Genomic DNA, 70,609 nt, shown 5'->3' with positions numbered 1-70,609 from the left:
AAACTTTTTATAGCGTCTGATCATATACATGATGAGACTAGGATTTAGATAAACTCATCACTATGAGCTTGTACAATCCATACATTCCTTTACCGTCTTATCATATACCTCTCGGTTATCCAGTGATGGATCATGATGTCGTAATTAATAGCATGCCCTTCACGTCAACAAATTCTTTTCAATCATTTTGTCATTCTGCAGTATGGGCAACAGTATTGGTGAATCACAGACAGGTTCCAATCAAGGTAAAAAAATAAGGGTTGGGCATATTAAACTGTTTATTATAAGGTGTGCTAAGGAATTCAATTTATTTACGGAATCACCTTAAATCTTTGTAGACATACATTGACACAATACTTGGTTGATGCGCAGACAGACAACAACGAATTATTAATCGCACATCATTTTACAACCTTGTACATCTGTATTACGTAGAACACTAGGCACTTTTGTGGTGCCTGCGGCACCACGGTAATTTGTTACATGAAATATAATATTATAAAGCAATCACGTTAAAATAACGTCCGGAGCGAGTGAATGTGCAGGTTAGATCCAACCATTTTTTGGTCTTGGTGATAAGCGGCTCAAGGTGCGAGTACGGCATGCCCCTTCCGTCAACGGTACAAATAGAAATATAAATTCAGCTCAAATGCTCAACGATGGTGACTTTAACACTTGCTCATGCGACCACCACTAACCTAACATTCATTCGCCATGCAACCTAATAAGCGTGCTTATCTACAATGCAAATTTAGAGCACGCAAATTTGTACATATTATCGCCTTATAAAAAAATGATTACATATGTATATACTTTTATAGCTTGAAAGTATATAGTTTATAATAAAAGATTAACACATTGTTATTGCATATGCCGTAGATTTACACGACTTTAGCTTGTGATATAGTAATGATAGTTAAGTATGCTTAATTGGGATTGACATGGAATTTGTGTGTGAGATTTTGGACATGAAATGTAATAAGTATGGAAATCGACACGGTTGCAGCCATTCGGCCACTAATTTACGAGTTTTACGAATTTTACACTCTAAATAGTTTTATTACCAGTGGTAACGATATCTGACTCTACTGGAAATAGTAGAAGTTCACTACTGCAGAGGTGGTGGCACTATTGTTATGGCTGCGATTATAAGTGCACTATCACAAAAGTAAACAAAATAGCGCCACCACCACTAAAATCTACCACCGCCACAGTGGTGGATTTCTACCATTTCTGGCAGAGTCAGATATCGTCACCGCAGGTAATAAAGAACTTCGCGAATTATTTAGTATGCAGTTTATATTATTCTGTATATTTCCGTTTTTTATGGTTGTGACCGGACCTCAAAACTGAAACGTGCGAACTTCGAAAAATTTCACAAGGTCATGCGATGATTCATTTTTTTCTTCTTTTCTTCAAATGCGTCAAGTTATTTGTGTATTTTGTCAAGAGATTAAAATTTGGAAAATTTAGGAAATTAATGTCCAATCCCCTTACATACTTGTATCATATTACACTTGTGCGTACTTACTTCTGAACTGTGACAGGACGAAGCTATTCCGCCTTCACTACCGGGACTTATGTCGACCCCAATCTCCCCATTGTTGACATCAATATACATAAAGTTACGAAAGTACAACAAATTATGAATATACAAAGAACTTAAAGGTTATGGAGCAAACTCGAATTGTTTTGAATTAAATTTGCTGTCAATGATTTTCCGTCGGCATTTGCAAGTTCAAGAACAAAACTATCCCCGGTAGGCTGGACATCTTCGTCTTGACTTTGGGACTGTGAGTCTAAAATAGAAATGTTTTTCAGCTAAATATTTTGATTTTATAATAAATAAGTGGCAATTCAATTCATACCTAATAATTTGGTAATATCATCGTCACTTAACAGTATCTTTGCCATCCTGATTACTTCGATTATTATTGACGATGAACAATTATTAGTTTAATTTCTCAAATTAATTTCTTAAGTCAGTAATTTATTTTTTTGGTGGAATTGGTGGAACTTTCAACTTCAGTGGTAAAGGTGGTAGTTATTCAAATGTGACGGCAACTCAAAATGCCCCAAAATTGAATAAATCCGTTTAAATCCATTAAATCCGTATAAATCCACTGGCCCGGATTTTATCAAAAAAGGTGGATTTAAAGAAACACTGCTCTCCTTCATTGGTGTCAATCAATATGAAATTGAACTAAATGGTGACAAACTTTCACCAAATCTGAGTTACATTTTGCACTGGTGTTAATATTTACACCAGTGGGGTGGTAATGCAACCAATCGGTGTAAACATATATGAAAAAATGATGAAAAATGATGAAAAAAATTTTACATGGCAAGTGTTGAATTAACACCTAATTATTTGCAGTGTATGCAACTATGGCTGGTGAAACGATTAAAATGAATGCCATCAGAATTTAACAAACAAAAAGAATTAACAATGCAATTTGCATAGCAAAATAAATTTCTTCATTGTAACCATGGATATCACTTATCTAAAGTTGTTGATACTTATTGAAACATGTCTGCTTTCCCAGATATCCGGGATAATCTACTTATATAATATACATAAATTTAAAAGATTCTCATTATAAATTTGTTTCATAATATTTTATACTTCGAATCTACTACTCCACAAGGATATACATAATTTGACAGACCTTTAATAAAAATAACTGACGTAAGTTGTAGTTTAACATGTGTTTTGACCACACAATTCCATTTAACTTCACCATTTTAATTTATTTTAAATAATGTATGTACCTGTGAATTTTGTCTTAAAATAATAACTTATTGTCCCAAAAAATAAAGACGTAATACCTTTTAATTTATTACAGGATCTCAACTATCCCAATTTAAAATTACTCTTAATCAACTGATACAAAAATAAATATGTTTGGCCGCAAATGTCCACAAATTATGTCACCCTGCCAATTTTTGCCATTTAGTAAAACCACAGACAAACAGATGTATACATACAAATTTTTGTAATGCGCTAATCGTTAATAAATTTTATCCCAGCTTTACTTTCAAGTTTAAAATTTTATATAAAAGTAAGCTCAATTTCTATCCCTGTCATCACCTCAGAACCTTCCAATCTCCCCAAAGCAGAAGCAACTAAAATACGTTCATCATGAAGACAATTATTGCCGTTGGACTTGCCATTTGTGTCCTTGCTCTTGTAGCAGACAGTTTCGCACACAGTGGAGAAGACGATGCGAAGGACGGACGTAATCCAATTCATTAAGAATTATTGATAAAACATTATTTTTTGTTTGTTTTTTATTCAGGACTCTGCAGAACTGCTGGGGAAACAATTCTAACTACCAAACCGGACGGATATTCGAAATCTTGCGTTTGCCAGGCCCCGACGACCACGACCACATCGGCTACCACCACCTCAACGACACGACCAACCCGAAGACCACGACCGGCGAAGAATACTTGGAAGTGTACCACCACTAAGGCTACAACAACCAGCACGACCACGACTGCTTTGCCTTGAGAAAATCCTGTTAAATTCTACCACATCTAGTTATAAATTTTAAGACAAAATCTAAATTTGAAATTTTACTCGTAATAAGTAATTCCAATTAGAGGTGTTGAACATAACATTAAATTTCAATTCCATACCGGATATAATCGACTTATTCAATTATTAATCGCTAAGGACAAAATGAACACAGTTTATTTTCCATTTTGATCTGTCGTCCTGCCTTGAGCTTTGGAGATTTTTAATCAAACACTAAAAATACCAAGAAATATCCATCCATAAGATTACTTTGATATTGGAAAATATCAAATTTTGTCGTCGTTATGCCGCACAAATTCTGTATAAAAATTTTTTTGTAAGCCAAAACTTTTGTTTATTTATTTATATCATATTCTTGGCATGCATGGAGTAATGACGAGCGGATTGTGAAATAGATTTGTTTAATAATTTAGAATTTATTCATCAATAAGTTACGCACACTTAAAAGCGACTGGATAGCATTAAATTTTTGTAGGTGCATATTTATATTGTGGGTTTTATGGAAAAAAAGAACGGAACTCATTTTTGACTATCATATTAAATTTAAACTGCAAAATACGATTGGAAGACCGGAAAAAAGTTTTGTTCTCCGATGAGACCAAAATTAGACAGGAGTTATTAGATTGTAGTATAGGTCACAAAATGGTTTAAAAAATTGACTTGGATTTGCGTCGTATTGTGGTGCACAAATACCACATTGGGAACTGTTGCTCAACTTCTTTGATATAGTACAAACTTTTAGTGCTTCATTTATTGGAATGTATAATTTAAATATTTATTGTTTTTGGGAAATTTATTTTACATATAAATTTTCCAACAAGAAATAATTTCTCAATATTTTCGAAATCAAGGAAATAAAGATTATAAGAAATTTTATTCACATATAATATTTTCGTTAGCTGAGGACACCTAAATAACTCCTAATTATTGGATAATTAAATATTTATAAAATGTGTTCCTAAACTTCCTAACGTATGTCAGCGTCGTTGTTTCAGTCTTCTGTCCTAAATCGGAGCGTTCCGACACCGATATTTTAGAAATTTCTCTTGCTAGCTGATGCTAATACTTGGGATTTATTTTTGAGAATGAATTTCACACAGTAGCTTCCTATAAGCTGGGAATACACAAATCAAAAAATTAGTTTTGATTAGCCAAGTGCCCCTAGATTATATGCATCTGGTGTGTCTTGGAATTATGAGAAAATTAATTTTCAGTTGGCTTCGTAGTCCTCTCCACAAGCGAATCAAATTAAGCTGCAGCAGTATTAATCAGATTAGTACAAATTTAAGAAATATATCTTTTTTTTACTCCGTCCGAATTTTGTAGAAAACCGAGATGCATAAGAGAAATTGACCATTACAAGGCAACGGAGCTGCGTCAATTTTTGCTATGCACAGGCCCGTATGCTTAAAAAATTTGTTGCCGTCAAACCTCTGTGACCATTTCATGCTCTTGCATTGTAGCAAGCGAATATTTTTGTCCAATCTTGCAAGTTCTATAGAATGGGTCGAATTTTCGAGAAAACTTCTAAGGGAATTTGTTTCTAAGATAATCACTTTATATGGCGAAGACTATTTAACATATAACATGCACTCTGTAATTCATATACCGGACGATGCTTTAATTTATGGACAACTTGACAATGTGAGTGCATTTCCCTTTGAAAATTACCTGCAAATTTTAAAGAGGCTATTACGGGCAAAAAATTTGCCATTAGAACAAGCTATCAATCGTATTGAAGAAAGAAACATTTTCGATTCTGCAAACGATGAGAATTTAAAATTGAAAAATATACGGGTTTTCGCTGGAAAACAGTTTTCCTTAAAAAAGGGTAATAATGTAGCATTTCTCTCATCTGGGGAAATTGTTGAAATTGAATGTTTTATGGAGAATAACAAGTTTTTGGGTAAAAGGTATTTAAAGAAGCGTGATGCTTATTTGTATCCGGTCAGTAGCCATAAGTTAAATTCGTTCATTGTTAACAATCTTAATATAATTTCTGGAGAATTTGAATGTAATTCTATCATTAGCAAGGGTTATTTAATGTTATTTAACAATGAGTATGTATGTATGCCATTATTATAAATAAAAGTGTAATTTCAATTTTAATGACAATTAAAAAAAATTATCAATCAAATTATAAAATAGTAATGTGTGGCACATCACTGTATTTGCATCAATGGTCCCTGCATGAAATTATAAGTTCGGCCCAAGTCAGGCTCATGTAAGCCCCTCCGATATGGTGCACCAGACTTGAACCATACTTGGAATCAACACAAGGGCCATGGCTGTTTGAGCTATGGACCCCAGTTAGTACAAGGTATGGCTCAAATCAGGGCCACGTCTGAACCATTGCAGGCTGAAGTCAGGATTGCAAGTACGCCACTGGTCATTCCCTCGATTTCAAAACTGTACTTGGGCCCGACTTTCGACGGAAGTGTGGCCCACACAAGGGCCAGACATAAAATGTTAATTGGGAAGCTTCTTCAAAACTTGTGGGATCTTATATGTATAAAATATTGTAAAAATTTAAAGAATTAAAGAGTAATATGAATTCTTCTATCGACTATTTTGTAAAGACTAAAATTTTCTCCACTTTTTGTGGAAAAAATAATCTTCCTTTGGTCCATTAAAAAGTGCCACATGGTAATCGGTCAAAAGTCGACCGAAAACCTTGTGTTTAAACTGTTTCACAAAGTCAAAGTCCCGTAAAATTGTTTAAAATATTAGTGTATATGGTGCAAATACCATAAAATACTAGGACATCTTGTGCGGGATCGCCAGAGCCACGTTGGACTGAACTTAACGTTCGGGCGTCCAACTTCAATTTTAAAATTTTAAAAATGTAATGCCACAATTGGCTAAAATGTTGGCACAACAAATAGTGAGAAACATTAATTTCTCTGGCCTCACAGAATGGGCAGTCTCTATCATGGTAGATCCCCATGGAAAATGCTAATTTTGGTGTCAGCCCTTTGTTATGCCAAATTTTGAAGATGACGTCCTTTTCAGGATTGGTAATTTCTGATGATTTTAAAATTTGCCAGGATTTCTGATTGAGGTAGTCCTCATCCAATAAGTCCCAGTCAATATTTTGGGTAACCGGGGTGCATGATACATATGCCGTTGCCTTGGGAAATGAGACAAACGTGGTATTATTACAGAACGAATAGTAAATCAAAGATTGTTGAAGGTCTGACGACACGTTCACCATGTCAAGGCGACCTTGAATAGCGCTGCATTCCACAAGCAAATGACGCCTAGAGGCTGGATGTACTGTATGAGATGCTTGTTTGTAATCTGTCGACAAAAATTTTCCTATCGTTTCAATACCCAGTCTCACAATATATGGGAAAGATGACTTTCTAAAAAATGTGCAGTTGGATAAATAAATGTCGTGAAAAATTTCTGGGGTTGTTTGATCTAAATGCAAGCCAATTTTTCCACAAACTTGCATAATGCTGTGTAATAAGGAGCATGTGAGGCACTTTTGTTGCGAGTTAAAATATGAATTATATTCTGATGAGAAAATTCATTAAAATATCCCAAATGCAGATCTAGCGACCTATTAACGAAGGTTAGCCGGAACGTGGCATGTTGAATTTTAGGGTGTAAGACTCCAAGACCACCTTTTATGATAGGTAGGTAGAGCAGATGACGCCCAACCCACCTTTTTCGACCATTCCATACAAAGCTCTCAATATGGCCACAGATAGTGGTGAAGAACGACTCTGGTGGGTCAAAAAATTTTAAGGATGTACCACAAGACCGGTGTCACAAAAGTATTAATTATTTTCCCCCTGGAAAAGATGCTGACTGCGGAAGTATTGGATGCATATAAGTTTAATTTTCTGATGAACTTTTGAATTATGGATTCAAAATTTTGATCCATATACTTCTGGGTCATTTGTTGACCAGCCTTCCAATCGAGTTTATTTGAGACCCATGGAACTTAACTATCCAAGACCCAATGACAGGCAAGGGAGAGTGGCGCAACCTCATAAATTCTTTATGCATCGACATCAAACGTTTCACCGGGTCTTCCTCCCCCACCAGAATTTTTGTCAGGGCGAAGGAGCTAGAAAAGTTAAGAAAGCAAAATAAACGTTTTTAATTCAAATTCCATTAGCTTACAAGTGGTTTTCGAAAGTAACACCATGCCCCGACATAGGAACCGGTATCATGGATGGAATGGTTTTCATGGGATGCAACTCCTCTCCGTTTGAGCAATTCTTCTTTTTTAGGAACCTATGTATTCCTCCAGACAACAAGGAGAACACTACAGAGCTAAACGTAACATTAAATTTCCTTTTAATTCGCAGAATGTTTTCAACCCTAATGGACTTTCGGAGTTTGTAGTTATAAATGCGGGACTTTTTCCCTTGTGGGATTTTCCACGTGAAGGAAGTCAAGCTGTTGTATACAAGTTCACCCACAATGCGTACTGTTTTAAGTGGGAATTTTAAAATGTATGGGATGCTGAAGGCAGCACGTTTTTGCTTGAATGGCGGGGAAGCTTCAAGTTCAGAGCCGAAAAGACGTTGGAACATGTATAGAATGGAGTATCCATCTGCTATTCCGTGGTGAATTCTAAAAAACATGGTAGTGAACGGTGCTCCCTGAATGGTTTCACGTACGAGGGTGAAATCCCATGGACTCTTCAGGGGAACAAATGGGCCGCAAAGTAGGCGCTTCCCAATCTCATGTGGTCCTGAATGACAAAAATGTGGAAAGTTATATATGGCTGGAATACATAGGATGCATCAAAAATCTGATTTTAGCTATGTGATAATGCTTCATTGGTTCTTTAAGAGTGTCAATTACCAGTTTTTCACTTTTTAACATTTACTTTTTACATTCCCACTCTGATTTCAGTGATAATTGATGATAGGCAATAGACAGCTGAATAGACTGTGAAGAACCTACCTTCTGCTCCGTCTGGAAAGTTAGGCTGGTCCTCTGTATAAATACGAATATGATCCCTGGCATCAAAGTTGTCGACCCATTTCCAAAACAATTTAAGACCCATGATACTGGTAAAAGATTGGCGAAACTCATGGTATCGATATTCCCCATTTGGATATTTATCGTCGAGTACGCGATCATGTAGTATTTTAAAAAACCTTGAGGACTCACTGCACCCTCGAATTGGATTTAAACAACGATGCAATTCTTTACGTGATCCGGATCATCCAACTGTGTGAAAATTGAGTCTGCCGGAGGAAGTAATTCTGCTAAATCTGAGCGTAAAATAAGACTGATTAGCTTAACGAGGGGGCGAAATATTATGAGCATAGTAATTAACAGGATCAAATACGGTATTCCTGCCACGAGCGAAAACGGTCCGATAAAGTGAAGCAATATTTCATGACAGAAGAGTTTAATTTGATAAAAGATGAAGGAATAAGTGTCCGACATTGTTAAGTAAGAAGTGTAAAATAGTATAATAGCACTGTGAGGACGATATGGATGTTGTAAACTTGTACTACATAATGATGCTGTTTATATAATGGAATTCGGTATAGTTGTTTCCCGTTCGTCTATTCCCGTGGAATAAGAAATACCGGTATGTCGAGTAATATAAGCATTCGTAAAACATCGTCTCTGTGGTATTTTCTTGGTTCTTTTATAAATTACTGATTAGACATGCCAACAAAATAATAATAAATCCCACATGACGCTAATTAATGGTAGCATCTTCCCATAATTCATGAATAAATAATACCAACCGATTTGTTTAGTTAGAGCAAACGACCATAATAATACATTGTGGAATCATCCCATGAATCAATCCTGGCGAAATGAGACTAATTGTCGTGCCGGTGTAAATCTGAGGAAAACAAATCAACTGGAACTTGTGTTCATTCTGGATATTAACATCCCATTGACAATACCTATTTAATAACGATGCTTAACATAAGTATATTGTATTTGACATCTATCAATGACAAATAGGTTGAACGAAATGCTCGTTGCAAATAAGAGTAAATAATTACAGTCCAATTACCAGTAATAACTGTGTCTGAACATTACGGAATTGATGGAGTATTTGGAATGAAATATAATGAACCCCTGTAATTATGCGTTTTGGGGAATGTATTATTAAGCACAGGCATAATCAATCAAACAATATATACTTACAACTAATTGAGTTGTTTACAATCCGCCCACGTCTCCACCGGATTACTTCATCACAAAATCCCCACCCTCTTCCCCACCCTTCAACTATTCCAATTACGAGTTTGAAGTAAAATCTGTAAAATCTCCGAATTTTCCTGAGAACGAAGTCAGAACAGACTTTGAAAGCTTAAATTTATCAATGTATGAATGTGTGTAATACTCTTCATTAATATTAACGTTTGTGGGGAATTTGATAAAGTCCAAGAAGCCACGCGCACATTCTGCACGAAAAAGCTTCAACTGTTCACCAAACTTTTCTTTCTTCTCTTTTCTGGATCGATTTTTCTAACTTGAAGTAGTAATTTATTTCTGATCTTTTTCCAATCTTGTACATAAAATATTGCTTCATTAAATTTGACAACAAATTCACCTACACCACCAGCCAAGTGATTTCTATACAGCCAGGGGCATTTCTTCTTCCGGTTTTATTTTAATTTATTTTTTGCTCCATTTTTATTTCAACGTTTCGCGCATTTACAATATTTACGGGGCTTATTTTTTTAAAATCTTTCAGCGTCAAAGGTTGATCTATCGGTTTTTAAAATTTTGGTTTATGTAAAAATAAATAAAGTTGTACATTTAAAAATGTGGGAGTCAGAGGTATGTGAAGTGGGGTTTATCCAATTTAATTATGGTACGCGGAGCAAAGCTAGGAAATTATTACTTGGTAGGCAACGGAGTGTTGCCAGCATATAAACTGGTATCCAACAATAATTTTTGGACATTAATTTGAGAGGCATGAGGTTAAATTCTTAAATTTTTAAACTATATATATATTTAGCAACATATTTAAACCATGTTTTTTGTAATTGTGTCACTAGAATTGTTTCTTGGTACGAATTCGCGATTTTTTAAATTATACTTGCAACATTGAAAGCAATAAACATACCGTTCGCACTAGCAACACGGTGTGAACAAGAGGACAAACATAATGGGCTACGTGCATACATGTTTGGGAGAATATTGCCATGCTCAATCCCCCTTGTGTTAATAAACAGTAAATATTAACTTTGCAAGATCTGACTTGCGAAAAATCTCTCTCTACAATCTTCTAAATAGCGTGGCAGTGTAGAATGATGTTTGACAAGTTTTACGGCAGCCAGCCCAAACACATGCGTGTCATTTAGGGCACAAACTCCCACCTAAATAAACTCCGATATAAATTCTGAGGCCGTGTAACTGTTGAAGTTTACTTCCACCGAGCATCACAAACCACTCAACCACTTTTGTCAAGTAATTGACAAAATTGGAATTTACTCAATAGCCTTGGCCCTCTCCCTACTTGGGTTAGGATTGAGCCCCCCCACCGAGGTCGGAGTTTTTAACGCCATAGTCCCAGGTGCTGGGATGACGACGGGGTAAGTAAAATAGGTTTCAATTTATTAGAGTATCACAAGTCTCAGTCTAATTTATTCCAGCTGGTTTCATAAACCTGGACCCACGGAATTCCGTAATATTTGGATTAATAGTCCTAAAGGTGGGTGAACAACTGGGTATTAAGATTATGGTTATTCCATTTAATAGAATGTTTTTCCCAATTTTTTAAAACTTGAGGTAATGGCGCTCCGAATGGCAGGCATATTTCCCTACCATCTGAACGATATCTGGAATGAAGGCTCGGGTTTCGGTTTTGACGAGTTGAAGAAAAGAATTGGACGGGATTTAACCCACAATTCCCTCATGGGTGAAATTGACGCAGTTGAGAGAATCCTACTGGTAGGTTGAACAAGTGGCGGGCTGGTCTCAAATTTTTCTAAATGGGCACGATTAGGGTTGTACAACTCCCTCGGAGTGATAATAAACTCCCGGAGTTTTGGGAATATTCCCAGGGCATATACTCAAAGGGAGTTTACTCCCCCATTGGGCTTATGGGGGAGTAAAAATAAACTCCGGGATTTTTGGGATTCTTGGGAGTTTTAAAACTCCCAGGGAGCGAGGAGCGGTACAACCCTAGTCACGATTACATAAGCCCCATTATCATAATTCCGGGTGTAATCATTTACCACTCGGAACCTTGATTTAATTTCGTTTTTTTGCATAAATATGAATTAATTCAGAACTCCAATACAGGGCTTAAGGCGAATCGATACCCATGACTGTTTCATACGCCATGTTTGCCAAATTAAGCAGAACCAGTTGGAAGGGAAGAGTTCAGAGTGGGAAGAAACGGTTCTAAAAATATTTGGGTAAATTTAATCTGCAAGTTTAGTAATGGAGAGATGACTAAATATTGTGCTCCCCAACAGGTTAAAAAAAGCTAGGAAATATGATACTGCGAAGATGTCAATCTGGGATACTTATGGCGACGCACTAGCACCAAGGAGGGAAAACTGTGACAAGAAATACAAATTGTGTCCACTAACGGAAGAGGATATTAGTGAAAAGAATATTCTTTCTGGCTTATTTTAGGCGTAATTCAGTCACGGAATTATTGAACGGCTAAATAATTGCTCTTTACTACCTCGATACATGTCGTGGCAGAATTAACACATTTAAGAATTTATGCCAATTAATGACAAGTTTAGTTAATTTAGTTGGTATAGTATCTTCAGTGGAATTTGTATATTACTTTCAATGTAATTTGTATGTGTTTTCAATGGATTTATATTTCAACGGTATTTATAAAGGTTCAGTTACTTTGTCTTAACAGTGTGTGATTCAACGGAATCAACGGAATGTTAGATTAAGTTATAACTGTGTAAATTAAGGGTGTAATTGATATAGCTCTAAAAATAATTTATTGAGATAGCTCTCGAAGTAATTAAGGCGTAAATGCTATTAGTTTTTCTATAAGTCGTAGCATAAAGAAAATAATTATCATGCCGTTGAAAAGGCGTGCTACGACGTCCGACCTCCACCCGCTTCGAGGACATCCGACCTCCAAGCTCCCATAGTGTATAAAATCGCGTGTCTCAAGCGCGACAGCATCAGTCGATCAGTAGACTTTAACAGAGTAACACCTTGTATTTTAAGGTCGTAAATTTGTAAAGTCTAAGTTTTTGTCGTGAATAAACTCTTCAATATTAGTAAATTAGACCATTTGTCAGTACGCCTGTGGCACCGTTCAACGGAATTCATTCAACGGAATAGGCATCTGGAAGTTTAGTAGTAGTCAAGTGACTGGATAGGCCAAAGGGACATTCCATTGTTGGGTAGTATTCAGCGGCATAACACCAAGTAAACGGAATTCCAAGTGGAATCAGTATTTAGTATAGCCCCTTGAGCTATCACGATTTGGTAGTTTCAGTGGTGAGAATTAGTTGAGTGACTAAAAGTGCCGCCACAATACAGATATGATATAACATTCCTAATGTACCACTGTACTCTGTCTGTCCAGTGACCTTATTACTCTATGCTGATCTTTTGCTAAGTAAGGTGTCAAGATTAACCGGATTTTTTTCAATGTTAAAATTAATATCGGATGTCAATAATTTCATATTTTATGTAACATTTAATCAGGATTCTACAACTGCAAACGGAATTTGATTATGTTTTTTTGTTAAAAAATGGGAGCCATAAATCCAGCTGGAGTCGCAAAGTCAGTTTGTCACTCGTTTTTACAACTTGTTTAATTATTTTTCCCATAACCTACCTAAATCCTCGCAAATTCTTGGGTCGAATCTTCCGCTGAGAGTATGCCTTCTTGATTAAGGCCCAAAACCGCTCGATTGAGCAAGATTGAGGCACATTCGGAGCGTTTCCTTTCTTTTCCACAAAATAGACTTTTAGCAACAGTTTAGTTTGCTGACCTTGTTTTGACATTTCCAATTATTTTATGCAGTTTTCTGTTTAAAGGGGTAAAGTAAATATTCTTGGGTTTCAAAGAATATATTACATTTCGATGTTCCTTCCCAATTGCTCACAATTCTATCTGAATGTTGTAAAAAAAATTCTGACCAAAAAATTTCAGAGTTTGGATCTTCAGGAGGACAAATAAAAAATATTTTTTTTTGTAATTAGCATTCTCGCCTTCATAATATTCCTAGACAACACGGAAGACTTGTTTCCGGCGCATTCCTCGAGGAATGAGGAGTACACGAGTATTTGTCCGATTTCGAAAAGGCGTTTTTCCGGTGTTTTCGGCAAACTAGCGTTGTTAAGTTTTTAACCAAAAAAGATAATCAAATTCCGTTTTTAGCCCGAGTCAGAGGGCTTATGTAGTCATCGTGTCCGTCCGTCCGTCTGTCAACACCATAAGTCTCTTTAAACTTCTCCGATCGACTTCAAATTTTGCACACACATAGAAAGGGTCAGAAGTAAGGCTAAGTTCGAAGATGAGCCAAATCGGTCAAGTGGTTGACCCGTTGGGGTCATATAGGTAGTGGGGGTATTGTGCACCAAATTTTCAAAATTGTCGTATAATGCTGAAATTTGGCGCAGAGGTCGTTAGTGGCTTCTGATGAAAGAATATGAAGTCAAACTTTACAATTTTCAAACAAAGGGAACGTAGGGGGCGACCCATACAGATTTTGGAAATTGGTCTCATTGAGCTGAAATTTTGCATAGTGGTTAATTACCACTCCCAAACAGTAACTGTGAAGTGAAATTGTCAAAATTTTATAAACATGTGGACTACCGGTGTTACGGCCGGGGCTTATCAGCTTCAGAAATTATCTTCTCGTGATAACTGGTTTTCTGGTGATCTGACCTCGTGCCGTAATGAACTTATGCGTAGACTTGACTTGGACTTATGCGTAGACTTATTGGACTTTAAACTGGACTTGGGCTTAAACTGGACTTATTTAAACTGGACTTGGACTTAAAACTGGCCTAAAACCTGCCAAAACGGCTTAAATCGTGCCAATTGGACTTTACTTAACTTAATGTAGAGTAGACGAAAATAAATAACTAAAAAACACGTGAATTAAACACTTCGTTTAATTAATTTTTTATTATTTATTCGAATACTTTTAAACTACAAAAGGTGAGCCTCTTACTTGCTCGACACCTACTACTTACTTCCTACGCACTCACACACACACTCTCACGACGACAAAGAAGACGCGTCCCCTCTCCCACTCAAACTTTTTAAAAATGACGTACGTAATTTATTTTTATTGATCAGAGTGTAAATTGTATCGCAGAGTATGTATATATTGTTACATTTCGTATTATAAAAAAAGCCTAAACGACCAGCGTTGTACACCAAAAATCCCTAACTGAAAAGCGTAGAAAATCGCGTAGAAAAAACGCAGAAAACACAGAAAAAAACGCATAAAAATCGTGGCACAAATTGAAGACAAAATTCCAGAAAAACATCGTTACAAAAAATACACCTCCTCCAACTCCTTTCCTGGAGGAAGTGTACCCAGGATCGACTCCACATTCCCTCGTTGCGCGGCGAGTGAAACTCGCTGGCGAAGAAAATTGCCAGCATTAGGCTGTCCGGTCGTGGAGGCAATCCTTTGCCCGATCTGTTCGATGAGGGCAAGTCCTTCCTGCCCCTAAACTCCAGTCGTTTCCATGGCAACCGGGACGAAAAGATACCGGTCCATGAGGAACGCGTACTTTTTATTCTTGGCGTCCTCCGCCTTGCTGGCTGCAGCGCCCTGATGGCGCAACGTGTCTGGCAGGTGGCTTGGGGCGAAAGTGTCCGCGCACGTAAAGTCCCACACGAGGGACCTCCCACTCGCCCAAGGCACAAGCGTCATCCCGTCGGGACGCTTGCCGTCTGTAGTGGAGCACCCTGCTGGCTCCCTGATACAGAGTACCTCCGCTGATCGGAGGGCCCTCGCGACGACGTCGTTGGCGGCCTCCTGGCGGGACCAACGACCTGCACTCCGACGACAAGAGAGACCGTGTAGGCCGCGGGAGGAAACTGGAGCCCCGCACGGACATTTGTGCGGCTGGCAAATGTCGCAGCCTAGGCGGAGAGCGACGGAGACACGGAAGGTCTCGTTGGGAAGGAGAGTGCCTAGTTGAGGAGATGGGAGGGCGTTGAGCCACACTCCTGCGTATTTGTTGCGGAGGGAGCGTAGTCGGGCAGTATCCTCCGGGATCACTGCCAAATCGGAGAGTTGGGACAGAGTCTTGTCCAGAATGGGGCGTTCCCACGCGGCTTGGACTCCTCTGACGGTTTCAGGTGGGAGGTCCGTCAGGCCGAGATCCGTCCATCTCTGAACCCCCTCAGCCATGGCGATGTCGTTGCCATGGAGATAGCCGGGAAGGAGACGTTCTACGTGGGGCAGGACGCTGTGGGCGGACGCAAGAAAACACGGTATCGCCACATCCACAGCGTGCCTGACCCCGAGGCCGCCTTCCTTCACGGGTAGGGAGGATTGCATCCATGCAGCCTCCGAGAGAGTACAGTTTAGGATCCCTTCGAGCGCGTCCTTAAGGGTGGCGTCGTAGTGGATGAGGTCATCCATCTTTCTCCATGACGGGGCGCAGCGGAGAAAGTAGATGAGCCTCGGGATGGAGATTGAGGCGCGCAGGAGGAAAAAGGCCGAGTGGGCCGAGAGGCCGAGGAGTCGTTGGGAGAAAGTTGCAAGTTGTTGGGTCTTCGTTGCCAGGACAACCTCAAGCGATTCATTGGTAAGCGGGGAGCCGAGCAACATCGCAGATTCGGGGGACATCAATTGGATACCGGGGGCAACTTGCTGAAATTGTAGGAGGATGTCGATGGCTTCCTCGCGCTCCGCCCCCAGGATCCCCACTTCACATTTCTCCGTGTTGAGGTGGAGGCCAACTTCGCCGCTCATCCTAGCAACCGTTGCTAGGGCGGCCAAAACTTTCTCCGGCGAGTCGCCCATGGCCCCATCGTCGAGGTACCACAAGTTAAGCTCCGTTTCCACCGCCTCGACGATGGGGTGGACCACGAGGGAGAAGAGGGCGGGGCCCAAAGGGTCCCCTTGTTGGCAACCGAGTAAGGACGGGATGGGGATTGTCCCGTAGAAAAGCGACGAGGGGCTGTCGTAGCACTGGGCCACGAAGGGAAAAATTGACGGGAACAGGTCGCGGACAACGTTGAGGAGCGTGTCCCGCCTAATTTCGTTGAAAGCGTTCCTGAAGTCAATTTTCAGGAACGCTTTTGGAGAGGTGTGGGCGTGGTTATAGTAGATGCGGGCTGCGTGGGCTCCAATCTCCGCCCCGCCTTTGATACCCACCCCTAGTTGGTGTGGGGAAAGGTGCTGGACCAACTGAGGGGTAATTCTTCCCACGACGATCTTCGCGGCTAGTCGCCGCCACGTATTCCCCACGGCAATGGGTCGAATCCCTCCCGACTTCTTCTTCAACGCCGTGAGAGAGGCTCCAAAAAAGAAGGGGCAAAAGGTAGATGGGACTCCACCGGCGAGAATCTTGTTGAGGAAAGCCCGTATGCCTGATGCGAGTTGGTCGCCCTCCTCGCCCTGAACACACCCCAAGAGGTCCTTCAAGATCTGGGGTCTCATCCCGTCTAGACCCCCGGCCGACCCTGGCGGAAACGAGGAAATAGCCTTGAGTAACTCCTCGTCGAGTACTGGGGCAATGACGGGATCCTCAAGTGGGGGTGGGAGATTGATCGGTTGTGGGTGCGCCGGGTGCTTGGCAAGTAGTGCGGCAAAGGGTTTCGTCGTCGGACGGCGCGATGGTGTCGTCGGAGCAGGCGGATTGCTCCCTTGATGTCGCCGTCGGCGAGTTTCGCCTCCACTTTCTTCGCCGTCATGTCGAGTGGAGGTTTGTTGGAAGGTGGGCGCGGTGGTAGGGACCGTGGGATGGAGAAGTCGCTCTTTCCCCACAATTCTGTATTGATCTTGACCCACGTGGTCAAATTCTTGACGCGATCCTCCTTCTGAGGGACGGGAAGTGCTGCATAAGGGAAAAGAAGCAGCTTTCCCCAACTTTCTTCGTCGCCTGACTCCGTAACTTGCTCCAGAATCTTGGTGAGGCACTGTGCCACAGGTCTCCTCGCACCTCGCGGGACTCTTCGCAAGGTGGGCGTGGTGGTCTTGAGGCGAGCGAAGATTTCACCCCAATCGTGTTGTTGTTGTTGATGGGGCAAGGATGGAGGTGCATCCGCCCACTGGATGCCCTCGTAGCAGTAGTGGGACTCTCCTCTGGCTCCAACGCGACGGGTCGTGGAGTCGGGGAACAGTTGTTTAATATATTTGCCGAGGGTGGCCTCGGTGACTCCACCCTCCCCACTCTGAGCGACAAAAATCGAGTAGCGGGTAAAGACGTCCGCCTTTTTCAGCCGAACTTGAGGTTGGGTGTTGGGGTCGACACCCACGAAAGACGTGCGGACCCATTCCCGGGCGGCCGCGTAGGTGTCATTTTTGGTAACACCGGGAGAAGTGGGTGCGATAGACGATCGGCAGGGACGGGGGACGCTGAGCGATGTGTCTGAAGTAGAAGGGGGGTCGACGTCGGAAATTGGGGCCGGTGTCGCCCCATCACTCGAAGAAGGCTCCTCTCCGCCCAGTCCAACAGCAGAGAGAGCCAGACTGAAGATTGATTTTCGCGGTCGGCCGCGTGGACGTGGCGCAGTGAGGAGTCGTCCCGCGGCGGCTGCGAGGAAGGGGGATCGGCGTTTTGTTTTGTTGTGGACATGGCTGCGAGGGGCCTTGAGCGCGAAGAGGGACCAATTAGACCCACCCAAGGAAACAAAAATAATTAGTAGGATCCCGATAGTTCCCAGCCAATTGAGCAAAAAACGGAAAGATTTGAAATTTTTTTTTAATATCTCGCCTGATTTAGGCATTAAAAATGCTTGAGAGAGGCCAGCCCCATGAGAAAACGGTCACTCAACCTCCGCGCCGCTTCTGGGGGCGCAGGGACCTCCCCCCTACACGATTTGAATCGTGGGTGGTCCTTCCCGGTCAGCACAGGTCGAAAAACCACCAGAAACGGAACAAAAAGGGCCTTAGCAACCGTTGCTAAGGGGGTCGGGGCGAACTGATCCGTGTTGGGAAGAATGGGCACACAAAAAAAATTGCCAAAAAATCCCGGGTGCGGTTCCCAGCGACGAAAGACACTTCACTGCCCACTAGGGGCCTAAAGGGACTAGCTCGATGAAAATTTTAAAATGGGGGTGACCCTGGTCGTCAGATTTTTTAAAATTTCAAAATATTATAAATGGAGGAGAAGCAGCTGACGTGTGCTCTCCTCGAGCGCCCTCTCACTCAAACTTTAAGGATTAGTTTTATTGATCAGAGTGTAAATTGTATCGCAGAGTATGTATATATTGTTACATTTGGTATTACAAAAAGCTTAAACGACCAGCGCTGTACACCAAAAATCCCTAACTGAAAAACGTAGACAACTGCGTATAAAAATCGTAGGAAAGGCACTCAAACTCATATCACCATGGCAACTGCCACCTCGTCATGGGGAAATTGCACACTGACATTCATACTTTATACTTAATTCTTAACCAAATTATCATCTAAAATTGCATGAAATTTATACGTAAAATTATTAGCTCGCCCTGCGTAGCAGAGGAGCTATTGAATTCCTCCTGTCCGTCTGTCTGTCTGTCTGTCTGTCCGTCTGTCTGTCCGTCTGTCTGTCCGTCTGTCTGTCTGTCTGTCTGTCTGTTAACGATTCTTTTGCATCAATTGATGTTAATTAAAGCGAGTTATTGGCATTCGTGACCGACCTAATAGCACAAATGATATAGAACAATCGGTGACTCAAAATGGTGCCAAACAATTGAGATAATAAATGCAAAACGCACCAAATGCGCAGAAAAGCCGGAAAAAATAACTATAATTTTTCCTTCAAGTTTGTGAAGATTTAATGCAAAAATTATGGTTACTTTTCCCAGGTTTATTTTCCACCATTGGTGCAAAATTAAATCAAAATTATGCCTCTTACGAATATTCTGCACCATTGGTATGAAGAGCTCGTATTAATTGCAAAGTGCCAGACACAACACCAACTGGGTTTCGGTTCTCTATAAGCCCAAGACAGGTCGCCACTCCCGTTCATCAGGTAACCAGGTCAGGTTACGACCCAGTTAATGAAATTTATATTCATTTTATTTGAGTTTTTATTAGCCCGAGCCAGGGCTTATTTACCCGTTATGTCTGTCTGTATGTCTGCCTGTCTGTCCGCAGACACGATAACTCACTTTAAACTCAACCGATCGACTTGAAATTTTTGCCACATCTATATCGACCCAAATGAAGTATCGAGTTCGAAGATGAGCCAAATCGGTCCAGTGGTTGACCTGTGGGGGTCACTTGAATACAGTCACTTTAATACACCCTATGAGGTTATCCTGCACCAAATTTCAAACATTTAAATTTGGCTTTGTTTTGCGCTGAAAAATATGGTGGCCCTAGTGGCAACCATGTGCTTCATTACTCGAAATTTTAATGCAAAAATGAAATATTTGAGGATTCATACTGGTATTGCCTCACGTCCGACCTATTGTATCTGACGTCAGGATAACTCTTCAAACTTTTGGGTATTGCATATGTGTTCATATCAGGTGCTTCATAACGCGACACTTTTGAGCGGGTTGATTTACCACCAAATTTAAAGCGCATTATATTTTTGGTTGGATTTCATGGATGTAATGTGGTTTAGTAGATAACACGTCTGTCTGGAAGCATACTGCGCACCCTTGGCTCGGGCTAAGCAGAGCTGTGTACGGAGGTTGTTATTATTATTTGTGTTCATTCATTGATACAACTTTTTCTGTGCATCCGATATATAAATTACACTATGTTTGACTGAAGATTATGTCTAAGTTATGTCCCATTAAATATTAAAGGGCGAGCTACTTCTGCCGTTACAACGGTTTATTAAACTTATGTCTCGCCGTGACAACCAGGATAACCCACACCAATTAATGGAATTGATACTATCTATCTGAATTTGAAAGTCGTGACACGCTAGCGAACGAACCAATGGACCGATTTTGACCAACTCGGTCTTAAAATATGTTTCTCAGCCAGGCCGAGGATAAGTTCGAAGATGGATCGGTCAAAAAAGCCTTGAACCGGTCGGTGGTGTGGATTTTGGGTTTAGTGCAGAATATTTGAATAGAAGGCTGAAATTTGGCATGGTGGCTCCAATAGTGGTATAAACTCGGAATATGAAGCCAAAATGAAAGCAATATCTTGAGGGACCCACTAGGGTGACCCGTACCGATTATCAGAAATTCTCCTAGAAAGTTGAAGTGCGGAGCAAAATTTGTATTAAATAGTCGGACCATTTGATAAAGAGTATCACACACTGACTCGGGCTATATGAAGACTGCACTGGAGGTTTTAGTTTCAGAATCCTGATTAATAATTTTTTACCAAATATGAAATTATTGACTCCCGAAATTAATTTTAAGCCATTGAAAAAAATATGGCTAATCTTGACACCATACATACTAATCACCCCTTAGTAAATATTTGCATTTAGTTATTAGTAGAAAATGTATGCATGCATCCATCGCCGTACATTTTCCATAATAAATAGCATATTTTTTTTTGGCTAAAAATTACCTACCATACTTAACAAAATAACTCCGATTTCATTGGTTAAAAACAAATCTGAATTTACTGTGACAAAGATTGCAAAGTTGACTTAAAAATTTTAATTTCTGTTAAAAAAAATTGAAATAAAGGGTTAGTTGGATTGTTTGGGAATGTGTACTATAGCGGTAATTTTGAATAAACTAAAAAAGTTTTTCAAGAAATTAATTTATTTCCGAAAGCCAATTTCTTTAGCTTTAATTTAGTATATTACTGTTTATTGCCAATTATGAAGAAAGTTAAAACAAATTGGGAAGAAAGGAAGCAGTTGGCGAAAAGAGTGATTGAGTTTTATAAAAATCAGGCAAACAGGGACTCGAAGAAAACCTGGCAATTTTTTAAACAAGAAAATATTCGAAGTTCAAATGCGTATTCTTACATAAAAAAGTTCAAGGAATCCGAAAATGTTGGTTTCGACAAGCCAAGTGGTCGTCCTGCCAAGTTAGGGACCACTAAAGTTAAAAATCGAATTAAGAAAATTTTCGAAAATCATTCATCTACATCAACGACTGCAGCGGCCGAGTAAGTTAATATTTCTCAACCTTATCTGACCGCAATCAAAGTCCACAAACTTGGGATCAAGGCAAGGACCAAAAAACCTGCACCAAATTATAAGCCCTAACAAGAAACTAGAATCAAGGACTGCTGCACCAAGTTGTTGAAAAAATGCGTGGAAAAGTCGTCATCATGGATGATGAGACGTACGTTCCGGTGGACCCTTCAAATGTTCCGGGAAGGCATTTTTATCATTGTTCCGATCCTTCTGAAGTGGATTATGACCAAAAAGTAAGAAAAAAAGACAAATTTCCAAAGAAATACTGCATTTGGCAATGTATTTCAAGTCGCGGACATGTGTCGGATCCCGTCATTTTGGAAGGCAATATTAACCAAGATGTATACTTAAAAAACTGCATTAAGGCTGGTTTAGAACAATTTATCAGTAAATTTCATAAAAATGACAAAATTTTGTTTTGGCCGGACCTTGCAACTTGTCATTATGCCAACAAAGTGACCACTACCTCGACCCCAAAAATATCGATTTTGTGCCGAAAGATGCTAACCCTATGAACGTACCACAACTTAGACCAATCGAAAAATTTTGGGCACTCTCCAAGTCTGCATACTCCAAGCTTAAAGATCAGCCTGACACTTTTCGAAATTCAAAGGAAGATGGAAGAAAATCAGTCTAGAAGTCGGGAAAAAGTCAGGAAAAAATTTGATGAGGAATCTTCGAAAGAAAATTGAATTAGTAGTAGCAGGGGGCGTGGAATCTTTACGAATTACTTAAGTTTTGTAGGTAAATACTTGATACTAAACATATGCAAAATACTTTAAAATTCATAAAATATTTACGAAATTACAGGCATTTCTTTTGGCCATTCCCAAACATTCCAACCAACCCTTTATTAAGAAAAAATGCAGCGGCGGCTGGCCATGGCGCGCCGATCGTTTTTCCTTCGGCAGCTGCGGCTCTGCGGCGTTAAATCGGGGGCTCGGAGCTCTGTTACGACATTTCTTTATTATATCTATTTGATAATTATGATACATAGGGTACGGTTAGCCTGGACACTTTTTTATTATCATGAATATCTTTAGAAAACAAAAATAGTGAAACTAATATTTATGAAAATTGTAAGCTTTTTGTCAACTAGTTTGCTTTATTTTATGTACAGAACATTTATAAAATGTTACTTGGGTGAATTGCTCTAAATCTTTAAAAAATAAAAAAAACAAGTGCCCACACTAACTCTGCTGTATTGGGTTAGTTCTCATTTTCATCGTTATTTTCATTTTTGAAAAATAATTTTTCACATGAACATATCCACTGTCCGCAATTAGATAGTGTCCACATTAACGCCACCCCACCCTATTGCAATTATTGCTACTGGGAGATTTGTGGTATAAATTTTTTTAATTACTTTACATAGTTCAAGTCAAATCCCGGACGTAAAGCAGGGGTGAAATAATGCATAATGTGGTCGACATTTCAACTTGGCGTGGTCGCATTTGTCATTTTGTTATTGTAGGCTAAAATGCTTTACAGCGTTGGGTAACCCTTAAAAAAGTTGAATCGTTCCAGCATTTCTTGCGCTACAAGGCATGTAACAAACAAGGCATCTAAGAAACAAGACCGGCAAGAAACCCCAGAGCACTTCGAAAGGGAGCGGGCGGTGATAATTTTTCACTCCGCTTTTTTTTCAAAAAAATTCGAAATTGTGAAGACCACAAAACAGTCTAAAGTAAATTTTATTTTGGTCGACCGTACCATAAAATTATTCCTTGACTCAGGGTCTACTAATCAACGCTTTAGTGGTGGTCGTGCGAGGTCAAACAGGACACCTGGGATGATCAGAGCGTTGAAAGTCAGGATTAGAAGAAATCCATGCCGGTTACAACAAAAATTGGCCCCAAAAAGGGATTTATAAAAATTTACTTTTAGCATGATACCAAATTTGAACCTCAAGGTCAAGGCTCTCAAACGCGGCAAGTGCCATGTGCTTACCATTCCGCAAAAAGAAGCAAGGGTCATAACATGCAGAGCACTTCTTAAGCGGTACGCGAAAAAATCCTTCTCCGTCCTCGTTAAAAATGAGGAGATCTTGACCATCGTGGAATATTTCAAAAAGCAGGACAGAATGTACGCCTAATCGGTCAGAGATTTTCCAATAAAAAAAGATAAGTCAAAAAGTCACACCGCCCTGCCACAGGAATGGTTTTAGTGGGGGTTAGCGAAAACGGTGAAAATCGTAGCATTTCGTCGAAAATTTGGTCAAGGTCGATGTAAAAAATTATTTTGCCGATGTCCGAGAACTCGTGGTGAACCTTCAACGAAACCATATTCCATGGAAAACCTTCGACCTTCATATGTAAGACTCAGCACCAGCTCAAAAAGCAAAAAACGTGTAATTCAAGATCAAAAACAATTTTCCCAACCTTTTTTCTAATGAGGATAGGTCTTCTACGTCACCTGATCTCGATCGCTGGACTACGACATATGGACTAAACTTAGGTATAGATCTGTAGTAAACCTCACAAAAGTGTGGAGGGGCTAAAAAAAATTATTGGTGAAATAATGGCAAGCGTAACCTTTGGAACGCGTGCGTACCGCGATCAGAATTGAATTCTGTCTCTTAAATCCTGCATTGCCGCTATAGGTGCTAATTTTCAAAGTCAAAGGACATATTTTCATCATAATTTTGTCAGCTTTCCAAAAATGTTAACTATTTTGTGCTATTCAAAAAACTGAGGAGGACACCACGCCAAGGTGATAATGACAGATCCTAATGCCCTTTGGATATGTGGTAGTACCCCATGAGAGAACAAAAAGTGTCAAAGGGTTTGATGCCATGGCCCCATTTGCGCCCGCCACACCCCTTTGAAGGTGCGCCCAATGCTAAACTAGCCGCACTAAAACCTTCGCCAAAAATCCAATTTTGATCTGATTTTCAAAACAATAACATATTCTTGATCCCAGAGAGCTGCTTTATCATACCCAATATTAAAATCAACTTTTCGGAATTTTTCACTATTTTCTCAAATTTCCTGACCAGGGGTGTGCCTTCGAGAAAATCAACATTCCAAAAAAGTTGAGTTTGATATTGGATATGATAAAGTAACTATCTGGGATCAAGAATATGTAATTTATTGAAAATCCGAGCAAAATTGGATTTTTAGTGAATTTTTTAATGCACCAAAAAAGGGTTTTTTTGTGTTTTTAGCACCTTTAAGTGGGTGTGGCGGGCGCAAATTGGGCCATGGCATCAAACCCCTCCACACTTTTTGTTCTCTCATGGGGTACTACCACATATCCAAAGGGCATCAGGATCTGTCATTATCACCTTGGCGTGGTCTCCTCCTGAGCAAGCTAGAATCGTTTATGCGTTATGCAGAACTTAAGTCCATACTAAGTACTTCAATGTCAAGTATCACAGATTGCTTTCTATTTTTGTCAAACAAATATATATGTATATATGTGGGTTGGCGTACACGTAGGTAACTATTTATTATGTAATTGACTGTGCCGTCTGTGACGGCAGGCAGTCAGACAGTCGGTGGGACATCAAGTTTGAGAGTTCACGAGCTACAAAAGGTCGGTTTAATTGAAAAATAAAGACACTTTTCATCTTAATATTTACCAGCTAAAGTACATACTCATTTATTGCGCATAATAACATTACATCTCCCACATCCCCGGGAACACATCTATGTACCTCACCCTCTTACTGGCAACGTGTCCCCAACCAGAAGGATGTGTAACTAAAGGGGACAATTACTGAGTACCCCTACGTGTGTACCCCTAATTGAAAAAGTTCACGTGACCAGCGTCATTCAAGTTGTGTCATAAACTTTTACAATAACAACAACGTGATAATAAATAATTAACATTTTGCCCACCTCTCTGACACCCTGATTACGTTCGATTTGTATGTTATCTGGACTGTTTTCCACACGGTGTGGCATCAAAGTGCAAAATGGTTCTGTCATATGAGCTGAATTAATATTGTAGTAAGCAATCAGTGACCGCGGAAGTGGGATGACAGGTTTTTTGTGTCCCATGTTAAATAAATCCGTCCTATCTTACAATATTTATTGGAGTCCCCACATGTCCCCATGCCTTCAGCGGCCACTGTATGCAATCACATCTACGTAGGTACATACACACCTCATCTCAGAGGCATGTGTTGTCTACGTGACTAATACATTTTTTTCACACGGCTTGACAAACACATCTCGTGTGCAAAACGAAACAGATAAAGAAGGAAAAAAATTACGACCAGGTTTGTAATTATGGTTTGAGCTTCGTTTGGTTAAAACCACACTGGACGCCCATATGTTGAAATGGCCAAAAGTGGTAAATTGGTTGTGCCAATATACAATTAACCACCTTTGACCACTTTTGGACACTGACCAGTGCTTTTGGACGGCCCAAAAAGAAACGCTGACTATGGTGGCTAATCTTTTTTGACCGGTTAAAACCACCAGTCAGTGTTCAAAATGGTCAAAAGTTGTCAATTTGACCTCTTTTGGCCATTAAATCTCGGTGTCAAGACATCCCGTAGAATGTGGTTTTAACAACACGAAACACGGATGGTTCGTAAAATTCCGCATTTTTTATAAGCCCCCAACCCCCGTGGTGGCGTAGTTATGCCCACTCCTAAAATAGAGCTGCAACGTACTTTTTATTCACTATGAACTCATGTTAATCGATGACAAGCAAATTTATTTAATAATTCAAAATGCAATTAAGTCTTCAAATTTTACATAACTTTTATCCCGTTTAACTATATTGTCTGTTTCATCAGTTAAGAATTCGCTGTGAGAGGTGAAAACTACGAGTTACTTTTGCTATAATTAGGACTAGCAAGAATAAATTGGACCCTGTCGAGACCAGATGCTGCGAACAAATATGGAAAAAATTCAGGACATGAAATACCAACATACAAAATGGCGACGGGATAACGAATATATGTTTATTTTTGAGGAAATGTCAGAATTGAAAGAGTTCTTCCAATTCGTCACAAAAATCACGAAGCCGATTAAAATCACACATATCAAAAATCACAATTGTGATACTCACAGTAACAACCCTCTTGACCATATCTAATAACATACGCTGCAAAAAATCCGGTGTAGTCACATATCCACCCCGTGTCTGGTGTTAATTTGCCACCATGTGGTATGAATTTATCACCATGTGGTGTTAATTTGTCACAGTGTAGTGTCAAAAATTATTGACACCAATGCGTTGGAGTCACATATCCAACCCGCAGGGTGGTGTTAAATTTTACACCGTGTGGTGAAGAACCCTGAAGTTGGAAGTGCTTATCATCCAACTAAATTATCTGGCTTTACCACCAGCCACGCACGTGGCTAGTGAAATGTAGCCTATAAAAGTCCAGCATCGTTGTGTACGATTCTTGTTGGATGTGTGCAAAAGCTCTAACTGCAAAATGTAGATTACCAAATAAGTAAATCAATATTCCTTTATCTACCATGACAGGTGACACAACACTTCTGTCAATAATAATAATAAGTTTCTAGACCGAACCGGGGCTTATGTAGCCGTCGTGTCCGTCTGTCTATGACACTCTACCGGGCGAACCCCATGACCCATTTTGACCAACTTGGTCTTTAAATTTTTTAATCTGACTGATATTAAGGGGATACCCGTGCTGAATTCTAAAAGTTGCTAAATTCAGCTTAAATTTAGCATGCACATTAAAAATGACAAATGAGTGGAAAACATTAGATTAGAATTTTGAAATTGTTACTACAAGTGGTACTTAAGGTGAATTATTTCTAACTTTGGAGCCAGATAATTGGAAAAATTGATGCCTATTACTGGGAAGATGTGGTGCAAAATATTCCTAATTTTGAAGGTATATAATCGGACAATTTGATAGAGGATACATCCTGGCTCGGGCTAAGCAAAGCTGTACTAAGAGGTTTTTATCCTTAACATATCATATACCACAATATATTGCAAATATAACACGCTTACCACTTTAAATCATCCCATCGTCACTCATAACCACTTGAAGCCGGGTATAAATATGTTTTAAGAGGAACGCCACTGTTCACACACAGATCAAAATGAAACTCGCAACAGTTGGAATTCTCGCCTTGGCCTTTGGCCTTTCTGAGCCTCACGGCTACCTGATGGATCCCCTGGCCAGGACCTCACTTCAGTTGGATGGTTCCTACCCTTACGATCCTCCCTATTGGTGGGACAACAAGTAAGTTATCTCTCTACTCAAATCCAATTATTTAAATAAACTAAACTTGTCCTTTACTTAGGGGGGTGTGGTGCGACAATGTGAGTGCTTTCTTGATATAAATTTTTGCCTCCATTTTATTCAAATTAAATTGTCTAAAAAATCTAAAAAAAAACCTTCCCAGGTTCAACAAGATCTTCAATATTCTCAATGCGGACGATGTGGTGAAGCCCGCGGAAACGGGGATGCTTCTCAAGGGGGAATTTACGATAAAGGAATTGTCGTTAAAACGTACTTCTCTGGATCAGTATGAAATTTGAAATATTAGAAAAATATTAATTTTTTTATGTTTTAATTCACCCCGTTTTTTCTGTATAGATTGTTGAAATGAAGGCTGGCCTAGACAATGCTCACTTTGGTCACTTCAAGATAGAGCTGTGTCCCCAGGCAGTGGAGACGGACGGGTGTTTCCAAACGCTGCCGATTGTCAGCGCTTCTCAGCCTTTTGGAAATGACACGGTTTGCATCCCATTCGACAATCCGGCCCCACCCAATGACATTGTCACATTCCGTGTCCAACTTCCTGCCGGGGTAACTTGCACGAGGTGCACGATCAGGTGGACTTATCGGACTTCGTACCCTGCCTGGGCACCCGGACAGGGCGAATGCTACAACCCTAATCCTGCCCAAACTTTTAGGAACTGTGCGGATATCACTATTTACTAAAAAAATTTTGTATTATTAATCTGTAAAATTTCTCTTCTTAAATAATTGGAAATCATTGACCATAAATTTTTTAACTAGAATCGCATTATAGTTATAGGGGATGAGGAGGGTTTCCAATCATCTACTAATAAAAATTACACAATAATTACACAATAATTATAATTATAATAATTTATTACAATGAGATACCCCACATTACGTCATCTCAAGGCTAGTCATTTAACTAGTCAAAAATTGTATACTCTCTTTAAGGGTGGAACTGCAAATACAAAACTAACCGATTTCGAAAGATGAACTACGTAAAGCTGTACTAAAGCTAAGAAACAAATTACCGACCAATATCCCTAGTCGCAACCACACTGCAAAAAATCAGCTAGCGTAAATTTAACGGGGTAATTTTGGTGCTAATTTGTCACCATGTACTGTAAATCTTGTCCCAAATGTTGTCATAATTTACACCACACGGTGTGAAATTTAGCATCGCCCAGCGGGGTGGATATGTGACTCCACCGCCTCGGTGTCAATAATTCCCGATAAATAAACACCACACGGTGACGAATTAACAACATTTAGTGACAAATTAACACTGCATGGTGGTAAATTAACACCAGACGGTGATAAATTAACACCTCCCGCGAGGTGATGTTACACCGGAGAGTTTTAGGATGCATCTTAAAACTTATGACAACAATTCTGACATTTGTGTGAAGTTGGCTAAGCGAACAGTTCCAGCCAACGATCCCTTTGCATGACATAGTTCCGAGAACGCAGTGTTTGGCTAGGTTTGATTCATTTGTTGAGATATAATCACGACACAAAATATTTAGCACGAAAAACATCAAAAACCTTATGCAAGTTTTCCATCGGAACTTGGAAAATGACGTTTATGTAAATGATATGAGTGAGACAAGGATAATAACCGAAAGCAAAAAAGTGTTGAAGGAGGATTTTGTGAACATTAAAATACTTTAGATCCAGATTAAATTAATACTTAAATGTTTAAACAATACACAACTTTCACATAAATTAAGTAAACAAATAACTAAATATTATAAATTCTTATTCTGCCGCAACAATAGGGTTTTGCTCTCGCAGTAGATAGCAGTGCTTCAAACGTAACGTTAACTTGATCTAATTCCTCCACCGAAACAAACTCGATATTATCATTATGAAATCTCACCACCATTCCACAGTAGGAAATTAGCTCGGTAGACATATTCCAGTCAAACTTTGATTGATTGACAGGTTTGATAAACTGGGATTGCTTTCTTGCACTTTATTTTTACCTATATCATGAATTCAATCCATGCATGTCATGACCACGTTGCGTGATATGCAAATAATTCAGACAGCATAAATTTCAATAGTTTCATAGTATGGGGAAAAGTTATCAAAATATGATCAATCACCTTTGTCAGCAATGTTTTTACAACTATTTGTCATGCATGTCATGCATGCATTAGGATTGATGGACCAAACTCTATGATAAGAGTAAACAAAAACTGTTCATATTGTGCTAAAAGTGCAAGATAGCCATCCATTCCATAACCACAGTCTCGATCTGGCATTGCTTTAACCGAGTTGGTGGAAATTGAGTAAATAAATTTCCTCCCATACCAATGTCTCCAAATATTAAGCTAATCCTGGCATTGGCCAGGCTTCTTATCCTAACTGCTTTATGTCAGGCTCAAGATTACGACGAGCGACTTTTCTTGATTGGTTTGGGTCATACTAAAGCATATTTTACTTCTGAGAGAGAGGTATATTACATATAATAAGGGTAGTTAAAATCTGACCAGGCTGTGATTTTTGTGATTTGTGATTTAGTATGGCGATACCTAGCGGACAACATAAATAACAGAAATCACATAAATTAAATATCGCATAAATCACATAAATCACAGTGAAATCGCATACTGTAAAAATCACACCTACAACCAACCCTGAATATAATTGTGCATAATAGATTAATAAATTATTGTACTTCCTCAGAAGAATTCGGTATATTATTGTCTCTCCATTTACAAACTTCTTTCCCGTAGCATCACTGGATTGAAGGAGCCGATCTATGTCATCAAAGAGGAATGATGCTTGGGTCTGTCGAAACGGAACGAGATAATAAAATGCTGGCCAGCTATTTGAACTCTACAACAGACCTACCACCACGGTCAAGTAAGTTCTTGAGAGTCTCAGCTATGGCAAATCTGATCACACCAATAACACTATCACGAAAATTGTCTTTCCTCTCCTTATTCTTACCCAAGTGGGTAAAAACGTTATCCTAAATCTACCCCCAACATTTTACATCTGTTAAGCCTATTTTTTATCTAAATCCGGATTGGTTACGGAATAAAACTTGTTCATCTTTTTATATCCGATCATATCCATCAAATTTACATTTCTAATCGTATCTATGGTATGAGCTTTTAAATTAAAGCACATTTTCTAATTTACTCACTCAAAGAAATTTCCATTGCCTACCAGTGTTTCGTATGGTTAAAACCACACTGGACAGGCCGGCGTCCAAAAGGTGGTTAAAACCACCTTTTGGACACCGAGATTTACTGGTCAAAATGGCCAAAAGTGGTTAATAGGTTATATCAATATACAATTAACCACTTTTGGACATTGACCACTTTTGACCGTTGTGACCAGTTTTGGACGCTGCCCAGTGGTTTTAATAGGCCAAAAAAGGTTTTCGACGTCCAAAAAGGAACACTGCTGTCTACCCCAAATGAACTTAAGAACCTGAAATGCACAATTAATATATGTAATTTTACCCGTCAAACCAAGAATTATCCCACAACCCAGAGTCTTACATTTAAGTTAAAGAAATTTCAATATTTTTTTTCTTCAGGCGGACTTTGGTTAGCAGCAACTGATCAGGATGAAGAAGGCACGTTCAAATGGGTGAGTACCAAACAAGCTGTATCTTTCTCCAATTGGGACACTGCCGATGGCCTTTCGACCCTCAATAGGACCACAAATTGCGTCTTCTTAGACCCAGTTGGGCTATGGAGGGAAGAGCAATGCCACGAGAATGTGAAGCATCGTCCCCTCTGTGAATTGGAGTTGTTAACCGTTCCCAGAATTCCGGGCGAGGATCCCTCCTTAAATGAAGATATGAAACCCAAAAGGAACATGACGGAAAGAAAACCAACATTTGAGGAAACCGTGCAGATAGCCAGGGAGCATTGGATCCCGGACCTGGAGGAAATTGGTAGCGTGGGAAATAAAACGTTTTTTATTGATTATTCTGATGAAAGGGTATGTTCAAAACGATTTCACGATTTTCATAATTAACTTGGGACTAAGGTGTCCCAAAATTTGTGTCCTAGCACATCATGGAACTGTTGGATTTATGTCACAAGGCTGGAATGCGGCTAGTCGTGCCGGAAAATGAGCTTGAAGTCGAGTTTTTGTCGGCATTCTCGCAACAACAATTGATTAGTGGACTCCCATTTCTGTACACCGTGGCGGCCACAGACGTCCTCAGTAGGGATTGTTCCAAAGGTAATGCGGAATTCAGACTCTTTTACTCTGGAGAAAAGGTGACTGGACCTCAGTTGTCGGGTGAGCATTGGCGATATCAATGCATCTTCTTAACACCTGGGGGGCTATACAACCGGGATTGTGATGGGGGTTGGTCCCCCCTCATGTGTGAGCTGAGGAAAGAGTAGTGATTAAAAAACGGTATAAATAAAAGTTAAGAGCATTAATTAAAATCGTAGTCCGTATTGGAAGCTATTTTCTGTCTTTTGTTGATTGGGTGGTTTATTTGAAATAAAGTTGAAATTTAAAGCTTGCACGATATATCCGTAGTAGTGGCCTAAAGATTCTTCATTAATTTTTAAATTGTGTACCCTACGTAACCCGATAATCCTGTTACGAGCTCGCTCGAAATATGAATAGTTTGTAATGAAGTTTTTATTTGTGACTTTTGCAATGATGAGATGAGAGTTGAAGAATATTGAATTTTTGAGTTTATTGAACACGTAAATAATAATATGTATAAAAACAAGAGGATTTATTAAGATAAAAAGGTTGTTGGCTGCTTGGTCCAACTAAACCTCAATTTGGCTGCTTGGTCCAAATTATCGGTTCACAATATGAGTGAAATTTGCTGCTTTGCTGCTGCTGGGCAAATCTCAACTGAAGAGAAATCATTAAAACAGTAAAAATGAAAACAACACACAAATAGAAAGTGCATAAGATTTAGCATGGATTCTAAATTGGAAGAATTAGAAATCTGCAGTTTAATGCATAATATGTACATACATAAGAAAGTGCATGATTGCAATATGCATGCAAGACTGCAAGATGAATGCAACAACGCATCGCAAAGAAGAAGAGAGATTATTATGCACGTTTCACACAATGCAGCGTGAAGAGTACCTGCATGTAAGCAGGAGCAAAAAAACTGGTTTTAGTGAGTTGAATAAGAAACGAGAAGCTGTGGCTATTATGCTTAATACACCACACAATGTTGCGTTCACTCACAAGCGAGACAGAGATTGCAAAAATATTAAAGTTTCTATTTTCTAATAATAATACAAATGCAGCAATTAATTGCATGATTAATATGCTACGCAACAAAATAAGACAAAGGGATTGTGGTCCTGAACAAGTCTGACGATTAAACTTGTAAGCAACTTTGTTGACGGTGAACGCCTCTAGTTCTGCAAAAGTTTTTCTGCATAGTTTCCTTGGTGCTAGTTATGGACATTATACATACGTATAAGCTTCTGAGGTGTCTCAGATAGCAGTATTATTAATGCGTTAATAAGTGGTGATAGACTTTTTCAAGTCGTACTTCTCACTTTTTTTGTACAACTTCGCATTGGTTACGGATTTGGTAACCACATTTTAAAATTGCCGATTTTTTCAAATTAATTAAATTTTCGCTCTTAATCATATACATACAACCTACACTATCAATGTATGAAAATTTCACAAAAATTGAAAGTTGACCGGAAAAGTTGTGGACTGGAGGGTGAATCAAGATCAGGTACGATTCAGATCAGAAAATTAGATAAAACAGTGCGAGTGAAATAAGATGCCTTCAGCCAAAGTAGCAATATACAGAGTGATTTAGTATCTTTTCCAAAACCTCGTCGGTCAGCAGCTTCCAATTCTAAAAAAATTGGATAAACTTAGGGTAAGTAGGAGTCAGTGTGATCGGGTGGGGTGAGTGTGATTAGCAAATTTTTTATAAGATAACCACATAATTTTGATAAACTAAAAAAGTATTAATTGTAATACGGAATTGCAATTTTTGTGAAAAATTCAGTAACTCAATGGGGAATCGAACCCACGTCTTCTGAATATATGTTAGACGCTTTTACCATTAAGGTACAAGGCCACTGCCTTCTTCACATTGCAATTTTTCTCGTATTTCTTTCGGTCTATTATGTGAATTTCTACTTTCGCAGGTTACAACGAGCTGTTGTCTAACCTGAGAAAGTTCACTTATGTTTTACTTATGAAAGTAAAAAATTGTGTTATAGTACTAACGTTGTAGCACAAAATATTTTTTTAGTTTATCAAAATTATGCCGTTATCTTTTAAAAAAATTGGTGATCACACTCACCCCACCCGATCACACTAACCCCTACTGACCATATGTTATTGATGTAAAATTAAAATGTTTTTCTGTTAAGCTAATCTAAGTTGACCTACTCCCATCCGCTTAGAAACTTCTTCAATCCCTCTACTTCTTAATTTAGGATGCAATCTTATTTCTAATTTATTAAAAAGTGAGCCACCAATCCTGCTCAGGATCTCGTCAAAAGGATTCCTTCTATTTCTACGTCGTAGTGGGGAGGTGATGTCGACGCTAAGTTTTTTGAGGTTCAAGCCGAAATCAAAATCCTTCAGGTATCCCGGTCCATTCGCATGCGTGCCGAACATTGCGTAAATAAAGGTGGAGACGCCTTGAGGTTTAAAGATAAAATTTCCTCTTCCAAGTATTGGGAATCTTAACGAACCCATTTTAAGAGTCCCGCTTCCTAATCAATATTCACGCATTAAATTTTCTTCATAATTTTAAAAATAAATCCTGTACCAGAAATCGTTATGGATTCCAAAGCGATTGAAATATTAATCAGCATTTTCTGCATGTCGGCCCTAATTCCAGTGACGTTAAATTTTGACCAATCCTTCAAGTATATGTCTCTATTAATGTTTAGTGGGAGTTTTTAGTGCAAATCTCCGATTTTATTTAACTTTCCATAATCAGAGTGAATTTAGTTTATTTTTTTAATATTGATTTTACTTACTCAATATCTGCTTGAACACGACGAGGCGAACTTTTCCCTGCCGCACCCCTCAAAATTTCCTCTTGATTGAAAACAAATTCAGGAATGTGGATTGGATCCAAGGGCAAGAGTCCAGTGCTGTTGTCGCCTTTTTCCATTCTGAGTTGTGCGTCCAAAATCATTTCGAGAAGGATCCACGTAAAGGCATCGTGGTCACAGATGCTTTGTCTACCCCATTGCGCCACTTTAGGAGTAGTCAGCTTATTAGGGGATGATGTCAAAGTATTGAATTGGTCGTCATTTCCTTTTTCCGATGACAAGAACGAGTCGTCACTTTCTGCAGAAGTGGATAAGACGGAGGAGATACAGCTTGTTGAAATGACACAAATTGGAGTCATATAAAGTAATAAATTTTAAAAGTTTTTCATTCTCAATATTAATTTTAATGCAATATTATTTCCAAACTTTATCGAAATTTTTTGATAACTGGTTTTTTATCTATGTCGATAACGTGCATCAGGGCACGACTATTTTGAAACATGACCACGCCCCCTGGGGGTGTACCCACCATCGCCAAGATTGAGTTTCACTTAAAACATCGAATACGATATATCATTCTCTTCAGGCTGACGAGGGCTTTCCGTCGGGGTATAAAATTTTGAAAATAACCACGCCCCTTGTGGGCGTGCCCCAAAATAATTATATTTTAACGATACCATATCATGTGACATTTTCGTCAGTGGTCACACGGTGTGACGACTCACCCCCAGGGAGCGTGTTCATGTTTCAAAATAGTCGTGCGCTGATGCACGTTGTCGATATGGTTCAAAAACGAGCTATGACATAAAAACGAGCTATGACAAGCTTTCGATAAAGTTTTGCAATAATATTGCATTAAAATTAATTTTCTCATTTTTTGAGATTGTGACCCTGATTTAAGGTCAACGATATCAAAATTTCAAAATTTGAAAATATATATTATAGTCCAAGGGTCAAGCTTTCCATAACATGTTTAATTTTGAAAATCGGCTAATAATTGATAAAGTAATTCAAATTTGAAATTTCAATGTATTTAAGCATTTGCGGATCAGCCACCAAGCCTTTCAGCAAGAATTGGCCCCGGTTTTAAAATACAAACCATAACATAAAATTTATTGCATAAATGTAACATCCCATGAAGGACCAAAATTAGGGACAAAACTGTGTGCAAAGCTTAAATTCCACAAAACTTCATGCTGAATACACGGGGATGTGCATAAAGCATGAAGTTTTAATAATTGATCGTCCCAGCACAAGCAACAATGTTAACTCAAACATCTTAATAAACTAAAAACTGAGATCGGGAAAAAATCGTTGAATGCATGATGACAACCTTGCCTTCACTTTAGCCGTCCTGCTCCAACCAGAGAAAAGAAAATATCATTCTCGCAGCTGCTCCGTCTCCCTCCTCACCTCTCTTTTGCCATAAAAATATCGTGTTTCTTTCAATTTGCTAATTAATTCACTGATTAACTAATTACCGTGTATTACGTTATTTCTTGATTAGTTGAATTTCTATCAAGTGCTTAAAACCTAGATTTGTGAAAGTCAAAACTTAAGTAAGTCGCATAATAATAATATAACGTACTTAAAGCGTTTAATTAGAAAAATGGCGATTTCTAACCGTTTGAGATGGAAGTGTGAAATTTGTGATGCTTATCTCCCTCACGAGCCAGAAATTGCGTTACACATTTTAGAGAAACATGACATCAATATTCTTATACTTGATGAGGACGTTACGATGGGGCCATTGTAAGTAAATTCTTTTATTTATATTTGGCTATGCCATACTATTGAATGTCTGATTAATTTATGTACTACATTTTTTAGGAAACTACATTGATCAAAAATTCTAAATTTTGGCAAAGAGTGGAATTTTTTGGTTCCAGTGTGCCAATGTTTGACACTTTATCTCAAGACGAGGAAATGACAATGACGACGGTGACGAAGAAATTGAATTTTATGAACAGATGGACGACGATGAGGAACAAGGGGATAATGAGGATGACTTAATTGGCGATTCCGATGACGTCGCAACAGGGGTATTTACACAATTTTACACAATTTGGAAAAATAATTGTTGTCATGAGAGTAGGGTTGTACAACTCCCTGGGAATGATAATAAATTCCCGGAGTTTTGGGAATATTCCCAGGGCATATACTCAAAGGGAGTTTATGTTAACATTGGGCTTATGGGGGAGTAAAAATAAACTCCGGGATTTTTGTGATTTTTGGGAGTTTTAAAACTCCCAGGGAGCGAGGAGCGGTACAACCCTACATGAGAGACAGCTAATAATGAAGATTTCTTGTACTTTTTATAATTTTCAGATTCCAGACACCTCGCTGCAAACCTGTTACATCTGCGGGGAGAAGTTCCCTACACAAAAAGCCTTATTCGCCCACCGTCAAGAACACAAAGGGGAAAGACCTTTCAAGTGCGACACGTGTTCTGCAGACTTTGCATTCTGGACATTCTTTAAGATGCACGAGCTCACTCACACCCCCCAATGGTCAGAATTGGAGAACGATGCTAAAAAATTGGCCGAGCTGAGGCGTGGATTCATGCGGCAGAGAAGAAATTGGCGAAGGGAGGTGTACCAGCCGCCCAAAACTATACAGTGTCCCCACTGTCCACGAACGTGCAACTGGCCGGCCCAATTGAGAAGACACATAGCATGGCATAACAACGGTAACTAAATATTCCTACACTAGATATTTCCTACACTGCAAAAAAATCCGGTGTAGTCACATATCCACCCCGCAGGTGGTGTAAATTTGTCACCGTGTGGTGTTAATTTATCACCATGTGGTGTTAACTTGTCACCGTGTTATGTTAATTTATCACCATGTGGTGTTAACTTGTCACCGTGTCATGTTAATTTATCACCATGTGGTGTTAATTTGTCACCGTGAATTGTTAATTCGTTACCGTATGGTGTTAATTTGTCACCGCGTGGGGTCCAAAATTATTGACACCAAGCCGGTGGAATCACATATCCACCCCGCGCGGTGGTGTTAAATTTGTCACCGTGTGGTGTAAATTATGACACCATTGGGGACACAATGTACACTACAAGGTGACAAATTAACACCATTAAATTTACACCAGCGGATTTTTTGCAGTATACTTATTCATTTTTAGAAAAACCATTCGTCTGTCCCACCTGCCGTTCTGCTTTTCGAATGAATAGCTCATTAACTTCGCACTTAAAACGCAATCAATGCACCAAAGTGATCTTGACCACTTTCACAGGCCCCTTCTCATGTGACCTTTGCACCAAATCTGAGACTAAAATCGGAGCGAGGACTCAAAACTCACCGCTGGACTGTGCACGGGATTCGGATAGAGAGATCCGAAAAGAAGATATTTGTCTGCCCTCAGTGTAACTACGTCGCGAAATCGGAATCTAATTTGAAAAATCATCTCAACACACATGCCGGATTGAGACCACATGTCTGCGCGGCGGGGTGCGGTGCAACTTTCACGATCAAGGGAAACATGTTGGCTCATGTACGGTCGCATTGCGATATTGCAAGGCAGACTGGACTCGCTGCAAAATTCCGGGCTGAACAGGACGAGGCTTTGGGGAAGTAGAAGAAGTGGAAAGTGATTCCGGGTGGGATTATTTGTAGAGTGTGGAAAAAATTGTACAAGTTTAGCTCAATTTGAGGCACACCACCGCACTCATGGGTCTGGGAAGTGGAAATGTAGTATCTGTGGGGTCGGATTTGAATACTCGTCACGGCTTGGGATTCATCGGAAGTAGGCTCATCCTGAATTGTTGGTCGTGCAATGTGTCCAATGCGAGGAAAAGTTGCGGGACGAGGCTTTAATGAAAAGTCATCTAAGGAAGGTTCACCGTTTCCGAAGAATTAAAAGACTCGCGGGGGCTAAGGTAGGAGGAGGAGGAGTGGGATGTGAAGATGAGGTCGAGATTCTGGAGTGTAGTAACAATAATGATCAAGATGTGGATCCCCTAATGTTTTAGAGAGGTTATTCAAATGTTGTGTGAATACGAATACCGATTCTAATTCAAAATATTATTATTTTGTGTAATATTAAATTGGAACGATGTTGAAATTAAAACTACAAATTGTAAACCTGATACATTCGGTATGGGTTGGAAATATTATTTAGAAAACTGGTAAAATTCAGGCATGATTCACAAGGCAGTCAAATATCGAGAATTTTTTAAATTATATGGTTGGAAAGGAAAATTAAATTAAACTGGCTGTCATAGTCATTCATAGTAAGAATTTAAACGATGTGCGTAGAGATGAAGTTCAAATAAGAATAACACCAGCAAGGTCGCAATTGAGGACGTCAAACATGTACTTCGTTGTGTATGTAGAGAAATAAATTTAAATTATTCAATGGTTTTGTCGTCGATTAGAATAATTATTTTTATGAATATTTGACCTCGTAATTTTATGAATATTGACTCATGATGATAATGAACATTTGTATGTATTTTGTCATGATATGAAAATGATGATGATTTTGTATTGTGTGAGACTGGACCCGAGTAGGGAAATTTTGAATGGGTGCCAGCCAGTCGCTCGTAAATGAAGTTTTGTGCACATTTTATCTTTCAACTTATATAATTTTTGACCTCTCTTCTCCTCCTCTTTTGATTAAATTATTTTCAAGGTGTTCTCATTCCATTGGTCAAGAGGAGGAGAGGAGGGTGGTATTTGTAAAAGTTAGCGTCTCTTTTTTGTGTAATAAGGACAGAAAAGTTCCATGAAATTTTTAGTGTCGTCTCTCCTCTCCTCTAAGAAACATCAAGTCCCGTCACTCACTTAAATTGTACACTCACGTTCGAAATCAAAAATATTTGTAGTATCCCAATTGTGACTAATAAATAACCATCATTAAAGTGACCATTTTGAGACCTCACCACCGCTCATTTTCACGGTCACAGCCACACCACCATCAGTCGCAGTCAGAGTCGTTACAATTACACACATGCACTTACATACAGTCGCCCATTAAACTACAGGTTGGGTTAAAAGTATTCTAATAAATACGTGAAACATCCTGAGTAAATAACAACCCAATAATCTATCTTGCGATTGTGTCACAACCTTGTCCGCTCCCAAATTTTCAAGTCGCGTTTAATTCTCGGTTATGATAGCTCAAACCAATTCAAATCTTTTGTCACCATTTCGAACAACCATTTTGACACATTTTAAAAATAAAATTGATAAACAATAAAAAATATGAATTTTTTAAATTGAACTTTCTAACAAAATTTCTTTATACGCCTTTTTGTCAATTTTTACGCACAGTTAACCAATCTTACTTTTATCACTTTACTGCGGTCCAACGACACTCTTGGAGGCAAACATTTACAGATGACTTTTTCTTATGGAACTGTTCTAATAAGGTACTTTGCCATTATAGCCATTTGACCTAACGGAGCGTGAGGGCCATATTTAATAATAATAGTGGCGATTACCTCCATCATATACTAATAAGGGATCATATATTAGTACATATGTAGTAAATGAGTTAGTCACATTTTTATACATTCGAGTACCTTAACCTGAATAAATTGTAATTGTCCAGAGAAATGAATGATTTTTTTTTCCAAAAAGAGGAACAAAGGGTGCGCTATTGGACTTTAAATACCTGGAACTGCCATAACTTTAAAGCCGAATCACTTTGCGGAACCACTAGTCAGAAATGATTGGTTAAATAAATTATGGAAAATTATAGCGTTTGATAACATAACAAGACAATTTGGTTATTTCTAAAGTAAGTTTATAATACATACGTTTTACGTACACAATCTAATGGCTTCAAATTGTCGTATTACGTTACAATATCAACATGTAAACTAAACCCTAAAATCTTTTCCACTTCTTACTCCTAAATTACTTCGTTTTGTTGGGAAAATGATTACAGTTAAATTATAGCTTGCATGAAGCAGAAGTTTTCACATAATCCTCACCCATTAACTCGTGCACCCTTTCACTCTAAAAATGTATTTATATCAAGAATTTTGCCTGCTTCTGACAGTACCTATTTCTCCTAAGCCATTTTTAAGTAATATAAAATTATACACATGTCAAAATAATTTTAACATTGCGTTGTATCACAAGATAAAATTGTAGTAAATAGTACCTCTTTGCAAATTTATACAAAATTGTATTAATTTTCCAAATTTACTCTTATTTTTCTCTTAAATTTTACACTTGACCATGTTAAAGTTACCAGTACTTGTAACTCTTCTCTTGCACAGAAACAGTATGCAGACAAACTTTACTGAATTGTTTCTTCCTCCAAATAAATCCATTCCTCAAAACTTCCGAACACGGTTGACTATCACCGAATTTTCTACAATAAACCTGGACAATTTAAATCATAGAAGTGAAATTCTTTCAAAGTCTCGGACCCCACTACTCCATTGCGCAAATAGGGTACAAAAGAGGCTGACCAAGCTTTAGCAAGGTCAAGTCGTAGGATTCAAGGATTCTAGTTATACTGCGAAAGAAATTGGCACAAGTCGGGTCCACAAGCTCAAAAAGATCCGGTAATTATATATATGACTCTACCGGGATAGTAATACCGGTTGCTACCACGGGTCAGGACGTTGCTACCAATATGTAGATAATATTGCTACCAATATTATCTACATATTGCTACCAATATGTAGATAATATTGCTACCAATATCTTACCAGTTGGTAATAAACTTTTACCGCTTTGGTAATCAAGTATTACTATACCTGGTAACCAATTACTACTACAAGGAAGCATATCGTTACCATTGTGGTAGAATCATACCTGATAGTAATAGAATTTTCCTCAGTGTACTAGACCATGGCTCGCATGTAAGGGTATTTGTCGCCCAGGGGGGCCATGCGAAGGAAGCAACTTTAAAAAGACTGACATCATATGTGGCTCATTTTCATTTTCATACATATCTACCAAAAACAAGGTGCAAAACAGGGCTGGATTTTGTCACTATTGTTCTCATCATCCACCACTACTGCAGTTTCCATTAACTATTTTCCTTACTGTGAAAAAGCTCAGAATTTATTACTAGATCGTGCAATACTGAGAAATCTTTGGCAAAAACTTTGGAAATAAGTTTGCAAAAAATAATACATTGCTTAACGAAAATCAAATATACCTCTAGGTAAAGACTGTGTAACAATTTGTTGACGAAAAATGGTCCAAGGGACGAGACGATGCAGAAAGAAGGGGCTGCCAAATCTGCTCCACTTATGGACCATGTGCGGTAGGCCAAATTGGTTTCATGGAATTTTTTTCGAAATATTAATTTTGCTGTTTTGTTGGAAAAATGTACGCACAATTTTGTTCCATTATTTTTTTAAGTTGGTACTTTGACAGGATGGGGCTGTAGATAAAGTGAGACACGAATCGGACCGGAATTTCTGAGACATCGGCCCCCCTCTGTATATTTGTCTTCCGTTCCCAAAAAAATTTTGGGTGCAACACAAATTAAAAATTTAACATTTCCCAACCAATCCAAATAATATTTTAGTGAAACTTTTCTAGCTGTGAAAAAATACAGAAAAAATGTTTCACAATTTTTGAAAACCATCAATATTTAATTATGTTACCACTAGTAAATACTATGTTATTTAAAAAAAACCTATAATTTAGTGCACCCACAAGTATTTAGAAAGGTGGCTAAATTTAGCCCAAATTTTGAAAATTGTTACAATTGCTAAAGAATCAAGTTTTAGACACTTATATAAACTTCTACTGATCGATAGTAATCAGGATAATAATAATTGTCTTTTTGTACCATAATTGAATCGGTGCTGTGTATTTACAATGGCAAACCAACAATCAGCAATATATGTATTGTTGACCATTTGCTAATTACGTATGTGCGAAAATAAAGATTGACTACAACCAATTTGTTTCAATTGCCAATGATCAAATCTGCTCACCACACCGCAAACAGATTATTTTTCATTACGTATCCGCAAGGCGATGAAAAATGGATTTAACACTGTGTTAATTAATAAATAAATTACCAACAGCTTCACTCGTTGAAAGTAAACATAACGGATTATGTATTGATGTACCTGAAGTTTAGTTTATTGATATATTTCGACACGTACAAATCTGCCAAAACAAAGACATGATGCAAATCTCTGATTTTATCAGAGTGGATGAGACGGATGGTTGGACTGTACCTAGAAAGGTCAATCTTGCGTGAACACATATTTATTCAATATCCACAAAAATTGTATACCGAGAAAAAGATCACCCTTCGTGAAACTCACATCCATCCACCCACAAAATTTATTACACCTTGTCATATTATTTCTGCAATTATACTACGTACCTCAAACTATGCACACCATAAACCAATCGTCACGCTGACGCATTAACAAAGTTTGCTTAATTAATTACCAATATCCACAAAAGTTTGCTGTCTCAAGATCAGTACCACAACAGCCTTGCTCTTGAAGCCTTCCTTTTCAGGGTTCTTTACCAAAGAGGAGAGAAATTTTACCGAATATCTCTCAGATTTCGCACCTTTTATCACCTTATCCGGATCTATTCGCAATTTACACTCCACGTTTTGTGAACTATTTATAAGTTTAGTTTCTGTAATACATCTCAAAAACTGTCTACTCTGATACATAAAATAAACTTCTACCGTAGCACCAAGGTAAATAACTCGCCTCAACATGTTCGACCTTGACATCGACATTTAGCTACGTGCAGTAAACTACAATCTCAAGTGTAGCGATGCATGAACAAGTTCACAATAAGAGCATCTTGTATCTTGGCATGAATGGGATCCAATTTGCATACCGGGCTTCATCACTTTATACCTATTACGCAAGCGAATGGCTGTCTTGAATTTTAATTTGCATCTCTAGTGAATGGGTTACGCAATAATGATGCAAATCCATCCTCTCAATTCATTTAAGGCAGATTGGAAAATGTATGCATTAGGAGCAGACCTGTCACACGACTCAATATTCTTGTCCATTCCATTCTGGTTATAATTTCACTTTTATATTATTTGACCCACATTCCTTCCTATTTAGCTCTAAGAATGAGTCCTACATATCCCGTGACAAAGTCAAGTTCATGGATTGCACAATAATGGGGGGAATCGCGTCTCACCAAAAAATTAGATTCCCTTCACCCTTCATTCCTTATCTGACATTGGCAACGTCACGGTGGCTTCTCAACTTGCCACATTTTCTTTATCACATTAACTTCCCACCATGGCGGAGGTGATTGCCGAGTTTCGAAAATTAATAAATCAATACCACAATGGGACTGGAACTCCCCTACGGGAGGATTTTTCACAGCCAGATTATTTTGTACAGGTGGGTTGCACACTAAGAATTTTATTTGAGTTGGGGTGCAAGTGGTTAATTTTGTGTCTAATTACGTACAGGCAATTCCATACCTTTTAACATTCGTAGTGCTCGAGATTGTAGTCATGTGGATCAAACATGGCTCCTTGAGGGGGGGATGGAGCATGGCGGACAGTTTGACATCATTTTCGCACGGAATTTATTTCCTAGCACACGGGTAAGGAATTAAATTAGGAAGCAAATTAAATTTAAGGAGTAAACTCCCTTTAATATTAGGCAGGTTGGGCAGCTACGTATTTAGAATTTCCGTAACGCTCCGTATCTCTTGAGATTGGTCAAAAATTTCAGAATGCATATGGAAAATGTGAAGACTACCCTCCACTACAATTTACAAATTTGTCCCGTAGTTTTGACCACTCACAAGTAGAGTTGTAAAGTTCCCACGGAGCGATAAGTGATTCCCAGGGAATTTATTTTAACATTGGGCGTATGGGGAAATAAAAAAAATTCGGGGAAGATTGGGAAAATTGGGAATCCCAAAATTCCCAAAAGTCCCCTCTACAACTATACTTGTGAGTAGTCAAAACTATCGGAACAAATTTGTAAATTGTAGTGGAGGGTAGTCTCTACATTTTCCATACGCATTTTGAAATTTTTGACCACTCTTAAGAGATTCGGAGCGTTACGGAAAATCTACACACGCAGCCGCGCAAATATGACCCGGTCATATTTGTTACACGTGATTCTGGTTTTGACCATATTTTTTCTAATGTTCACTCTTACTACACTAACAATAATTTGGTAAGGAATCATTACGGAGTTACTATGATGCTCGACCCTGCTGGTTAAAAATTGTTGCAGAATAGTAACAAGTATTTCCACGAAATTCAAGTTTATCACCGCTCGGTATAAATTTCTTCACAGGGGAGTGATAAGTTTGAATTTAGTGGAAATACTTGTTACCATTGTTTGACAATTTCTAACCAGCACAGTAGAGAATAATAGGAACTCCGATTGATAATAATTCGTTATAAATTTATTTTGAGTGTATGAGTCACCGTGGTTGAATTTTTATTTATTTATATTAACACACCATTGGTCATCAGGAGGGGATACGACGGTGTTTGCAATGACTGATTTGACGAGAGTTGCAAAAGTCTGTGGTCCTGGCCACACCCCCGGAAAGGAGCAAAACAATCGAAAGTTGCTACATTCAAAAATCAAATTTGAATTGAAATTTAAAATTTTGCATATTATTTGCTCAAATTACTTGATCCAATAACAAATTGCAGCATTTTCGAATTTTCCAAACATTTTTACCCTTTGTTGCACTTTTTAGTGGGAGTGGCATCGTCAGTGGACGTATACCATCTCTCCTTAGTGGCGCATCCTCTAATGGTTAAATACATAGAGAATTTAAATTGGATTTATTTCTTCAATTGTTGACCGGTTTTCAAATTTGAAAATGTTTTAGAAACTTTGAAGCCCTGTGAAAAATATATATTTTCATTTTTTTTAACTTCGACCAGCAAACCAGATCACAATGTCAACAATTAGGCAAAAGAAGAGCAATTTTCCACATTTCCGAAGCAAGTTTTTGCTTGGGCACCGGAAACTTACGTCGTTCCCTGTATTGGGTGCGGTCATTGTGTGTGTGACGAGGGGCGTACTGAAATTTAACTTTTAAAAATTTTTGAAAGTTCCACTGTTGTCAAACACTTGATAAATTGCAATATTTTATATCGTCTAATTATACCGCACACTGAAAAATATCCGGTAATCATATATGCCTCCACCGGGATTGCAATACAGAGATCGCGGGGCAGTACGTTGCTACCATTTGGTAATAAACTTATTCGTTTTCCGACGAGGCCGTCAATAGTAGCGTGACAAAAAATCTCTGGAATCTGCGAGTATACCAAATCTCAAATTTCGTCTTACTACACCCAATAAGATTACCTCGGGGGACAACGTGTATTGTCTACAATTTTTTAAAAACAAGAATTGACTACCGAAATGTCAAAAATTGTAGGTAGAGAAAATTGTTGACCTTCTGACCTGCATGTCGCGTATTTTGAAATAGAAAAATTTGGAAATACATATTCTTCCCAGACCTTCAAAGTTTCCAAAAAATTGAAGTTATAAATCAGTCAAAAATTAAAAAAGTAATTCTATTTTGAAATCTCAACATATTTAAGAATTACCGCATCCAGGACATGGGGCACATTAATAAAAATTCAATCACATTGGTAGTAATTAGACAAGTCTCCCCCTACAGGATGCTCACCCAAGGGATGTTCAGCTACGTATATACAAAAATATATGAGAACTACAAAATCTACGAGCTCCCGTGGTCCTCCCCGTTTACATGGTATGTGGCCGCAATTTCTGTGGATTTCTGCTACTACTGGATCCACCGGGCCTGTCATGGTAAGTTCACATCAGATTACTTACCCATTCTACTCGTGTCACATTCTAAAAAAATTGAATTATCAGAGGTCAACATATTCTGGGCTAAACACCAAGTCCATCACAGTTCCGACTACTACAATCTCACAACAGCGTTGCGGCTCTCAGCCTTCCAAATCTGGCTGGCTTGGCCGTTCTACTTACCGATGGCATTCTTTGTACCACCTTCCATCCTCCTGATTCACAAACAGTTCAACCTCCTCTACCAATTCTGGATCCACACTGAACTAATTGACAGTCTGGGACCGTTAGAGTATGTCCTCAATACTCCGAAACATCACAGGTAGGGAATTTTTCAAAACCGGTGTTTTCAGTAACTACTCAATTCGAGAATACACACCGGAATTTGGTACGTAAATAGTATTGATTTGCCCCTTTTTTCAGTGCTGAAACGGTATTGAAACAGTACTGATAAGCCCACTGCTGTTTCAATAACGACTGATCTGTGTTGTATCAGTACTGTTTTGCCAGGGATTGGAATTTCAATGTTTTATTACATATAGTACCGGATCGGTACTACATTGTTAACGTTTCAGCAAAGAAGAAAGGGCAAATCAATACTGTTTTGGTATTGATATACGCCTATCGGTGTGTAAGTGCGGATTTGGGTGAAAACAGGTTTTCTACTATTTTATAATTTTACACCGATTTTTTGGTTTGGAAGGGTTCATCACGGGAGCAATAGGTATTGTATAGATAAAAACTTTGGAGGAGTCCTCATCATTTGGGATCGCATGTTCAATACATTTGCGGAGGAGCGGGACCAAGAGAAAATTGTGTATGGGTTGGTTGAAGAAGTAAACTCATTTAATCCGTTTTGGCTACATGTAAGTATTTAGAATGGAAGAAGCTATAATAAAGAGGTAGAGGTGCTGTATTCTAGATTTGGATTATACATTCTGCTGTAGAGGTGACTAGAGTACAGACCGACGAAACGAGGTCTTACTCGGAACTTGATTGTAATGTACATAGATTCAAAATTCGCGCCTTGGTAAATTTAGACTCTCAACCACTCGAAGTACAAAATGAAATTCAGTGTACATCCAAGATCGTAAAATCAACTCTCGCCGACAGTACAAATCTTATCACCAGAATACAACTCTAGAATCCAACTACTTTAGAATACAGATTTCTCTATCTCTCTAATGTGTGTAAATATATTTCGGGAATTATATATTTTCAGTTCTTCCATTACACACGAATCTGGACGAGAGTACAAAATCAAAAATCTCCGTCGGATAAATTATCCGTCTTACTGAAAGGACCCGCCTGGCGGAGGGGGAAACCAAGACTTGGTGAAATTGAAGATGTCCCAGTGGTAGGGTTTTTAGACATCAGTGCATTAACACCTTAATAAATTAATCACTTCTCTTCCATTCAAGGTCCAAAATAGGCCACGATTTCATGTAAAACTTCCAACTTGGAAAAACCTTTATGTTGGATCACACTATTTATGCACCTTCCTTGGATTCCATTACTTGACGATTAATTATTTGGTAAGGTTTTTAAACCATGGTCGTACTCACGCCACTGTTGGTAAATGTGGCAAATCTCGTAAATTGGGCATAGCAACATACCTTGCCAAGTTCACTAAATTTGCGAGATTTTGCAAAACATTTGACTAAAAAACAATGGGATTTGTCTTCGCTTTTACTCAACTCCAGGGCATTTATTTATTTGGCAAACTTATTTCGCAAATTTGCCAAATAAGTTTACTTTGCGACATAGGAACCTGACGTGAGTACGGCCTATGTATGACTTTCTGTTTAATTTACTAAATGCATAATGTATGCTTTACTTTCTCAGAACCTGGCGCAGACCAGCGTCATTTTTTCCGTGGCCTATGTCATCTCCACGTTGACGAGTCTCAGCCTAGTTTTAGAAGACAGGAAGTACATTGCTGCCTTGGCAGAAATTGCGAGATGTGGAGCAACCTTACTCTTCATTAGTTTCGCTAAATCATCAATTAACACATTATTGTTCCACTTCATATATAACGCATTTTCACTCTCGATCGGAATCTGGGTTGTCTATTTACACGACGTGTTGAGGAAGGACGCACTATTGTGTACGAACAAGAAAACATAAAAGGGTGGGAACTTATCGAATATATTTACAAGTTATTTGGGGAAGTCTAGTCATTTTTAATAGTAATAGTCTTGATTCCAATAGTATCATATTTACATGCAAATGCGTACAACATTTAAAGAAAATTAGTTCTTACCCTGTCACAAGAACGATTCTAAAAGTATTTTAAGTTTAAGTAATCAGGTAAATTGTGATAAAAAATTATATTGAGTGAGGCTTGATATAAAAATGTTTGAGTGCATGTCTAACATGGTAAATTATATAAGGATAGATCATTTGTTTTGTAGCTTGACTTTGTACATATATGATCCACATTTTGTCGCATATTATTCCATAAATCAATGACACGATAATTAAAGGATTTTTTGTAAAATTTACTAGAACTAAACGTCTTAAATTACTTGCTGCTCTAGTAAAATGTTCACGAATATTTTGCATACTTGCGTCAAAATTTTATGTCGCATCGCAACACAATTTTTCGAAATTGCTACCTTAAACGTGAGTTCGCTTCGCAAAAAAATCGTCGCAAACGGTCAGACTTTATTGCCATCCTCAAAATGTTATCGTTTCCATTGCGTTTGTCTTTAATTTTGGAAAAGGGTTTTGCTCAATTATTATACGAAATAAAAACAAGCCTTCTAGCGTCGCAAATTTGCGAAGCTTCGCAAACCCATTTTCTATGGGAAACTTTGCAAAATTTGGCAAGCTTTGCAAGTTATGTTGCGATGCGATGTTTGAGAGGGTGACTGAGTACGTCCATTAGTACCTTGGGTAAAATAGAGCCAGCTGCACTATCATTTTACTCTCTGCGCACCTTCATTGCTGCTGCTCTGTACACTTTAATTTTTCATGGCACATCATTCGCCGCATGGGTAGATACAGATGTAAGTAAGATGCGTCTATTATTTTACCAAAAACAAATAAGCAAACGGCCAACTAGAATTTCAATTCTATGATAGTCATCGTCATAGTCATAGTCATCTTTCCAGTCAACATATTTTTTGTCATAAATTTTTGTAGCAGGTAGCATAACTTGTAATAAATACGAGCAAATTGGCAACAGTAGTTTATTATCATGATTACACAATTTTGAATAATAGAAATATCAAATTTAAGCGATATTTTTTTTTAACTCAACGTACGAATTTATTCCAATTAATTTAATTCACCATCAATTACAAATTAATCTTTAAATTATTGAGGCGACGTTTTCTCGACAAGGCTTTACTAGATTGGCCGTCAGGGGTTGAAACTAAGCCAGTGCTTGTCTCCACAATTTTCCTTGCCTCTTAAAATGTTACAATTAAATTAATATAGTTAAATAATTAAGACAATATTGCTGCCATAATATTAGGCTTTCATAACGCTTTGGTAGCAAAAATATATTAATATATCCCACCATTCACATTTTATCACAGTTTATCGCATCATAAAAATATAGGTAAATTTATCTTACAACTAAATTTCGACTAACTAACGACTAGGGATTTGTTAATCGTGCATAAAAGGAAAGTTAATTGCGTCATAATATGGTTCAAAATCCTAAATTAATATCGATTTTATTCTTAGAAATTTTATATATATCAAATTTGTCCCAATTTTTATAAAATTTAGGATACAGGCTCGTATTCATACTGCATGCATAAAAATCAGTCAGGATCCGCCCATAAAGAATGTGACGGAATGAAGAAATGAGATCAAAATTGCCTGAATAATTATTTAATCGGTGGACAAAAGCCTTGCAAATAATATTATAAGCATAAAAGATTAAAATATTGCCACCCGCATGCTTAACCCCATGAAGGAAAGCATCGTCGAAGGCTCCCGTGTGAATATCTAGTTTTGAGAGGAGTTTTGCCACAATTTTCCTCAAATCTAATGTATGTGGACATTTTAAATAGTGATCTACCTCTGGTTTTAATGTGTTGCAAAATGGACATAAAAAATTAGTGTAAATTTTAAGTGAGTGTGCAATCGAAGGGGTCAAACCTACGTTATGCCAAATTTTGAAAACAGTGTCCTTCTCTGGGTTGGATACTGGAGTGGTGGCTAAGCGTTTCCACTGTGGGTGAGAGCAGGCAGCAATGTCCAGCTCTTCCCATCTAATTTTCTGGTGCACGCGTAAGCAGTGAAGGGAGTTGGTCTCCTTGGCAACCAACACACTATCTGACTCTCTAAACAGTGAAGAGATATCTAACATCGGGTGAGTCAGTAACCATGGCAACCGCATCAATATACGTTTTCCTCTCAGAAATTGCATGCCTTTTAACTGCTGCTGGTAGTAATTGTAAACTTTTTAGTTGGTTTACTCCAAAGAGATCAGCAATCTTTAAAATACTACAACGTGATACATAATTACTACTCAAATCTTTAAATAAAAATTTGCTACTTATCGAAATCTCATGCAAAGTTTCTCTACTACATGCAGTAAGTCTCACGCCAAGCACTTGGGTCACATTATGCAATTGTTTGTAAAAGGTTGATAATTTGGAAATTTCGGAATTAATTAGTCCTTGGAATTGGTTAAAGGTTTCAGAGAGAAAGTAATACTAAGTGATATTAAGTGATATTTCGCACCGGGATGGTTAATTCACTGCCACCTCTTCTTACCGTCAATTCCGTTACGTAGAAACTAATCACGACGCAAAATATTACTTGCATCACGCATCCCCACACCAATAGGGGGATCAGATTAATCCAGTGATAGCCCAGGATGAACATTACGAGACAATTCAAGGCGCAAATTACGGCAATAATTTTAAGCTCAATTAGCGCACCTCTAGCCAATAATTCTTGGTATTTTGACTCAAATCCAGACCAGACACAACCGATACTTAAACTTATCAAGATTAAGAGAACGATTAAAACCACGATCAGCCTAATTATGTCAGAGACGCTCCAACGCCAACCTGTAAAAGTTATTTGGTATGAATTATAAATGCATTGGTGGAGAATTTTACGTCAATCTTACCCTCATCACGGCTCTCCCTCGATAAGGCGTCATCATGTTTACTGTAGTCATGGTTCTCCTTGAAATAATGGGCAAGAATTGGTACTCCAAGTATCTAAAAAAATATTTTACAAATCTCGAGTAAAAAATAAATGTCTTTCGGAATTGTGAATTTTTGTAGCACAGAGTTTACAGATTTGAGGAAAACGCAAGTCCTAATTCCGGCTAAATCTTTATATTTTACTTGTAAAGTGATTTAAAGAATCCACGATTTTTTAGAAAATAGTTAAATCTAATTTCCCTCGTTTCCGAAAAAGTTTAATTAATTCCTAAAATTTTCAAAAAAGGACGAAATTTCTTTAAATCAGGTTTTTGTGACCAAATTGCAAATCATTTTATCCAGAAAAAATTACCTTTTTCTGAGATCTGTAAAGTCTGTGCTAAAAAACCCCTTATTATGTTTTGTCTCAATTACTTACAAAATTAAGTAGACCAATAATAATTGTAAGAATTTGAACAACCGAACACTGGCGAGTCGTCATGATAAATATTTGCTTTTTATTTTATTCTACACAAATTTAATTAAGCTTTTTCAATATGTATTTTGTTCCGCATAACAGATGACTATTGAAAGTTTAGATCTGATTTCTTATATAATACGTGACTCAACTTGCTGTGTTTTCTTTCCATACTACATATTTGGGTTTGGAAGGTTGATTGTGTTCGTTGGAGCGAGGGCAACAAGTTTGGCCAAAAATACACCCACGAATGATTTTTGGGCGTACGCACGTCAACTTCGCAAAGGTCGCATAACTTGCGGAGCTTGCGAAATTTCGCAAAGTTTCCCATAGAAAATACGTTTGGCAAATTTTCGACTCTCGAAAGCTTGGTTTTATTTCGTAAAATAATTTTGAAAAATATGTTACCTAAATTAAAAACAGACTCCATGGAAACGATAACATTTTGACGGCAGAAATAAATTCTGAGGGTTTGCGACGATTGTTTTGAGAAACGGACTCACTTCAAACGTTGTAATTTCCGACCCCGCAACGCGATGCGATATAAAATTTTGACATTAGTACTAGAGTTGAGTCGGATATCCAATTTTTGGATAAATCCATATCCGATCCATCATTAAAACGGATTAGGATGGATCGGATATTTTTAGATATTCGATATACAGTGGCCGCGGAGGAATGGGGACATTGTCCCCATGGTTTGTGGATAAGATCTCCGTGTTAAATAAACTACTCCCCCTTCCATCTACACTGTTGCGGCCCCCACATGTCTCCACGGTAAACGGTCCCGGGCACCTACACCATCAAATACACCGACCCTGACGTCGGCCTGGTATTTTCTCACGCCTTTCTCCAAGCTCAACTGCCAACCGAGGTGTCTATGTTGTGGATCCAACCGCAAGATAGTTTGGATACAAAGGGGAGTTTGGAACGGTTGTAGTTCACGGGGACTGGGACCAATATGTTGCAGGATTTCCGGGAGTGATCAAAGAAAAGGTTGGGACATGAAGGAAACGATAAATTACAAAATTTTTACGATTTAAAAATTTCAATTTAGGTCGAGGTCACTGAGACCGAATACACCAAGCAGTTGAACCATTGTGCGAATAAAACACCGCGAACCGAGCATGTTAACAGAATTAACCTCCATGCTACCAGTTACACAAATGTTGTGTAATGATTTTCATACCGTTGGCTACCAATTACACAAAGTTGTGTAATTTGAAATTTCTCGCTGACAACCAGAAACCAGGGAAAAAAATGAAAAATGGGTAAACTCCAGTGCCAAAAAGTGGAAAACTCCATAGTAAAAATTGGAATTTTTGTAGAGTTTTTCTCCCAAAAATTTGAACTTTTCCTATATCAACGCCATGCAAAAAAGTGGAATTCTTGATTTTTCACATTTTTGGCATGTGAGATCTGATAAAATGGTAGCTAACGGAATTTTGAGTTATTTTTTATGAGAGCGAAGAGGTTAAGACCAACATTTTCAAATATTGGGATCGGCGAATTTGCGGGTATTGTGGTCAGATTGAAGGACATCATCCAGAACCTCCGTGTCGGACGTACACTTACGAGTTTAAAAGCACTGACCTCCACAACTGTGGCAAATGTCGGGGTGTGGCGTATTGTGGCAGGTTGTGCCAACAGTTAGACTGGAAGAAGCATAAAAGTGTTTGTGTTGCAATGGCAAAGTAGGTCTGCATAATTATACATTCCGACAGAAAATTTTGGAAAGTTTAGAAATTATTTGAAATTTAGTACCTCGACGGTGTGTTTGATATAGGAGAGGATGAATTTTTTTGTAAGGATACAATTTTGAAAAATAATACTAGTTTTTACTTTCAAAAAAACTAAACTAAATTGGTATATAATATTTTCGTAAATTCATAAATAGCTGGAAGCCATGTAGATGATACTCGACAGTAACTTGATTTAATTATAATGGAAAAGATAATCAAAATACGAATAACAAGTCGGCATGGTAGATCGCAAAATACCCCGCCGTATCACAGTGTTTTAGAAGGCATTTGAAATTATAAAAATTCGGATGGAGTCGAAGTAATTTTTTTCCTGACCCTTAGGGTCAACTTAATGGGGTTTGGGGGATTTTTAAAAAAATAAACCGTTGTAACGGCAGAAGTAGCTCGCCCTCTAATATTTAATGGGACATAACTTTGGCATAATCTTCAGTCAAACATAGTGTAATTTATATATCGGATGCACAGAAAAAGTTTTATCAATGAATGAACACAAATAATAATAACAACCTCCGTACACAGCTTTGCTTAGCCCGAGCCAGGGGTGCGCAGTATGCAATATGCAAAATAATAAAAATTTTTCCAGACAGACGTGTTATCTACTAAACCACATTACAACCATGAAATCCAACCAAAAATATAATGCGCTTTAAATTTGGTGCTAAATCAACCTGCTAAAAAGTGTCGCGTTATGAAGCATCTGATATGAACACATATATGCAATACCCAAAAGTTTGAAGAGTTATCCTGACGTCAGATACAATAGGTCGGACGTGAGGCAATACCAGTATGAATCCTCAAATATTTCATTTTTGCATTAAAATTTCGAGTAATGAAGCACATGGTTGCCATTGGGGGCACCATATTTTTCAGCGCAAAACAAAGCCAAATTTAAATGTTTGAAATTTGGTGCAGGATAACCTCATAGGGTGTATTCAAGTAACCCCCACAGGTCAACCACTGGACCGATTTGGCCATTTTGAGTCACGGATTGTTCGATATCAGTGGTGCTACTAATTTGCTGAAACTTGCACATGGGGCAAATTAATTAGCATCAATTGATGCAAAAAACTCGTGAACAGACAGACGGACAGACAGACGGACGGACAGACGGACAGACAGACGGACAGGAGGAATTCAATAGCTCCTCTGCTACGCAGGGCGAGCTAATAAGTGGGTGTGGTCCCCCAGGGGGGGTTTTTTGCTCGTAGAGGGGGTGTGGTTCCAAAAATGTATGGAATCGATTCTCCTCATCCAGTGGAGTACAGGGATATTTTTTTCGTCGCTGTAGAACAAACATTGGCTGAGAAATCGAAAGTCAAAGTTCAAAAACCCCCCAAACCGGGGTATTTTGAAGGGTCAATGTGGGGTCATTTATGAATTAGGGCAGCTTTTTATTACTGACCAGCCTACAAGCCCGTCTTAAAGACGGGCCGCGTTGAAAATGGGCGACCATTTTGCTAAGTAATTTTTTTAACGTTGCTAGAGAATTTTTGGTAAGGTTGCTAGGGAATTTTTTGTAAGGTTACTAGGCAATTTTTGGTAAGGTTGCTAGGGAATTTTTTGTAAGGTTGCTAGGCAATTTTTGGTAAGGTTGCTAAGGAATTTTTTAAGGTTGCTAAGGAATTTATTTAGTGTTGCTAAGGATTTTTTTGTAAGGTTGCTAGGCAATTTTTGGTAAGGTTGCTAAGGAATTTTTTTAACGTAGCTAAGGAAGTTTTTTAACATTGCTAAGGAATTTTTTAACGTTGCTAAGGAATTTTTTTTGATGTTGCTAAGGAATTTTCTTGACGTTGCTAAGGAGTTTTTTAACGTTTCTAAGGAATATTTTTAACATTGCTAACGAATTTTTTAACGTTGCTAAGGAATTTTTTTGATGTTGCTAAGGAATTTTTTAACGTTGCTAAGGAATTTTTTTTGATGTTGCTAAGGAATTTTCTTGACGTTGCTAAGGAATTTTTTAACGTTTCTAGGGAATTTTTTTAACATTGCTAAGGAGTTTTTTAACGTTGCTAAGGAATTTTCTTGACGTTGCTAAGGAGTTTTTTAACGTTTCTAGGGAATTTTTTTAACATTGCTAAGGAGTTTTTTAACGTTGCTAAGGAATTTTCTTGACGTTGCTAAGGAGTTTTTTAACGTTTCTAGGGAATTTTTTTAACGTTGCTAAGGAATTTTCTAGACGTTGCAAAGGAGTTTTTTTAACGTTTCTAGGGAATTTTTTTCGTTTCTAAGGAATATTTTTTACACTGCTAAGGAATTTTTTAACGTTGGTAAGGAATTTTTTTTGATGTTGCTAAGGAATTTTCTTGACGTTGCTAAGGAGTTTTTTAACGTTTCTAGGGAATTTTTTTCACGTTTTACCATAACCATAACCATAACCATAATCATAACCATAATCTAAGCTAATTGGTGCGCTTAGAATCCCAACAGCCAATCAGAATGCTGGAATGTCACGGAAAATTTCACGGGACGGACTTTTCGAAATTATAATATAGATTATTGAAGACCCTATTTAGCTCTGTTAAATAAACCTATTGGCGAATTTTAGGAGTGAAAACATCTGCAATTGATTTTTGAAAATTGAAATGATCATTTTGGACTTTGAAAATTTTAAACTAAAAAATTCGAATTTCGTTTAAAAAAATATATTTTCGGGTAAAGAGTTGGGTAAATAACTTTATTCCGACCATCAAAAGTCCAGAACAGGCAATATTTTGTAAATTTTTTTAAATCTATGCAATCTATGCCATCTATGCATAAGTGTTGATTTCTGAAAAATCGATCCATCAACAGTAAACACGGGTTCAAATAACCTTCAATTTTAATCATACGTTCAAAGTTACGAGGAAAATTATGATATTGCGCACACTTATAGAATATCGAGTAGCAAGTATCAGAATGACACTCCAAATCAATTAATTGTGTTGTCGTACTCGACAGTTAATTCAACTAAATGTGTACCGTTTTCGCAGAATTCATAATTGGCAGTTGATTAATTAAACTTGAACCATTTTCACATAATTTATAATTGACAGTTAATTAATCAAATTTTGACCTCGTACCAGAATTTCTCTGAAATGGAATCTTCCTCTCTCCTCCAGTCAGAGTTTCGAACGGCTCGGAATCGATAACCGCTTATCGTATAGATCTGAGAATTTGTAGAATTGTCGATGGTAGCTCCATCGACAATTGTCTAAATTCTCAGATTTGTCAAAATATTCATTAAAAAGTTGAAATGACTAAACTCAAGACAATGTGGGCGAACATGTTTAGTGTAAACTATGTAAACATGATAAGAGCCAAAGGCCATATGTCATTTAATAAATTGATTGATTGAAGTTTAAGTAATTTAGAAAATAGCAAAATGTTTCCAACGTATAGTTTTCAATTTAACAATTTTTTCAACATTTAGTTGGCTAAAATTATTCACAAAAGAGTTGAATATGGAAAATTTATGGAAAATTTATATCCCTTCAATCAGAAATATAGAAACGTTCCATTTGTATCTACAAATTCCCCAATTACAGTTTGGAACTGGTCAGGTTTGACCACAGCGCCTACTTCCCAGAGTCTCTTTCCAACACGGCCTGCTTGAAACCAACCTGGGCCGATCTTTTCTGAAAAGCCACACCCTCAGGACTGTGGCGACTCATCCCGTCAAAATGGTGGCTAATCTTTGCGTGGATAGCAGACCAGTCTGCTCCACTGCGTAATTCACCATCTGCTTCTGGAACCAAAGTTGATTGCTTGGCACAGTCACAATCCTTGCTTGAAAATCTTCCACAGCGCAATTCAACGATTCCGGATCTGGATATGATTCACCCACCAAGCCGATTTCTGCTGCCTTTTTTCCAGACAGAATTTCACCTGTTAAAAATACAAGTATTGGCCGTACTCACATCACTGTTGGCAAATCTAGCAAATCTCGTAAACTGGGCATAGCTTGCGAAATTTACAAAGACCAAATATGATTAAAATGCCCGTAAATGTGACAAATCTCGTAAATTATGCATAGCAACAAAACAAAATTTACGAAATTGTGCAAAACTTTGGCTGAAAAACCATACGATTTCTCTTCGCAAGTTTACTCAACTCCAGGGCATGTATTTATTTGGGAAACTTATTTAGCAAATTTGCCAAATAAGGTTACCTTGCGACACAAGAACGTACTCGTAAGTACGGCCATTGTTTCAGCTATCTATAAAACTGGGTCATGGTATTCAGTACCCGTGAACAAGATTCGTTTCGCCTTCTCCATTCCGACCCGATAGTACCAGAACGCTGTTGTCGGGCATCCCCACACACGGCATCATGCCACCTTTATTGCGTCGTCCGCAATAAAGGTGGCATGATGCCACTGGCATCACAGGCGAGCGCGATATCGCTCCCACCTCCAATTGCGACACGCTGGATTTTAGCCACGACTGGCTTCACGCTTCGCCAGATTACATGAATGCCGTTTTACAGGCGGACATGAACCTGGGAGAAAAAGTTGGTTAAAAAATTGCTCATAATTTAAAACCACCCAATCCACCACAGACGACTAAGTCGTCTTAAAGATGTCTTCAGGATTTCCCAATGTGCTACTGTAAGATATCAATACGACGTCTTTTGGAGGTCCGAACGTTGTATAAGAATGAGAATTTCCTGAAGACGTCGTATGGATATCTTACAGGCGGACATTGGGAAATCCTGAAGACATCTTTAAGGCGACTTAGTCGTCGGTGGTGGATTGTTGAATGATCAATATTGAGCCAACTGAAAATCAATGAGTGGATCCCAAGGCATTTTTTGATCTCCGGCTGTTGCACTGATGCCTCCCTCAGCAAACATTTTGAGGTCGTAACCAGAGCAAAAAGCGTCACCAGCGCCGTAAGGGAGAATCGCTTTGACGTCTGGCTTCCATCTGGCGAGATTTATGGACGCCTCTATTTCCGCCGGCATGTGAAAATCAATCGCATTCAGGCCCTCGGGTCGGTTGAGGAGGATGTGAGCTACGCCATTTTCTTCTGTAAAGTATTTCACACTCTGAAAATCCATCGGGTTAAGGCATCCCCCTCCAAGAAATCCTGTAGTCATGGCAATTTCACTTTGAGAGATGGGAGATAAATTTAGGATTTGATCGTGCAAAGTGAAAGATATTGACTTTTGCCAGAGTTGAGATGAATTGGTAATTGAAAGATTGGTGGAACAGATGATTATGGGAATCGACGAGATGTGTAAGCTCTACATATACATATTTCTGCTATACCCCACGGTTTGCATGACTGCTAAGTTTGGAGTGAATTTACATAGTTAAAGCAAAGCAGGGATAAGATGTTTGGTAGCAAATACATCGATTCTGGATGCATGAGTCAAAACTCATGCATTTATATACTTACGGCCGTATTCTGAATCACATTTTTAAGTGTGAGTGGGAGTGGCCACTTACAGTTTACATTTTAAAAGAATACAAAATGTGAGTGGCCACTCCCACTCACACTTAAAAATGTGATTCAGAATACGGCCGTTAGGGTTAGTTTCATTCAGACGTAATTTATTGACCTGCTTATACAGTGTAGTGCATTCCGATGAAAATAATATGAAATAAGAGTTATAATTTATGTTATAATTCATGTGGTCTCTCATTACATACTTCCGGGATAATACTTGGAGCTCGATTCTTGCTTATCAATATGCAGTGTGGTCAAAATGTTTAAACAAGACCCCTGCCTCTCTCTTTATTCTTGGCCTTACTATTCAACCGGTTGAGGGTCCTCCCCTTCGACGAGTGTGATGAGATCCTTCGGATGATGAAATGGGAAGATGACAAGGAGGAAATGAGACTTAAACAAGGCCCCAAACATATTGACGTGTCGTTAGATTGACCCTACGACATAAAATGGGGGTAATTACGTCACAAATTAGTGGCAAACTTCGTAAATTTCCAAAAACTTCCAGTTAAAATTGTTTTAGTTTGCGAATTTTACTACAGTTAGGATTTTTACCGGGTGAGGTTAATGCCTCTTATTTACAGTTAAACTTTGGGGCAGTTAAAGTTGCAGCAAATATTAAGATATAAACATAATTGGGGTATTCACCTCACCGTCTTAAACAGCGTAATTTTACCAAAGGTGTCCACTTTTAATTGAATACCTGTATGCTTCTGAATTTAGTAACCCTGACGCCAATTTTAATATTGAATTGAAATTTTTAGGTGTGCTAGCAAATATTATAATCATCATAAATATGTGCAAAATTTCAGCTCCCTAGTGTCGAAAATGACACCACCAGAATCTAAGAGTATGAACTTGTCAATGCAAAACTACAAAGTATTTCACTACTCGGATTAAATTTTAGTTTATCTTGTTAGAGTCAAACTTTTGGTGCTGAGGTGATCCGGCAGGACCATGGAATACAATTTTGGACATGTCCATGTAACGTTTTGAGAAGTGAATTTGCAAAAGTGATTTCGATACTAAATGTAGCACCTTTCATAATTTTCCTTGGTTAAATGTCCAAGGAAAATATGTCCGACAGTGTGACTATACATAAATGGGAGGTACGGGTTTCCATGTAATAACAATGTAATCCAATCATCATAAATAAAGTCTGCACTGAAGGTTTAAGCCATGCATTCAAAATTTGATACTCATAAGCGATAGTTTAGCGTTATTTATATCATTTGTACTTTTCACCATGATTATAATTGCACATTATAATTTGCAATCATTAAACCAGCCTGGGATTTAAATTGATTTAGATACTTTAAATATCGGGCATATCGAACGATCTATCCAGCTATATTCTCAGAGTAGTAATACTCTTTATAATGCCCAATATCAAGTTCATTGTTGCACATATACACATCTGTGCCGAAGTTAACCCATATCAAATTTTGTGCAGGCGTGGGAATTATTATTTTATATCAAATTCATCCAGGCATCATGAAGAAAAACACGTGGGAATTATTTTATCCAGGCATGAAGAACAAAAATATGCGGAATACCAAATCGTACTTCAGAATCAGGATTTTCCCATAATACAATGATTTATACTTTGTTTAACACAAATTAGTCCATAACCATCAACTTTTGCTTTTAGTTGAGAATCAAGCATGGGTCCGGGCGTACTGGTCCATCATATCTTTCGCTCCTCAGTTTTAACAATTCTCTACTTCTTGACTGTACTTCTACTCCCACCGATTATCATTCTCCTCCTCCCCCCACTCCTTTTACGATGGATAGCCACCCAATCGGCAAAACGGATAAGGCCGTCAGGATTGGGGAAAATGGTAACAACGGCGGCCACCTCGCGTGGCATATCGGAGAACTGGGATACCATCGTGCTATCCTTTAAACTTGAAGGCATCCTACAAGGGAAGGTCCTCGACTGCTTATCGTGTCCAGGGTACCCACTATGTTTTTTAGAATCTACTAGGACCCCAGACGAAGGATCCATTCATATTTACGTGTTAATCGCATATTTGGCGCCATGGCGTGGCGCCAAACTCGCCAAATTTATATGTTTTTATTTTTGAAACCGCCATAACTTTTGAAATCCTGGGCGGATTTTCAAAAAAAATTCCAAAAATCATTAAAAACAGTTCAACCTTCGTATGCCATGAAATTTTTCAAAAAATTTATTGTTTCAATTTTTGTCAAAATTTTGGAATTTTCTTACGCTTGGGGATTCGCCAAAAAAAATATCAAAAATAAAATTTTTTCATTTTTCATTTATTTCTTAAAATTTTGACCTTTGTGATCATTTTAAGCCCAAAATTTTGAAAATCCCGTGGAAACTAGAAAAGTTATGGAGGTTTGAAATTGGTCGAAAACGCAGATTTTTAAGTTTGGCGCCACGCCATGGCGCCAAATATGCGATTAACACGGAAACATGAATGGATCCTTCGTCTGGGGTCCTAGTAGATTCTAAAAAACATAGTGGGTACCCTGGACACGATAAGCAGTCGAGGACCTTCCCTTGCTAGACTTAAAACAGCTCAAGGCCGAGTTCACCACAAAGATTATACAAGCCGAAGACCCCAACGGGTCACTACTTTACCCAGAGCTACAACAGACTGTCGTATCTTGGTGTGGTTTTCTATTTTGGAAAAAATGTGCCAAGTTTTAAACTCCCAATCCGTGTCCATGCCATGGACCACGGTGATCTAGACACACCCACGGGAACGGCATATATCGCATCGCTAGCTAATCAAAGGTGGGAATTTGGATCAAAAGTTTTATGGGAGGTGGTTATAATTCCTGGAAAAGGATATTTCCACCTCATCCTACGCTACCATCACTCACTCCTTGATGGGTATTCCATGCTTAAATTATTGGATAAAATCAGTCACCCCAAGCTTATTGATCAGATAGTGAAACCAAAAATATCTGCTGCAAAGACCACAAGATTTACAAGTTTTCCCATCCTCCTGGTCAAGATCCCGTATGATGTCGCTCTATATTTCGAGGCTTATCTAAGAACTTGGATCACTACTGAGGACATCTTTACCCCGACTTGTACCTCCACCTTGACTCGAACTTCCACCTTTGCACAAAGCCTATCCCCTCTAAATCTTCTCCAAATGAAAAACTCAGCGAAGGCTGAAAGCCTTTCTTTCACAGCATTTTTGTTCTCCAGCCTGACCAGTTCGATAAGAAGGTTAGTTTTGAAAAGAGATGGAAAAGTAGAGGGAAACATTCTCTTCCATTTTCCCATGCCGGTTCCCAATCATCCCGCAAAACTGAGAAATGCTGGTAAGCACATTATTTGTATTGGTAACTTTGTACCTGCACTCAAAAAAATCCGGTAATCATATATGACTCTACCGGGATAGTAATACCGCTTGTTACAGCGGCATAATATTTGCAACCATTTGGTAATAAACTTATACCGCTTTGTTCATCAAGTATTACTATACTGGACAAAATCTGGTATAGTCAAATATCAACACCAAGTGTGTTGTCACCGTGTGGTGTAAATTATGACACCACTGGGACAAAATTTACACTACACGGGGACAAAATTTACACCAAAATTAACACCATTAAATTAACACCAGCGAATTATTTGCAGTGTACCTGGTAACCAATTTCTACTACATGGATGCATATTGTTACCATTGCGGTAGAGTCATATATGTATACCGGATGGTAATAGAATTTTTCTCAGTGTGTGTTTTTTCACAATGCTTAGGACAATGGGGTGGATAGAACTACCAATCCAAGAGATTGACCTCACCACCAGGATTAAACAAATTGAAGAGCAACTAAGCAACTTGAAAAATTCTACGATGCCAATTGTAATGACGATGCTGGGAACTCTTTGGTCCGCACAATTACCACTATTTCTCAGATCTGTGATCAATTCAGGATCCAAGGGGAGGACGATATTATCATTTTCTAATTTTATGTTCAATCGCGCCCCTGAAAATTTATGGGACTCCTTTCAACACTGGGGGCAGCAAGGGTAGCAAAAATATAATCAATCATGATCTTGGTGATGACAATAAATATAATTTTGGTTTTTGACAGTTGTGTTAATCGGAATGTTCACCAGTGAAGAGGACGCCTGGTTAAGTACAACCGGTGACACGGGTATCTTGAAAGCAAATGTGGCACGAGAGATTTTGGACGCGATGGCGACAAATGTATCCTCAAATGTTAAAGAGAATCGTGAAGGGCAACATATAAAAGTGGGTTTAGCTGATAATTCAGAGTTTTGTTAAGCAAAAATATTTATGGTGAAGATAATAAATTCAGATGTATTAATTTTCCACAAATTTAAGGAGTACTTTTATGGTACAAAATTGCTACATCGTTCTACAGTGGGTAAATGATGAGAAATTATTCAGAGTATTTCCCAACAATGTGAGCTCTAGAAATTATGTACATATTGAAACGAGTTCTATAATGGTGATGCAATACTTGGCAATAAAATGCATAAAAGTTTCCCTTCTTTTATTTATTTTTCTAACTTTAGTCTACTAAATAGATTGGCAGCACAGCTGACAGCTCTTTACCTCTGGATGATGCATGTAATTACATCTATTTATTCCAATTTATACATGTGTTTAGCACTTAGTTATTAGATTCACATAAATATGTATAGCTGCTTTATAAGTTATAATGCTTATCCTTTTTTTGTACGGAAGCCACCCAGGTCTCCCTTGTGCAGTACTTCCAGTGCGCGGGTGTGGGTGGAGGTGCACTCCTAACTTGCAGATAGTGGGAGGAGGAACAGAATTCTGCATGGGAGGACGACGGTTAAACAAAATACGAGTAAAAAGTAAAGGCAGAATGTTAAATATTGTTCTTCACCCATACTAAGATAGTTCCAGTCATGAAGGTATAAAATTTATATTTTAATTATGTGGTGAAGTATCAGGTTATTTTGTTTGTGTGTTTTTTAAAGTTTGTTATATGTACATATAGTCATATACTAATAATAATGCAACTAAAAAATTGGGATAAAGGCTTTGTGAGACTTTTGGGGTGAGATGAGATTTTTGGTTTTGTTTTAGCCAGAATAGCTAACTACTAGTTAGTAACTAGTAGAGCTAGCTAGTAGGGCTAGCTAGTAGAGCTAGCTAGTAGAGCTAGCTAGTAGGGCTAGCTAGTAGAGCTAGCTAGTAGGGCTAGCTAGTAGAGCTAGCTAGTAGGGCTAGCTAGTAGAGCTAGCTAGTAGGGCTGGCTAGTAGAGCTAGCTAGTAGGGCTAGCTAGTAGAGCTAGCTAGTAGGGCTAGCTAGTAGAGCTAGCTAGTAGAGCTAGCTAGTAGGGCTAGCTAGCAGGGCTAGACAGAGAAGCTAGCTACGGGAGCAGGTTAGGAAAGTGGGGCAATACCCCTGGTGGGGTATGGTTCGTATTTGGCGAGCGAAGCGAGCAGGTTAGGTTGCAATACGCGAAAAGCGTGAAACTGCAAAGTTAGAGTGGAAGGCCACTGTTAGAGTGGGAGGGCTCCGCACGGTTAGAGTGGGAGGGCTCCGCACGGTTAGAGTGGGAGGGCTCCGCACGGTTAGAGTGGGAGGGCTCCGCACGGTTAGAGTGGGAGGGCTCCGCACAATTAGAGTGGGAGGGCTCCGCACGGTTAGAGTGGGAGGGCTCCGCACAATTAGAGTGGGAGGGCTCCGCACGGTTAGAGTGGGAGGGCTCCGCACAATTAGAGTGGGAGGGCTCCGCACGGTTAGAGTGGGAGGGCTCCGCACAATTAGAGTGGGAGGGCTCCGCACGGTTAGAGTGGGAGGGCTCCGCACGGTTAGAGTGGGAGGGCTCCGCACGGTTAGAGTGGGAGGGCTCCGCACGGTTAGAGTGGGAGGGCTCCGCACGGTTAGAGTGGGAGGGCTCCGCACGGTTAGAGTGGGAGGGCTCCGCACGGTTAGAGTGGGAGGGCTCCGCACAATTAGAGTGGGAGGGCCCCGCACGGTTAGACCGCGAGAGCTCCGCACGGTTAGATTAGGTGCCTCGGCAGGTTCGGTAATGGAAATCGTTTTTTTTCACAAATCGAACTAAGCCCCGAAAAGCTGTAGCTATTTACAGAAATTCTGCTAATAACCTCAAATCTCATTTACCCTAAAAATCTCATCTTACCCCGAAAACCCTCCCGCTTTGAAAAATAATGATGGAATTTCAATATTTTACCAAAAATCTCATCTCACACCCCAAAATCTCAAAATACCCCAAAAAATTTCCCGCCATGGGGGAAAGTGAGACAAAGTCTTAGAATTCTCTGAAACGTCCAAAAATGCAATAAAAAAATAAAAACTTTGACCTGCCATTACTTTTGAACGGAACATTTCCGCGCTTTCCGGTTTCGAAATTCTTGTTCAGCTCGTCGAACTGAACAATTTGACGTATCATATGACCCCATATCTAAAAGCCGTTATACTAAAGTTTTTCCAAATTAAATTTATCCCATATTAATTAGCACACCCACTTCTGACCCAGAATTCGAATCCGTTCCCTGCAACGTAATTCCAATCCTGCCAAAAAACCAGGACAACCCCGCCAGCCACATTCCTCCCCATTTATCGAAACAAGAACAGCGAGACGAAGAGAAAAAAGAGGCCAAGAGAAAGATGGAACATTTAAAGAAATTAGCTAAACTTGAACAAGCCCAAATGGAGGCGTTACTCGTCTTAAAAAAAGAGTCACTAAAAGTATCTGGGGTTGCTGCGGGTGAGAAGAAATCTGCTGCTGTGGAAGATGCCGTCAAATCAAATTGCTCCTCTGGGAGGAAGAAATTGTCAAAATTACAAGAAAAGATGAAGAAGGAGATGGTCGAGAAGGGAAAAAACATGGCGCAACTCCGCCTACAGATGGTCGCCGCGGATCGGCAGGGTAAGAAAAAGAAGAAGAAAAGTATAAGCCTTTGGAAAGAGTGTGCAAAACGGGGGGAAGGTTCCACTTGGAAGAGTCGAACTGCTTCAAAGAAGACGATTTAAGTTTGCCAAGTAAATAAATTGAACTTGTATTTTTTACTTGAGTTTAATTCAATGTTTCGTTGATTTAATATTTTCTAATTATAATCTAACAAGCACATTTATGTACAAGCAGAGTTTGGATATTTAGTTCTTACTTTTTCAAATGTCTAGTAAACTCGGGGAAACGTTCCACATGGGCGAAAAGACAGCCTCAGGTCATAAAATATTCAGAATTTAGAAGAGATGAATTTTGATGGCTTAATAAAAAAGTGACCTGATCTATTACGAACAAATTTTTATTTGTGGTTAAAAAAATGGATGTAAAAATTGCATGTAAGTTAAAAAATTTCCTACATGCCGTTTCATTGATTAAAAATTAGTACAGTATTATTTACGAACTGAGTTATAGTGATATATATATAATTACATAATTACGAAAAATTCTAGACACAAGCATAGAGGAGCTATAATACCTAAATATTACTACATCCATATACTGAGACTGATACTTAAGATACTGATACTTTTATGTGTTGAGTACAACTATTTATTGTCAGAGAGGAATTTCATGAAATTTTTACTTTCACATAACATATTACAAATTCTGGAAGAAAATTAAATTGCATTTGGTACAATTCGAAATTTCTTCAAGCTTGAGTTATCCTTGAACATAAATACATATACCTTTTTCCTAATGAAATAAAATTTATACAGATTCTTTGTAATGCAATTAATAGTATTTATGTAAAGGCAGGGCGAGTATTACATATGTAAGTACAAAAATGACTGTATGTATATAATTTAGTGGTAGAAATTTGAAAACCACCAAGCGGATTTAAATCTATTAATAATTAAATATATATAAACATATACAAAAGTTAAGTCATTTCAAAAACTTGTAAAACTTTCAAGTTCAAATTTTAATTATGAATCTTATCCAAGTCTGAAATGTTTATCATTTTCGTCCCTCTGTTGGAAAGTTAATAAGAAACAAAAATTATTATAAATATTTTCAAACTCAAATTCCAAAAAACTTGTAAAATTTCCAACCTTTTACTTTTTATTTATCCCGGATACCCTTCAGATTCGGGGACCTCATTTGCAAATTCTCTCTTAATCCACTCCATAATTGGCTACTTTTTTCCTCTCAATTCTCGAATGGCTGTCATATGGATTTGAACTTCTAGGAATTCCCCCGTCTTGCCTCCTTTGTCGGGATGGGTGGCGAGAAATTGTCGCCGAAAGGCGGAATTAATCTCATCGTTCGAAGCGTCCATCGTGACCCCAACGTAGGAGTAGGCCGCTTCAAGGGCCTGTTCACGTGGAATGTTGAAAATCTACGTAGGGAAAGGTCATAATTGCGTATTTATTTGGGTTACATCCATTTTTAACATGTGTCGCAAACAGAGGTGTTGCACCAAGTCTGTGCTCGTCAATCCACCCTTTGACTTTGCGTTACGTAATTTATGAAATTTCTCATATATCCATTTTATAATTTATTTAATTTACGATTCTAAGTTAAGATTAGTTAAGAAAATTTTAGTGTATAATTCTTTAGTTGATTAATCCAAGATTTTAATTATGAATTTAAAATATAAGAAAGCATTGTGTGTGCTCACGTCAAAATTTTCGAATTTGCCACGTTTGACGGGACTCCGTTTCGCAAAAAATTGTCGCAAACGGTCAGACTCTATGGGGAGCCATGAACAAACTCTTTCCACTACTACATCCTACCCCTGAAGTCCAAATGAACCCAGACTATGTTAACAACCTTTTTGTGTCAATATGTACCAGGGATACAAGTGTGATCTTACCAAATTTGCCGAGAAAGCCATATTTTCCATGGGACGAAGAGGGATTACAGTTCAACTTTCTGGACATTACCGCAGATGTTATAAGAGAAGCCTGGATGAAAACTAAGAACAGAAATTCCTCCTCCACAGATAATGTTGATATTTGTAACAAAATGCTAAATATATGTATGCAGTCTATTCATTTTCGTAATCAGGTTGCTAATTTGTTCAATATTTTTATACATAGTGGTGGGCTGCCAGACTGTTTGAAATTATCAAAGGTTATTCCTATCCCCAAAAAAAGTATACCAGCGACACCCAATGACTTGAGACCTATATCAATACAACCTGTACTTGCTAAATTATTTGGAAAATGTTTATTCGATCAACTTGCTTTACATTTTGAATCTAATAACTTGTTATCTTTGTATCAGTTTGGTTTTAGAAAACATCACTCCACAGGGTCTAGGGCAACTCGTCGAATGCAGTTTCGTCGAACGGGCATCTCGTCGAGGGCAACTCGTCGACAAGACAACTCGCCGAAAATAATAGTTTCGAAAATCGTCGACTTCTTTTTTTACACATCTTTATTCGATAGAGCCATAGAAATACTTTTTACAAAATTTTGTTTCTTTTTGAAACAGTATTTGGAGAAACTGACGCCTTTCGTTTATTTCTGGGTCTTATTATTTTAGAGTCAACACCATACCACTTTAACTTATGCATTATTACATCTTTACAACTTCGGTCAAAGGCTTTTCTTATATCCAACGCGATCATTATACAAAAGTCATTGTTATCTAGAGCTTGATACATATATTCTGTAATAGTCAATAAGGCATGGGTTGTGGAGTGGGGATACGAGCAACTCGTCGAAATCGAGTCGTCGAACGGACAACTCGTCGAAAAGACAACTCGTCGAAATCGAGTCGTCGAATTAATGATATTTGCCCGTATTTGTTATACGATTTTTAACATACATCACATAACACATTACATGTACTACACGGGATGGAACGCTGCGGGTATTATGTACTAAAAATACTACTACATACATACTACACAGTAATAATTGGCAGGACTATTTTACACATTTGGCTTTATATTTCTTAATTTTAAAAATGTCGAATTATTCTTACGAATTAACCCAACGAAAACAAAAGAAACTAAATTTTGAAGGGAAACTGTACACACTAAATAAAGTAAATAAAACGACGGAAGTGGAATATTGGAGATGTGGTGAAAGACAATGTGGTGGCCGAGCTACTACAGCTAATTATTGTAATCCAATTACAACGAAACCTCATTCCTGCATATTATCCGCAATCGAGTAAGCCATAGTAACTCTAGACAACTATTCGTATCCAATGCAAAAAATGTAAATATCAATAAATGGTATAGATTAAAAACTAAAGAAGTTACAGCCCAATTAAAGAGGTGTGCACTGGAAAGTAGTGTGGCCCCTTCATCCATAATTGCTCAAGCGAAATCGCAGTTTCCTTCTGATGTAATGCAAGGGTTACCGACAGATGATACTCTGGAGCGGACAATTCGAAAGCAAAGACAGCCGTTATGTATGAAAAACCCGAAAACTCGAGCTAAAATTAACCTTACCGAAGGACAAACAAAAGACGCCAGTGGACAGTACATGTTTTTGTTCAAAGATTCTATGGTTGAAAAGCGAATTTTAATTTTTACTACTCGGTGAAACCTTGAAGTTAAGTACCTACGTATAAGTAGTCTTTTTTATGCTCTTTTTTAAAATTTATATTTAAATTGCACAGGAATTATCTCTTTACGATGTGTGGGCAATCGACGGAACATTCGACGTCGTTCCCCAGTTATACACTCAACTTATGACCATACATGGCATTACCAGGGACGGATTCGTGTTCCCGTTGGTATATGCATTGTTACCTGACAAAACTGCTGCAAGTTACACATATGTTCTGGACCAGTTAATCAATAACAGTTTAGGGTGGGTTCTAAGGCCGGAGATGGTACTGATGGATTTCGAGCATGCCGAAATAAAAGCTGTTCACGACAATTTTCCAGACGCAATAATGCAAGGGTGCCATTTCCATTACACCCAAGCTTTATTCCGACATTTGACACCCAAGTTAAAGAAGCTGTACGAACAAGACTTAACCATGGCATTAACAATTAAGAAAGTATTTGGTCTCCCCTTTGTTCAGCCCGACGATGTAAGAATGGCTTTCCGAGAAGTTAAAGCAGAGTGCACATTCAAGGGCGAAACAAAACTCGAACTAGACGATTTTTTTGCTTACGTTCAAAAAACCTACACAGGCACGGTGTACGATCCACCCATGTTTCCAATACTCTTCTGCAATGTACACCAACGTGTTCTGGATAATATTCCCAGGACAAACAA

General features: G+C 38.4%; 7 protein-coding genes and 1 long non-coding RNA gene across 14 annotated transcripts; 6 read left to right on the top strand and 2 right to left on the bottom strand.

The window, feature by feature from the left end:
* Positions 1-284: 284 nt before the first annotated feature.
* On the bottom strand, positions 285-2,421 carry LOC118433113. Its single transcript, XR_004833187.1, has 2 exons — positions 1,869-2,421; positions 285-1,799 (listed from the first exon to the last, which is right to left on the bottom strand). It is a non-coding gene; the product is annotated as an uncharacterized LOC118433113 (long non-coding RNA).
* A 652-nt stretch (positions 2,422-3,073) lies between these two features.
* On the top strand, positions 3,074-3,868 carry LOC110861404 (integumentary mucin C.1). The gene is made up of 2 exons (XM_022110510.2): positions 3,074-3,239; positions 3,300-3,868. The coding sequence occupies exons 1-2, from the start codon at positions 3,143-3,145 to the stop codon at positions 3,512-3,514; spliced, it is 312 nt and encodes a 103-aa protein (XP_021966202.1). The 5' UTR covers positions 3,074-3,142; the 3' UTR covers positions 3,515-3,868.
* A 7,277-nt stretch (positions 3,869-11,145) lies between these two features.
* Positions 11,146-12,674, top strand: LOC118433104. Its single transcript, XM_035844703.1, has 4 exons — positions 11,146-11,198; positions 11,276-11,437; positions 11,792-11,907; positions 11,968-12,674. Exons 2-4 carry the CDS (start codon positions 11,279-11,281, stop codon positions 12,128-12,130), a joined length of 438 nt encoding a protein of 145 aa, XP_035700596.1. The 5' UTR covers positions 11,146-11,198; positions 11,276-11,278; the 3' UTR covers positions 12,131-12,674.
* A 15,074-nt stretch (positions 12,675-27,748) lies between these two features.
* LOC110861399 lies at positions 27,749-39,797 on the top strand. 5 transcript variants are annotated; one of them, XM_022110504.2, is made up of 11 exons: positions 27,749-27,911; positions 27,973-27,991; positions 28,075-28,197; positions 28,269-30,376; positions 30,659-30,788; positions 31,474-31,883; positions 31,955-33,624; positions 34,374-36,664; positions 36,743-36,954; positions 37,241-37,601; positions 38,055-39,797. In XM_022110504.2, the coding sequence occupies exons 4-7, from the start codon at positions 30,236-30,238 to the stop codon at positions 32,294-32,296; spliced, it is 1,023 nt and encodes a 340-aa protein (XP_021966196.1). In that variant the 5' UTR covers positions 27,749-27,911; positions 27,973-27,991; positions 28,075-28,197; positions 28,269-30,235; the 3' UTR covers positions 32,297-33,624; positions 34,374-36,664; positions 36,743-36,954; positions 37,241-37,601; positions 38,055-39,797. The 5 variants fall into 5 exon arrangements, with proteins under 5 accessions (XP_021966196.1, XP_035700566.1, XP_035700564.1 ...); XM_035844673.1 differs by having other exon boundaries at positions 31,955-33,733; positions 34,277-36,664; XM_035844671.1 differs by having other exon boundaries at positions 31,955-33,774; positions 34,277-36,664.
* Positions 27,769-28,616, top strand: LOC110861400. Its single transcript, XM_022110505.2, has 4 exons — positions 27,769-27,911; positions 27,973-27,991; positions 28,075-28,197; positions 28,269-28,616. Exons 1-4 carry the CDS (start codon positions 27,769-27,771, stop codon positions 28,614-28,616), a joined length of 633 nt encoding a protein of 210 aa, XP_021966197.1.
* Positions 39,798-43,450: 3,653 nt separating the features above from the next.
* On the top strand, positions 43,451-49,178 carry LOC110861407 (alkylglycerol monooxygenase). Its single transcript, XM_022110513.2, has 9 exons — positions 43,451-43,574; positions 43,960-44,247; positions 44,319-44,455; positions 46,517-46,668; positions 46,735-46,990; positions 47,372-47,534; positions 47,891-48,025; positions 48,090-48,203; positions 48,514-49,178. The coding sequence occupies exons 2-9, from the start codon at positions 44,143-44,145 to the stop codon at positions 48,793-48,795; spliced, it is 1,344 nt and encodes a 447-aa protein (XP_021966205.2). The 5' UTR covers positions 43,451-43,574; positions 43,960-44,142; the 3' UTR covers positions 48,796-49,178.
* Positions 49,179-49,933: 755 nt separating this feature from the next.
* On the bottom strand, positions 49,934-52,419 carry LOC118433114. 2 transcript variants are annotated; one of them, XM_035844715.1, is made up of 4 exons: positions 52,225-52,419; positions 51,767-51,860; positions 51,573-51,704; positions 49,934-50,081 (listed from the first exon to the last, which is right to left on the bottom strand). In XM_035844715.1, exons 1-4 carry the CDS (start codon positions 52,285-52,287, stop codon positions 50,035-50,037), a joined length of 336 nt encoding a protein of 111 aa, XP_035700608.1. In that variant the 5' UTR covers positions 52,288-52,419; the 3' UTR covers positions 49,934-50,034. The 2 variants fall into 2 exon arrangements, with proteins under 2 accessions (XP_035700608.1, XP_035700607.1); XM_035844714.1 differs by having other exon boundaries at positions 49,934-51,704.
* A 9,498-nt stretch (positions 52,420-61,917) lies between these two features.
* LOC118433106 lies at positions 61,918-64,416 on the top strand. 2 transcript variants are annotated; one of them, XM_035844705.1, is made up of 4 exons: positions 61,918-62,761; positions 63,081-63,131; positions 63,201-63,473; positions 63,539-63,955. In XM_035844705.1, the coding sequence occupies exons 1-3, from the start codon at positions 62,158-62,160 to the stop codon at positions 63,215-63,217; spliced, it is 672 nt and encodes a 223-aa protein (XP_035700598.1). In that variant the 5' UTR covers positions 61,918-62,157; the 3' UTR covers positions 63,218-63,473; positions 63,539-63,955. The 2 variants fall into 2 exon arrangements, 1 of the variants encoding a protein (XP_035700598.1); XR_004833183.1 differs by lacking the exon at positions 63,081-63,131 and adding an exon at positions 64,159-64,416 and having other exon boundaries at positions 61,919-62,761; positions 63,539-64,041.
* Positions 64,417-70,609: the final 6,193 nt, after the last annotated feature.

This window comes from Folsomia candida, unplaced genomic scaffold (genome assembly GCF_002217175.1).
Source record: "Folsomia candida strain VU population unplaced genomic scaffold, ASM221717v1 Fcan01_Sc041, whole genome shotgun sequence".
NCBI lineage: Eukaryota > Metazoa > Arthropoda > Collembola > Entomobryomorpha > Isotomidae > Folsomia > Folsomia candida.
This window is presented reverse-complemented; position numbering and strand designations above follow the sequence as displayed.

Coding starts and splice junctions, on each gene's coding strand:
- LOC118433114 (XM_035844714.1), bottom strand. CDS start 52,287: ATGACGACTCGCCAGTGTTCGGTTGTTCAAATTCTTACAATTATTATT. Junction 51,861..52,224: donor TTATTGGTCTACTTAATTTT/GTAAGTAATTGA, acceptor ATATTTTTTTAG/ATACTTGGAGTACCAATTCT. Junction 51,705..51,766: donor GAGGGAGAGCCGTGATGAGG/GTAAGATTGACG, acceptor TAACTTTTACAG/GTTGGCGTTGGAGCGTCTCT.
- LOC118433104 (XM_035844703.1), top strand. CDS start 11,279: ATGGCGCTCCGAATGGCAGGCATATTTCCCTACCATCTGAACGATATC. Junction 11,438..11,791: donor CAGTTGAGAGAATCCTACTG/GTAGGTTGAACA, acceptor ACTCCAATACAG/GGCTTAAGGCGAATCGATAC. Junction 11,908..11,967: donor ACGGTTCTAAAAATATTTGG/GTAAATTTAATC, acceptor GCTCCCCAACAG/GTTAAAAAAAGCTAGGAAAT.
- LOC110861404 (XM_022110510.2), top strand. CDS start 3,143: ATGAAGACAATTATTGCCGTTGGACTTGCCATTTGTGTCCTTGCTCTT. Junction 3,240..3,299: donor AGACGATGCGAAGGACGGAC/GTAATCCAATTC, acceptor TTTTTTATTCAG/GACTCTGCAGAACTGCTGGG.
- LOC110861407 (XM_022110513.2), top strand. CDS start 44,143: ATGGCGGAGGTGATTGCCGAGTTTCGAAAATTAATAAATCAATACCAC. Junction 44,248..44,318: donor AGCCAGATTATTTTGTACAG/GTGGGTTGCACA, acceptor AATTACGTACAG/GCAATTCCATACCTTTTAAC. Junction 48,204..48,513: donor ACTTGACGATTAATTATTTG/GTAAGGTTTTTA, acceptor TTACTTTCTCAG/AACCTGGCGCAGACCAGCGT.
- LOC110861400 (XM_022110505.2), top strand. CDS start 27,769: ATGAAACTCGCAACAGTTGGAATTCTCGCCTTGGCCTTTGGCCTTTCT. Junction 28,198..28,268: donor AAACGTACTTCTCTGGATCA/GTATGAAATTTG, acceptor TTTTCTGTATAG/ATTGTTGAAATGAAGGCTGG.
- LOC118433106 (XM_035844705.1), top strand. CDS start 62,158: ATGGACCACGGTGATCTAGACACACCCACGGGAACGGCATATATCGCA. Junction 62,762..63,080: donor CGCAAAACTGAGAAATGCTG/GTAAGCACATTA, acceptor AATTATTTGCAG/TGTACCTGGTAACCAATTTC.
- LOC110861399 (XM_022110504.2), top strand. CDS start 30,236: ATGTCTCCAAATATTAAGCTAATCCTGGCATTGGCCAGGCTTCTTATC. Junction 30,377..30,658: donor ATTTTACTTCTGAGAGAGAG/GTATATTACATA, acceptor TCTTTCCCGTAG/CATCACTGGATTGAAGGAGC. Junction 30,789..31,473: donor AGACCTACCACCACGGTCAA/GTAAGTTCTTGA, acceptor TTTTTTCTTCAG/GCGGACTTTGGTTAGCAGCA.